Source organism: Anopheles nili, chromosome 2 (genome assembly GCF_943737925.1).
Source record: "Anopheles nili chromosome 2, idAnoNiliSN_F5_01, whole genome shotgun sequence".
NCBI lineage: Eukaryota > Metazoa > Arthropoda > Insecta > Diptera > Culicidae > Anopheles > Anopheles nili.
Window position 1 is genome coordinate 4,270,666 of NC_071291.1, and position 60,948 is coordinate 4,331,613.

Consider the following 60,948-nt stretch of genomic DNA (forward strand, 5'->3'; position numbering starts at 1 on the left):
CGACACGATCGCTTCTTCTTGTACTAATTCCCGAGGTTAGATGTTACGGGGAAATTAAACCCCATCCCTTTAGGCAGCAGACGTGCATGCATGCATGCATTGCACCGAGAGATGCACGAAAAGGGACACGCAACTACTGGCAAGCCATCCCTGCCGAGTGAGGCCAGAGGATAAACCCATCGGTGGTCCTTTTGCTGGACGAGATGGACTATCCCTTGGAGGCATCGGAAAGCCAAGCTTAAATGGACGGATGGGGGTCGGTTGGCTTTTTTTTTCATGTTTTGGTCTCCATTGCGCTCCCCTGTCTGGGAAGAGATAAAAAAAAACAATCCCCCAGCTAAAGTGAGGCACGAACGTCGTGATGAATATGAGGAGCGATTTTAGAGTTTCCGTTTCAGGCGGCAGCTTCAGCTGGATGAAGCAAAATGACAGCAAAATTTATTGCCACGATTTCCACCGATCGATTCGAAACGGCTCTCGGCATGGGGTGCCTTCCAGTGGTGGAGGTGGATTTTCATATGCCGTTCCTTCGCATTTTATCTTCCGTTGTCTTCCACCACAATAGATGATTGAAAACTGGGAATACAGAGCCACAGCGTTTGGCGTCGAGGTTTTTCTTTTTTACGTCTGCACTTTCCACTTTCCAGCAGGGTACACACAAAAAAAAAGAACGTCATTTTGTGGCGAAGGCTAAAACCCATGGAACGCTTTTCTACTCTCTCTCTCTCTATCTCTGTTTCTTCCGCTATGTCCTATGAAGGGCATTCCGAGCGAGGAAATGAGCGAATTCCGATCGAGGAAACGTCAGCTTGCGTCGCATTCAGATGATGGTACTGGTCCCTAGGGGATGTCTGGAAAACGGACCCACAAGGAATGAGAGAAAACACCACCACGCGTTGGGATAAACCCCGCCAAATTGCAACTGTTTGGTCGTGAAAATTTGCCCCACCATAATTAATGTTCGTTTACCGCGTATTGATTTATGGTATGCGCCTGAAGCCTGGCAACCCGCAGAGCAGCCATCCTTTTCCCCGTCGAGCATTATCAGCGATCGAAAAGCAGGCCGGGAAAATTATCGAATTGGGTGCGGATCTGAGCTCCGTTAATTAAAAATGCAAAACGGACCCCGCTGGTAGGGCATGTACGAGTGTTGGGTGTTTTTGGATTAGCTCTAAACCCGCCCAATTGGTCCCTGAAGAAACATTAGGGAGATGATCTGCTCGATGGACTTCACGAATGAGAATCCATTTGGTGGAGAGGTTTCATCAAAAAGTACAGACAAGCCAGAAAACTGATGGGTTTTTTGTAGTGGTAAAAATGAAATAACAGCCTTTGGGTAGCATTTCAATTACTACCGAGAACCGCGTTAATTGTGTTTGGATATAATTATCACCCGTCAGAGATTGCTAAATTCCAAGGAATTATTAACTGGTCTTTGTTAAACCGTTTACTCCGTTTTTCCAGCAACATTCATCAATAAAATGATTGCATAATATTCATTAAAGGATAGAAAATCAATGGTCAATAGCATTCTATAATCGAAACTAATGATCCAATCCACAATCTGGATTCGTTGAATGCGCTCTCGCACCACTAAAACCGCAGTAAATGATTAATGATGGATTGTTCTGCTCTTCATCGATGGCCGTTGCGCGACCAAGGTAGAGCAAATCATTGTGCTTCATCCTCTCTTTCTAGATGATTTTCCAAAACTAACCCCGATGTAATCGATAATGGATTTGTTACGCACCGCCACGTCCGTCGCTTTTATCTATTACACAAGAATAAAGGATACTCTCGATAGGGCAAGTAAACCATCGCGTGCAGCTTTTTGCAGCATCACGTCAAGGGTTGCGGAAAATCCTTCACGGAATCCTTCACTCTTTAGATTATAAAACCCTTAGCTCATTCTGAAAGAGCATGCCTTCCCACTTTAGCTGCGCTTTTCCACGGCAGCTAAATGATAAGCAAATCCTATCGACCTTTTTACACGCCATATAATCACACAATCCTCCCTTTAGACTTTCATTCGTTTTGACACTTTTTCCGGGAATAAAAGGGACAATTCGTGCGTTTTTTCTCTCTTCTTTCTTTCGGCAATGTTAGGATCCTTTTTTTTGCTATCGCGTCCACTTGACGCTAATACTAATATCAATACAATTTTCGACCTATATCTCCGTGGTGCCACCGTCGTACCTTCTTCGCCTTTTCACCTTATCCAGCGAGGGGACACAATCGACGGCTGGTATTTATAAAATTTATTTCATTCCAGATAAAATTTCAATTTAAAAGCAATCGAATGACCGCTCGTCGACCAGTGGAGAGAAAGGAAACATCCTCGCCCGAAAGGCAAAAAAAGCTCCCCTTTTTACGATGTTAATTGATATTGATAGGAAAAGAAAACGAAATTATCGTCCCGGGCTCACCGCCGTACCCTTTTATGCCCGTCCGGGGCTGATTTAACGGAAACAAGAGCCATCGATTTCAGCTTCCTTTACGCTTCGTCGCGATTTAAAGCAAGAAAGAAAACAGAAAGAATTGGCACTAGGAAAAGGGTTCCCTAATTTCCACTCCCGAAAATGAAGAGACCAAAAAAGCTATTATTGAATGCAAAGGAAAAAAAGGATGATAGCACACAGCTTTTCCGATAAGATTCGAGTTATCGGAAGCACCCTCAAACGAGAAAGGATCTACGCAAGGGTGGGCAAGAAAACGGTAACGATAGGACTAGGCACACGAAAGCAAAATATCCCTCGATCGCGAACGCCTTTCATGGCGTGAAAACCCAGTATTCTCGGATCAATTCTGCCAGCGAAAGACGGTCATTTAGTGAAACGATTATGGAAACCCACATTAGCCGGTGGGTGGATGGAGGCCACGAAGGATGAAAGATCCCTTACGTGGAGTCATTTTTTCTTCTCTATCGATGACTCTTACTTAACAAGAGCTTCGCAGCGTTCGCAGAACGAGACGAAGCCCAATAGGTAGCAGAAAAAGGACTCCAAAAAATAATGTCTTACTGCAAGCGATGGTAGTGATGGTTTAATCCAATCAAAGGGTTGTTTATGGATCGTACCGTACCGGGTACGTAATGATCGTTATTATCAGAAGCGATACGAAAAAGGGGCTATCTATTTTCTCAAGGAGTAGTAACGGAACCCCAACAGATCCATTACACTTTCCATCCAAATTCAAACATATTACAAACAACGCAAGAAATATGACGCTCCAACGGGTTCCTTGGGGAATTCCTTTGGATTGTTCTACAAGTGGAATATGAGGCTTGCTGGTTGGAATGCAACCCACTCGGGCACTATTTCCCTACATAATTCAGTGCGATTACGATGGCGCTGTTTCACACAACTCTACCATGCATTTTGCATCAACACAGAGATAATCTTTATCGAAACCCTTCAAAATCATATTTCCGTGAGAAGACGCAGAACACAGGCGAACGTTTGCTTCCGTGTGATTTGCTTTCCCGCCACGAGCGTCATGAGTGCGCCCTCTTCCTGGCAATAAAATGCCGAAATCAAAAGACGCTGAAAACGGCTGGCACAAAAAAAAACCGTGGCCGAAATCCGTTTCCCCTGTGCCGGTAGCAGTAGGACGATTTTTCTTTTCCTCCGTCCGTACGCGGCAGCCCCGGAGAAGCACTCTGCTAAATTATGCATTAACAGACTGCCAACCGGCGGCTGGTGGCGTAGAAGAACTTGTACTTCACCGGGCCACCCCAGCTCACCAGCTTCGGGCAACATACACGTGCGCGCGCGCCCGCGAAAGGTTCCCAAAGTGGCTACCCCGATAAGGGCCGTTCCACGCGTTTTACCTTTGAAATGGTAATAACAATCACGAACCTACGACGCGGTTGTAAGGAGCCCGGTGAAGACAAAAGTGCAGCGAGAAGGGAACGTGCCAGGAAAGGGAGCAAAACCGGGCTGGGCGAGAATAAAAATAACAACAATCCTGGCGTAAAGTGAATCGTAAGGGAACGATGAATACCAAAGCGCGTGGACGGCAGCCCGGCCCGGGGTCGTATCCTTTTACGGCGGAACCATCAGCGAAACGGGGTCCACATGCTTACACATTAACCAAACCCCAAGGAGTCGTTTCCTTTTGGCGCCCGACGAGCCAGTGTAGTAGGCCATGACCGTGTCAGGATGAGTGAGCGAGCGAGAGGAGAACAAGGGACATTAAATTTATGTATTTTTCATCAAGACGAATATGGAGTGATAATGATGAATACGCTCAATTATGATAAAAGCACGATGGAGACGCACACAATGAAGCGCACACTCTTCCGGTCGATTCTGTGGACCTGCTCTGTAGGGTAAAAGAGATTTACCTTCCGTCTTACAGTGCGTGTTAAATATTACCGGTTACAGTAGTTTTCCTCTTTCTCGTTTGACATTTTGAATTTCGAATATGCGTACAGTTTTTTTTCACATCTCTTCCTGGAAGAGTTTTTTTATATATGTAGCCAATCGCTTGTTATTCGACGAATACAGAATTTTCAACATAAACTAGCTCAATAAATTCTACAACACTCTGCAAACAATAACCCGAGTGAGAAAATACACAGAACACGCTCTGTAGCCCGTGTTCAGCTTCCATAAAATATTCAATAAACACTCCAAGTGGGCCGGAAAATGGGAAAACCTGTTGTTGTTCGGGGAGTGAGGGAAATCAAGCAAGTGCATTAAAACTATCACTTGCAACCCGTCCCTAGGGATCGAGGGTAGCGCCCCTTTCCGGTAAGTAGTACATTTTTCCCGCGTTTTTCCTCAAATCGCGCTACGCGAATTCCTTTCTCCCGTGGGGTAGATTTTCCTTCCCTGCATCGTACCGAGGCTCGTGACGGCTTACAAGGGCCCGATTTGAAGTCACCCTACCGGACGGTTCAGGCCAAATTGAACACAAGCGAGGGAAGCGTCGTTGCCGGTGATTATGACTCAATTTATCTCCATTTATTTGTCATATTCCGAACGACGACTCTGACATGGAGCGGGAAATCTTCCTCAATCAAATCGACCCTCTCGTAGAGCTGTAGGGCGAGCAGAGACGTTTCTGGCTTCACTTTACTCCGACCAAACCAGAAAAAGATGGATGTCCTTGGGAAAGTGTTGCCGCTTTATTTAATTTATTGCACCAGCTCCGTCCAGACACGAACCAAGCAATGGGTTGGTTGGAGTGGGGAGGCGTGGGGCTTAAGGAAAACTCCCGACCATGAATGGAAGGAGAACGTGACGGCACCGTAACACGGCAAACTCAGCCCATCGATAATGATGCTGATCACGGTGGTCCGTAGCGGCTACTGCCCCTACCAAAGGAAATTAGAAAATTCCTGCGGTTCTTCGAAGGAAATTCGCACCGACTGGAAAGCGTGCATATTTTAGGGCCTTTTCCCCGGTGGTGGCGTTCCACATACCACACGGAACCACTTCCGGATGCTTGAGCGGTGTTTTTTTTCCATTCTCTCTCTCTCTTTCTCCCTTCACGTGACTAGTGATTCACGACCTGCCTGAAAAAGCAAGGGCTATTCGAGCTGGCCCATCCACCCCACGGGAAGGCGAGAAATTTATAGACAATCCTACGAAAAGCCCGAAGCGCGCGTTTCGCTGGGTGGCGGATCGATTGTCGCGTACACATCCTCGGCACCACCCACAGCCGGAAGGAATGGATAGAAAACGGCTTGCTTTGATTGGTTGCGGTTTGTGGCTTCGCTTCGTTGCCCGCTAGTTAAGATGAACGGGCATGAAAAGGCGATTTATGCCGTCCCTTGGGAAGGATTTGCCACCACACCCTACCAACGCGATGCCGGGGCCGGTTTCTTAAGATTTTCCGACCAACGTTTTCCCCGCAAGCACGAGCCTCTGGCCGTGCATGCGGGTTAAGGCCGCCCGCGAACGATCTGAAGAGGGGTTTGATTTCCGGTTTTGATTGCTAAACCGTTTTCACCAGCCCGCCGCCCGAGGAAGGGCCATTTTCGTCGCTGTTTTATGATCTATCGACGATGGAACTGTAAATGGCACTGACGAATGGGCATCGCGCTCGGGAAAACGGGGCCAGTCTGGTCGGGTTTGCTCAAAAGGGACCCACCGTTTATTGCCCTGTGCGGCAAGGCGAGCCTGCGAAGGGAAATTTTAATTGTTTATTGCGGTGCCGGAATCAATAAATCAATCGTTTGCAGCACCGGCTTGCGGCGTAAGACGCCTGCAAAGGGACACGAGCCGACGCGGGCGCGGATGGATTGGACCGGAATGGATTGTTTAATAATTTCGATTCGCAAAAACGAAAATGGATTATTGCGCTCCGTTATGGTCAATGCTAATCACTTTGGTGGGATTAAAAATGGGGCCGGCGGTAGAATTGCTTTAAACGAGCGCGAATTATGATTGAAATGCACCGAAGCGGGCGATGACAAGTGTTTCCCGGCTTCGACGGAATGATGGATGAACGCGCGAGCACGAGATAAACGAGAGCTCGTATAAATTAGCTTGAACCCAGCTGTGGCGAGCTTCGTAGCTGCGTTGATATCAATTCATACAGGATCTGGGCGTGTTGCTGGAAGGACTTGTGTTCTGGAAATTGCGACTTTAGCTTAAGATACTGAGGCTTGTAAGGGGCACTGATTAGTAAGCGAAAAACACATACATTTGGGAAATGAAGTAATAAAAAAATGATACTTAAAAGCATAGTTAGCCTGCGGCACAAACACACGATAGTATCAGGTTCGAATCTTGTCTAATCCTCCTCCGTATGCAGGTACGAGAAATTCCAAACCGTATAAAGCCTTCGCTAAGCATAGCAAGGTAGGCCTTGACCGTGCACCGTTTGTCGAAGAAAGAAGAAGAAAGCGAGATGATGTTGCCTTCAAACAAACTCACCACATTCGATTAATTGTCACACAGATTATAAATGCGGTCGGATATTCTTTCCCGTAGATTGAACGTAGAAAAGCATTGCATTTCATGCGAAAAAGGTTAAGCCTGTTGACGCCAGCAGCGTGAGCCCGTATAGCAGGATACACAAACACAATCAAACATTGTTCGCACGATCGAGAAACACTGATCAGCAGATTGCGGTCGCACACATCACCGTCCCGGGTCCCGTTATCCGAAGCCAACCATTTCATCGAGAAAGCCACCAGCTATTAAACCATCAATGATATGATATCCTTTGGAGCTCTCAAACACCCCACGCAAACAATAATCTTGTAAAGAAACTAAGTATTACGATCAATTATTCCGCTGAGAGCTAATCTAAACTATCCAGAAGTACGCCAGCATCGAGTTCATTGTTTCGCGCGCGACACAAGACTGAGGATTTGTTCCACTTGTCAAATTTAGTACCCTCGTACCCAGCCACAACTACTACTACTACTGATGGTGATCTGTTTGCGATGCGATCGAGTGGGTCGACGAATGGTTTCACACCAAAACGTGACAGCTGGATGTTTTTCGTCCTGCGGTCAGTAACACCGATGATGTTTACACTACGCTCTTGGTTTAAAAAAATGCAATTTATCTATCATCTCTCGAAGCAGCTTCATATGCGATCAAATCAGTTTCCCACATTTTCTTTAGGCTCGGAGGAAAGCTTTAATACTTCATGCGCTTAATCATCACAACGCAAGACGACGTTCCAGATTTTTCTTCTCTGCTATGGGACACAAAAAACCCCAGCTTTAACGATTTTCTCGCGTTATGGCAATTAGTAATTTTCATTTGATTTTATCGCCCCCACTTTAAGCCGCTCCGGATTACCCTCCGGAGAGCATAGAGACCGAGTTACGGCGAACAAATCTCCGGGATACATCCCAGGAAACTCTTCCGGGACGAACGAGGCGTTTGGGGCTGCACTTCAAATCCAAACAATCAACGGAAAACGGTCTCTGGCGAGCTGTTTTTAGATGGGGGTGTTCAACCATTTTTATTGATTTTCCTCGCCCGGGTTTTCCAGTCGCGTCCCGTTAAGCGTCGAGTTTGTCTCCGGGGTCGAATAGAGCCCAGGTGCTCCACAACGATGGTGCCATAACCTGTGCCTACGGCGGCACTTCGCCACGAGAACCGCGAGGAAGAGCAAACGAAAAAAAAAACCAGAACGGAAAGCGTCAATGTTCGATGTGCATGCCAGATAGTCTAAGCGCTCCTTGAGGCGAGAAGGTGAGCCTACCCTCGAGGATACATCCCCACCCCCACCACTTTCTTTCACTCCCAAACACGGGTTACATGCTACACGAAACAACGTAAAAAAAGCGCGCGAGAGAGAGACGCGGGAAAACCCCAGGAAAACATTCCTCCCGCGGTAGCGTAACGCAAGAATGTTTAATATTACAGGAACTTATCACCATCAGCTCGGCTCCCCTTAACGATAAAGCGGCGATAAGCGACGACCCTCTTCCACGCGGCACACAAAGTGCGCAATGCGTTTTCCCGCCCGTTCCCACCATCACACCAAACAATTCACCGGAGAGACATACATTATGCTTTATGCACAAATCGGGCTCCCGACATGCGGGTGGAGGGTGATTGGCTTCCATGGTGGGTTCCGATAACGAGAAGCCAGCGACCGGGTGGGGAAGGACCCAACCCAACCCTGCACAAAAGCCCATTTTACACGCCTCGATTCGACTGGAAAATGGCTCCACACCCACGTGCACGATAAGGGGTTGATGGGCCGCTCGGAAAAGCGGCTGGGGAGCTGGCAAAAGTTTACGCAAAATCAAGTCCCGGGGACCATGCTCTGGGGACGGCACCCGGTGGGGGTGGAGGGTTTTAATCTAGTCCAGAGAAATCCCGCTCCTACTGGCAGCCCGAAGACAGTATCCCCAAGGCGGTCTCCTCCATTTCCCAATTTTGTACCACGCAATCCCGTTTGCTGTCCTGCGGTTTGCGGGCACGGGAGGGCATATTTTATGCGAAGGAAATTAAATACTTCCGCCTTTCATCCCTTTTTTTTTGTCGCCGGATGTGGGACCGAGAACCGGGACGCGCGTACCGACGAGATTATGCTGTGTCAGTGCGTTGTAAGCCCCCGGTTGTAGCACGATAATGTGATATGGGTCCTGTCTGCCACCTACAGGAAGACAGGGAAGGGTCGAAGGACGGGGGGATGGACAAATTTACTCGCGTTTTACACTTTTACGCACCAATTTCTTACAATCCGGTATTTAATCCCGGAATTCCAGACCATCCGGGATTCGCCTGTGGAGCGGAGTTTCAAATTGTTTCCCTCGAGCTCGAACTCGAACGAAGAGTTTGAGCCTCGTCTTGAGAACAACAGTTGAAGCAAATAGCACTATATAAATTAACTTTCGAGGCTTACATTTTGGCACAGCGTTCTCTGCCACCTGGGCGTTGTTTCTCCTCCCGGCGTGTGCGTGGGTGCAAATTTACGCATTATTCTAATTTTATTATTGCCGCAAGTTTCGTGACACAAGCTCAGCGCTTCTTTGCCGCCGCAAGAGCACCTCGTTGAACGGATCCCCAAACAAGAGTTAACCCTTCCGTTTGCTTCCGTTTAAAACACGGTTCAAGAAATTAGAGCTAACCGGCGACCATTTCCGGGTTAAGCTCCTTGCCACGGGAAACAAACAATACCGGGGATCGTCCTTGCCGTCGCCGCCGATACGGCCAAACAAGCTTCACCATTCGGGTGGTTATATTAAATTTCTCCACGTAATCTCATTAGGCTGCGCGGGCAGAGGAAATTAAAAAATACTGTCCATTCCCCTTCAGCGGCCCGTTTCGCAGGATCCAAAATGTGAACTCAAGCACGGGACGCTTTTCGTGTCATTGTCACCTTTTTTGCCCACCCACAACGTGACCCCTTTTTTCGTAGTGGCACTATTAATTTGTGCGTCCCTCGCTTGATCCTGTTTCCGGGTCACTGGCAGTGGAGATTGGCGGCCGGAAAAGCTACGCCACCTTTGTCACGGTCGAGCAGTAGCAAGAGGCTTTTTTTTGTTCATTCGTTTGCCGAATAAAAAAAGAGGTATGGTACGAAAAATGAAGTCCGAAAAGGGCACCACTGGGAGGCAGCAGAGCGTACTGATTTACTATTTTAATTGTTTCTTCTCGCGTTGTGCTGTCCGGAGGTGATGGAACCGTATCCTTGAAGCAAAGGCGGATGAGCAACGTTTCGGAGACATTCAATCATGTCGCTCGGAATGTTTGCATGGGATTTTTCAACGAAAAAGCGAGAGAAACACCTGCTGGAAAAAGAAAAATTAATATAACGGTGTGTCATTAGTCTTTTCGTTTTTATTTTTAGAAAAATGTTAATTGAATTGAGGTAATTTTCAAGCATTTATTTACAGCTAATCATAACATTCATTCTGCAATCCAAGTAATTCAAACTGTTTCATCTTGGTTGGTATTTTGGCGTCAAAGGAAAGCAATATCAAAAAGGAAGAAAATGTTCAATAGTGACAAAAATAATTGGCATTTTTTGCACGAGACTTTTTTAGCGTTCTTTTACAAAACGAAGATCCGAATGGCGTTATGAATTCCAGCATTATAGTACAAACTACCATTATCTGCAACAGTAACAACGTAAATTAACGTAGCTTCAGCAAACAAAACGCATTAATGGTTACTGTGCGAAATATTTCTTAGAGTGCCTGCACATTGTCTACTGGTGGGTTATCTCGATAATTGTATTTCTCTTTGCTCGAATCTCGAATGGTTATTATAATTCAACATTTTGTCTTAAACTATCATTAGAAGAAATGCATATTTACGCGTCTGCTACTTCGTTTCCTCACACAATTTTTATCATTTTTGCGGATTCACAACAATTTAAATCGATAGCGCTTAACAAAATAGCCAATTTTAAAGAAATAATTCAAAATACTAACGCTAATTTTTGTGACATTTTAGTAATCGTCAAACATGTTACGAGATGCGTTGTTATCCTCCGTTGTCGAAGATATATCGACTATATCCTGGGAAGCTTCCAACGATTCGTTTCTGCTCGACTCGAGAGACATATTTTGCTGAGAAGCGCTTACCACAACCAGTCCGTTTTTTTTGTTGCCTCTAGAGTTTACTGAAAGATTCGCATTTAGCGTTAATTTGATGGTAATTTCCTTAGGCGATTCTGAGGTGGCGTTTCGTACCCGTTTCTTCCTCGGTGTTTTTATCTGTATGTTTATGTCCTGCGAGGATGCACTTTGCATGACCGTGATAGTTTTTGGCTTACGGCGTGTTCCCGCACGTGTGGGTTCTTCAACAGTCACCCTTTTAGCTTGCCTTGCCCGGGAGTTGCCATCCCTGGAATCCTGCTTGAGGTTTCGTTTCCTTTTCGGCATAAGGTCTTCATCTTCTTCTTCGTCTTCCTCATCTTCCTCCGGTGTGTTGGGCACGGTATCCATCAGCGCAATGTCTTGTGAAATGGGCAGTACCGGTGTTTTAGCATTCCTCAAACGCGATGTCCCAGCAGCATCCGACAAGTCCATTTTGCGCTTGCTCCTCTGCGAGAGAACGGGCGAATCATCTTCGTCTTCCGGTGTGTTCGGTACAGTATCCGGGATAGTGGCCGCTCTTGACCCATTCAACGGGCGTTGTTTGGAGCGTTTTATCAGCGAAGGACTATACTCATCAGAACGCATTTTCGGGACTCGTCTAGGGGTAAGCGTGCTTTCTGAGCTCGGTATTTCGTCCTGCGTGTTCGGTACCGTATCCGCTAAGCCATTCGATATCGAAGTGTCCAATGTTCTTCTCGTTCTTGATTTAGGTTTGTTCATTGGCCCTGACGAATCATTAACGGTGGTTGTGTTGGCGACGCTTACATCAAGTGCCCCAGTGTTGGTCAGTCCCAGTGTTTTTAGGGTTTTGTCAAAAATTTTAGCACAAACACTGTACTTTGGGATTTCGTTGTACCGTAGGCCAATGACACACTCAAGGAAAGGTTGCAGCGCCTTCGGTATCGAAATTTGCTTCCGGAAGCTTTGCTTCAGCAAATTGCCCACATCACTCATGTGCTCTTCCTTCATTTGTTGCACTTTGTTGCAATTTTTCAACATCTTTTCTTCCTTCCACGGTAGGCTTCCTCCTGCCCATTCGATTAGGTTGTAGGCTAAAATTTCCAAATCCCCCCGCATCGTCATCACACCCTGATGGGCATCGCGAGACGTGTACTCGATCGTGCCGTTGTGCTTATTTCGTGGGTCTGGCTTAAACTGATTTTCCAGCGTAACACGGCACGCCATACCGAAGTCGACCAGATACAATCGCTCCCGTCCACGATCACCCATCCCAAATAGAATGTTATCGCCCTTCAGATCGGCATGTACGAACTGGTTCGAGTGAATGTACTCCAGCACATCCAGCATCTGCAACGCCGCTCGGTACACAGTCGATATTGGGAGACAGTTGCCGTTCTGCACACACACGGACTGCAAACTTACACCGAATCGTGGAATCACCAAAAACCGCTGCTTTACATCGTTCAGCATGTGCGATCCGCTGGCAAGGTACAGTGGCATGCCGAGGTGCTTTAGCTTACGCAGTTTTCGGTATCTTTCGATGTCCTCACTTTTACAGAATTTCCGATAAAAGTGTGTTTCAACAAACAGCGGACCATTTTCATGCGGTTCCTGGTGCAATAGTACAAGCGAAGATAAAAATCCATCCGGAAAAAATAGCAAAAAGATGAGATAGAAAAACGATGTTCCAAATTCGACACATTTGCATCGCTAAATACAATTACTACTTACAATTTTTACTACGTTCGGGTACTCGGCGACTGTTTTAGGCGCAGCATTTGAAAAACAATACGCACAGTAAATATCCCCGAAACCGCCAGTCCCGATCGATGGTCCCACTTTCCACGGTTTGTTCAGCGCATCGGTTAAGATCGTGCCCAACGGGATCTTTTCCGGGCGTACATAAAGGTTGTTGGTTCGTTTTGGACGTTTTGCTACACTTGTATCGGCTGCGACCGGCTTTCGACGGTTCATGGTTAAAATTACTTTCCGCTAGTAACCTTTAGCGATGCAAAAACTACTGTTTAATAGCTTTTTAAATGTACCGCGATCGACAAAATACTTCGTTATTTTATTGTGACGCCGGATGGCCGCCAATAGGTTTGACGTTTTTGAAATATGACGTTTGGTGATTGCAGCGGTGCAGCGCTTTTGCGAACGACGGATAAAAAATGAACTAAAAACGTTGGTTGATGATCGTTAGCCGCGAAAACACCGAATGCGTTCTGCTAAAGGAATGGATATTTATTTCACATGTCTTTCTAGCTATCTGAAAATCTGAAAATGGAAAAAAATGTTTTCAGTATTATTTCACAAACATAATTTGATCAATACTTATCCAAGTAATGAAACCCATGAAAGTACATGCTTCACATTTAATCTTATATTTAAATTTAAAATAGTAGTTATTCACGCAACTGCTGCACCTACATAGTTTAATCTTTAAAATAATGTTCAAGATCACAATCTTGTGCATGATACAGTTTCATTTAACTGCAATTATAATTGTCAAAGTCTTCACAACGATTTTTTTCTGACATTAAACCTATAAAAAAAAACGCATATACATTGCTATGAAAAGTGTGACTCAGAACATTCCATTCCTTATCTAAAGAGCGTCTTACACCATGAAGTCAGGATAGTAGCTCCAAGTAAGTAGGATCCTCTAACCTATAAATGCACTTCCCATTTCGGACCATTTTCATCCTAACGAGAATGAGCACAAAGGCACCACTTCTTCATCGTGGCCAATGCGACGGGACAGTAGAACGCCAAATCCGCCCATCACATCTTTCAACCATCCCCAGTTTTCCTTGCCGCACTAGTTTTTCTTCCACCGTAAGAGATTCAGCCCGCCAACGATTCAAACGTGCCATTCGCGACGGCAAGTGCCACGTGTTTCCAATGGTTCATGCTAGAGCCACCGTCCTTTGGTGTCGTAAAGTTTAATCTCCCAATGATCGTCAGCGACCCAAACCAGTCCCGATCTGATCTCCGGTCAGGCCAGATGCTCCCCTGTTAGCGATTATTTTCTAGCCGGCAAAGTGAAATGAACCTAGCGACGGCAACGATGGTCCACACATTAAGAGCAGTGGACTCGTTGCAATCCGAGCGTTAGATACCAGGTTGAAAGGATTATTAAGTAAGTAAATCACAAGATTTTTACACCCTCTGCTTCACACTACCACAGAATCCCGGCTTGTAGCCCAAACGAGCAGGACACTGGATGGTGGATCTTATCCCCAAGTGCTTTGGAGGTGGAGAAAAAATAAGTACAACAGCCGACGGACACCTCGGGTGCCAGTACAGAAGTACAGAACAAGTGACTCAAGATTCTGGTATCCCTCGCCGGAGGATTTATGGCCGGCAAATGGGGATTTAGTGAATGGAAGCAATGGAACACGTTATGGTTCATAATAGTGCACTTGAATACATAGCAAAATAATAAGCTTCATAGTTTTCAGCCGTTGTCAACTACAACGTTCAACACAAATGGAGAATGCCGTGAGAGTAGGACATAAATTAAGCAACAACGAATGTCGTTATGATAAAACCCCACAGCTTCGAGGACGATGAAGATGATAAATTCTCACTAAACAGTGAGCAGCTCGCTCTAGGCTGACAATAACAACTGTATCAGCATGTTTTCAGCTACACACAAATCGCAAGCGTTATCACTACGGCCCAGAGTCGGAAGTTTGATGACGAGCAAAGGAAATTGTTCGACAAGCTCTTCACGTAAGCCGCACCTTGGCGAACACTCCCAAGACTCTCCTAAACCAGGAGTGAATAATTCCTCGCCACTCGCTTATCACACTGCACTGGTGATGCGTAAGGACCAAGATTCATGAAGGAGGGTGGGCCATATTCCTCCCGAATCCGGCTTCTTTTTCCCTTTGCGAGTGGCACCGTTCCGCCTTTTCGCTGTTTATCGTATGGTTTCCAGTGTTACGGCCATTGGATTGGTGGGTTTCCCGCCGCCTCCAAATCTCATTACTTCCGCCACATTAAGCCTTATGTCATTTCGTCATCTGCCATATCTTGTTTCACCCCAAGCGCCCGAGATTCCTGGGCCATCCGCTAGCCGAGTTCTTTTTCCCGCCTTTGCCAGCCGTTTTATCAACTGTCACCATCATCGCTGCCGAACGACGAACCACCTCCGCCTGCAGCGCATCTGATGATTCGGCGTTTCTGCTCGATTCTGCCCGTCGAATCCCGATTGCCCATGAGCCGAAACTGACACCGGCAACGAAACAATTTCAACAGACTCCGCATCCCGTACGCTGCAGAGACTCGGATTTACTCGCATCACTTTTGGCCCCCGGAGGTGTGAGGAAAAAAAAGGAAACGGAGCCAGATTTCCGTTCCAGGGGCTTAGGTTTTGATTTTAATCAAATGCAACAAACAAACGGACTGAAATCTTCCTTTCTTCTGCACGTCCAAAGTGCTGGGAAGTATCGATTTAATGAGGCGGGGTACCCCGGAAGGCGCCACTTCCGGGAAGCGAACCTAGTGCGTGGTCAAATATTGAGACACGCGTACACGCACATGGATCCGCGTGCGTTCCCCGTGATAACATCATCATCATCGGCTTTCGGTGGCGGATATCCTTGGGCAGGACATGAGCTGTAGACAATGTAACTGACAAACAAGGGAGCTGTGCAGAAGCCACAAAAAAAGTCAAACTATCTGTCCCAACCAAAGTTCGCTTCTGTTCTTGAGACTGACAGATGATTCCCAGCTTCCAGGCACATGATGACTGGTAGGATTATTCCGAAACGCTGGGCAGGATGCGCTCCTTCCAAACGCATCTCATTGCTGCTTTGGTGGCACGCTAAATCTGCTCGCACGATGAAATGGGATGCTTTCCGATATCGGTGGTGTGTTCATATCGACCGAATAACCGCAAATTCGCCCATCCTAACGCTAAAAGGTCGTCAATCAACCACGATGTGGAAGGGCTGATAGCTGATGAGTTTTTAATTTCCACCCTGTCCCATTTCCAGCATTGGATGGATGGATGGATGGAGGGAGAAAAAACCTGCATGGATTAAGCCTATCAATCAATCAAGATAACCGACGGGAGAAGCTCCCTACGACAGGCCACTTCTGATGGGCGAAATGAGACGATACGAAGATTAAAGGATTAGCCCTACCGACCAAATGGTTATCCATCGATCGTAGCGAATCGGTCCTAATGAAGAGCGCAAAAGCAAATTGGCAATTTTTGATGGTAAAGTATGCAGTGCCCTCCTCTGTATGACAACTTTTCCAACCATCCAGAGTGTATAGGGATATTTTTTTTTACAGAACATCCTTTTATGAGTTCCATTAACTGTAAAGCACAAGCACACACACACACACACGACAAAAAAACACCCTGTTACGGAAGAAGCTAAGTGTACCCTTTATCCCCTGCTCCGTGAAGAGCACTGACACTTAAGTACCGGTATTTCTCATTCGCCTGGCTCGTCTAATGTCGCCTTTTTCCGAAGGAAGCAAACCCATATCGACCGTCCATTAGAGTCCATCTTTGGAAGCACCCATTAGGATCTCCCGTGGGTGCCGTGCCAATCCGGACCGGTTTCCCGTCGGCGCCTGTCGGATTCGCCGGAGTTCTAGTTTCCTCCCATCCCAGTTTTAAGCCGTCTCTCATTACCGGAAGTGTCCTAGAAGCCGGCACGGGAGCAGCGCGAAAACGGAACTATCGTAATGCAACACGGCGGCGTCAACAATCCACTCATCCTCGGTAGTTGCCGCAGCGAAACAAATGACACCCATTCCGGTGGAGGAATAAATAGGCGTCCCAGTTTCATTTTCCATGCCATTAGGACCTGGAAGAAGGACGTGACGGCATCGACAAAGGGTTAAGGGTGTGCATGGCCCGCTCGTTCTACTAATGTGTGGCCCGGTTCCCGACACTACTGACCGTTGGGAAGTTGGTCAGGTTGGTCTGGAAGCGCCAGGATGAGAGGCTGTTATGACGGATGTAAGAAACCTCCTCTTCAAAGTTGTCGACAACAAACTCAAGGATCGGTGTTTCGCACTTTCAAGAAACTCCACACTGGAGAACGTAGACGTTAAGCTTTGTTTTTTGCACTATGCAAAAAGCTCAATGTACTATAATTTAAACAGAAAATGTAAAATCACAAAACAAGCGAGTATGAGAATCTGAGGACATCATTTATGCACTGATTGTTCATTAAGCCACAGCTCAGCAAAATGGCTTGTTGCATCAGCATCATCCACCCCCAACTGCGTGCACTATCACAAAGTACATCCCACTTCAGTGAGGCGCAACGGCACAAAGTAACACACCGAAAACACAGCCATGATTCATTAACCGACGGATGTCGTCGGTTGCCGAGTCGAGCGGGTTTTGTTTGCAAACCCTCCGGGTTTTTGTTTGCTTTCGGTGGATTCCCCTTAACCGGCTATGCGCATTTTCTCCATCGGCCGCGTGCCGTCGACGAGTCGAGAGAACGTCAACTCCAAAGGACCACGGAATGCCGGCTCGCTGACGAAGCGCACGTTCAATATTTACATGCCAAAGCGAAAGCGATTTATTAATATACATTCGTTCTGTCGCACTCCAAGGCCATGCTTCCCAGCAAGGACAGGCGTGTATTCGATGCATGAGGACACGGTTCACCGCAGGACCGCTGACGCAGATACTGAGCGACGCGAAAAGGGGACATTTTGAATGCAAATATTGATCAGGGCTATAGGGTGGGTGGGACAAAAAAATGGCAATTTTGTGAAAATGTGTTACCTTGCCGTGGATGGGGCGAAGATTATTGGGCCGTAGTTTTGCGAACGATTGCCCCGTGAAAGGTTAATGTAGTGCAAATTTTGGTCCATCCAATCGTGCTACACATTTTTGGGGTAGTTTTATCAGAATTGGCTACGGATTCATCACCCATTAATGAATCATGCGTTTCGAGTCCGAAACTGTCAATAAACGATCGCTTTCTAACCATTGCTCAGGAGCTGTGTGTGTCCATTCGTTTCCATTATTCGTTTTTTTCCTTCGATACAGAAAGCGTCTTCGATACAGAAAGCACTCAGTTTTCTTCCGAATGGGTTGGTGGATTTTTCGATGTAGCTTCCCATCCATCTTCATTTTCAGACAAAGAAAAACATATGTATAAATGGGCCAACCGGCCCGAAAGCAGGTCCACCGGTTAAGCAAGCAAACCCAGAGATTGTAAATTCGACCATGGCAATCAACCCGGCACAATTTTGCCCATAAATTTTAAAACAAAAAACTACACCCACCCACCCACCATCGATCGTTTCCATCTCGCTTTGTCGCAAAACGCGGTGACTTTCGGACATCGGCGGCGCAAAGTACATAAGTCACCGTCCGGACCATCCCGACCGGTGGATGTTTAGTCATGCGAAACGGAAAAACCCACACCCAGTGCCCGGTTCCTCGCAACTCCTTTGAGACGTCCACGATTCATCTTGTGAAGCGTTCTCTTTTGTTTGTCGACCAGACCCCAGGACCCTTCTGAAGGACGCGCGCAATCCTTTTGCCCATTCCGATTCGGGAACGATTCGGGTCTGTCTCTTTGTTTTCGTTGGTCATTTCTGCTGAAGTCACCATCCTGAACAAACATCTGGTGAAAGGTTTTTCTTTGCACCAGGCTAGCATTGGTTATGATGCAGGTGATAATAATAGAAGAAAAACATGAACCCAAAAAAAGGGGGCCTTTTGTGCTCAAAACAAGCCACTGTGCTACTGTTAGGAATGTTCACTCGCAGCCAAAACGATTAGGATTACGTCCTTACGACGCACGGAAGATGGAAAACAAGATGGAAGGGCACAATTATACAAACATCAAATATTTATGTGCATTCTCCATCCCATTGGTGGTCCATCCATTGTCCTGGCCCCAAAAGTCGATTAAAAACTCTCCACCAGCACCAACTCTCTCTCTCTCTCCCCGTGGATTCGAGAAACGAGTGGTAAAGAAAAAGGAACTACAAACCAAGGCAGAAAGTAACAACAGAAAAAACGCACACACATTTTTCGCCTTTGACAGAGAAAAACGAACTCTCGCGGGTGGAAGGGTTTTGGTTTTGTCAGTTTCCAAATGAGCAATCTTCCCACCCACCTCCACCGTTTGCGAAATGGCCCGCGCAGAAGGACCGCCCGGGAAAATTGATGTGAATTTTTCCGCGTCACGAGACCCCACGGAGAGATGCGTTCAATGTTTTAAAAATCACAACCCGTTTCGCATCATGATGGAATGGTGGGTTTTATATTTTGTGTGCATTTTTGTTTTTTTGCGTTTGTTTGTTTGTTTGTTTGCGATTGCAAAACGGCACGCCAAATAATACGCGGTGTTCCATTCTTGGGCCATTATCCAGACTCGTTTTGGGACTGCTGTGTTCGGCGTTTATCGTGCGGCCACCCCCAACTCGGTTGGGCAAAACTTTTGCAAATGCGCCTTTCGCGGGAGCGCTCTCTTCTGAACCGGGACGAGATTTTGTCGACCGAAGCGGAAAAAATAAAGCAGCAAAAGGATGGGGGGGGGGAGAAATAATTTCCCCACCCGAAAGAAAACTCATCCGATGGCCCATCCGCTTGCTTCCCGAGCTGACAGGGAACGATTATTCAGCTGGGCAGAAAACCATCCCACCCGGGAAGCACTTTTCCGATTGCAGCCACAGACTTATGGAAAGGGGGGGGGGGTGCAAACTAAAACATTTGCATTTGACCGATGGGCACGGCGTAAGGAAAAGTTAGTTCCCTACACACACACACACACCGGAAGAGAATGCTCCCAGACGAACCAAACCCGGATGTAGCAAAGGTGCGCCTTGGTTCGCCCAAGAACAAAGGCTAAAATAAGTGTCACAGAAGAACGGCCAGAAGGAATGGCCGCAGGAGAATGTGTTTTTTTTTTTCATTTTTCTCTACCTTTACGGATAGCGAACAAAATGCAAACAAAAAACTAAACTCTGCCCGCCACTAGCATATTAAACTTTCCGATCGGACCCCTGGATGGCGCGGGAGAGATTAAAGAAATTTGAATGGATGAAGAAGAGAAGAAGAGAAAAAAAAACGAGAGAGAGAGAAAGAAAAAGCACGCGGTGAATGAATGCGAAAGTTTTCTCCATTACACAGTTTAATTTTCTTCTACCTTCCAGTCGTTTTTTTTTCGACTGATCGCCAGGCATCGGAGCTGCAATGCAGTCGTAAGGTGCGATGCGGATTTCTTTAAATGCCCTGCGTGGGGAGAACTCTCACATGCACCTGCGAGCTAAGACAAGAGTAGAACTTTTTAATTTCCGTTCCACCCAAAAAGGGACACATTTAGGGAGCGAAAAGTTGCAGGGATACAGTTTTTGTTTGTTTGTGGCAGTCGATAAAAAGCAACGCAAAAAAACAAGCCCATATTTTTGCGCCAGAATTGGCAAGTCGATCAATTTAAATAAGCTTCACATAAATCCGAAACGAATGAAGCATATCTGGAAGTGGTAAAAGCAACCACCTTGCCCATTGGAAATCATAAGCCGGCGACCCGGTTGAGCTTTTATGGCCATTAGGAAATAAAGCGTAGCTTAGGAGAACGAACTGCGATGCAGGACGTGCTGCTAAACGAAGGTTTCCTTTCCAATGAAGCGTTCATCAGGTCTTTCCGGGAAGCAGGCATCGGTCTGCCCCGAAATCGTCGCCTTCCTAAGCCCGTATTATCAACATTGAGCATGTTTTTGCGGGGATGCATGAAAACCGCAAAGGCGAATAAAATATTGGCAGCGATCGCTTTATTTTCGTCTTTATTTCGACTCGCGCTTACATCGTCTCAGAATCAACGCCGCAAAGGCGGAAAAGTCGTCCCAAAAATCCTCTCTTCAAAGATCTAAAGTTCGTCCTCACACGTTCGCTTACCCGGCGGCTTCTCCATCTCACGAAATAAACAAAAAAAAATCGCTCCCAAAAACGACGACGACGGGAACGGATTTTACTGTTGTTCCGGCAATTCGTTCCGGCCACGGAACGGGATTGGACGCCCCGTGCGGTAAGTGGAATGAAATTTTTATCGACACTTCGACTACCCCACGGCAGCGAGACTGGGGACATTTTAAAATGGTTCCGCGCATCCACACACGAGCCCCGGGTTCGGTTCGTGAAAAACGCCCCCAAATAAAAGCCCGATTGAAGATTGTGGCCATAAAAGGGAGATCCCATTTCCCGGGCGGTTCCAACCCACCCACCCACCCATTCGAAAGGTGTTAAGAGCCTTTTGGCGACACGCGACCATAAAAATGCATTCTCCCTCTTTGCGAGCTCTCCACGACGCAATCCGTTCGATCGGGCGCAATTGGATGCAATTGGAGCCACAGCAAAAGGCGCTCAAAGGGAGCCCGTTTTGATTTCCATTCGGCTGATATTAGCTAAACACAGCGAACGGGGAGTTTTCCCTCCCAAAACACCCCATTCTTTTCTTGTTTCGAAACCGGCGTCTTGCAGCGTAAACGCTATTGCAACCCGCAGCCAGATTGTTGCACGAATCCGCCAGCTGCACGAAACCGCCCGGTGGCCTTCGATCGATTCAACGCCTGCTGTGTCCACGCGCACGTAGCGCGTATATATTTCCGTTTTATTTTCTATTATTGCACTTTATTTCCGTTTTCTCTAATACCGTCATCGAGATTTTCCCCCTCGTTCACGAGGAACACGATGGGAGGTCCTTCGTGGCGGGCGTCTAATAGCCGTCTTAGGGAAAGTGCAGTGGAAGTCGGTAGGAGGAGGTGCCCTGGTTGCACGTGATCATTTTTAGTGTGTTGGGTGGTGTGTTATTATTGCACGAGTGTTTTATGCATATCGTTGCACTTTCCTTACGTGCCAAAGTGAACGGAGGCACCGTGCAGTGTGCGCCACAAGTAGTGCCATCGAGTTGGTGTGGAACCGGGAAAGGGTTTTTCGCAGCAGCAATAAGGCCAAAAATATGCATTTTTACACAGTCTGTACAAATAGCATGATCATCAATTTAGTTGGTGATTCTACATTTCTTTAAAGATGGATGTATATATCTCTGATCCTCAAGGAAGGCCTTAGGGATGATGACTTCCAAACCCCTGATATCAACTATAATTTATCTGTATTTTAATATTTTTTACGCTTTACGAACAGGGCGTTGTTATGCACGTGAAAGAATGGATGGTAGTAGCGCTAAATAAAATCGCACAAAATCCGAAATCCTTCCAAGTAAACCTGGTTCACCCAAGAGAAAGCGTGTGTGTGCATACTTCCGTGCCACACCGTCGGCAACGGCTATCAGTCGCATCTGGTTTGCTGGGAACCGTGGTACCATCGGCATCCAGCAAAGTTCCCCATATCCATAAAGTTAATGCGAAACCACTCGAGCCGATAGCAAACCGGGAAGCTCCCGTGGTCGCCTGAGAAAGACTGGAATCGGAACTGCGAAAGGACAATGGCGCATGCACGGTCACACGTGCATTCTGCTCCACCTCCTTTAAGCTTGCAGTTTTTTTTTCTCATTTTCAATCACATCTCCAGCAGCGGCTGCTTCTTCGAAAACGGCAAGTACGCTAAGCGTGGAACACGTATGTGCTTGCTTGCGCGAGCTGGGAACGGAATGCACCACCCACATGCTGGAATCGAAAATTCGTCCTTCCGTTCGCATGGGAAAGAAAACATAGAGAAAAAAAAAAACCCCGATCCCGGATAACTATTCATACCCAGGCAGACAGGTAGGAAACACAATGTACAATTTGAACCAATTTGCATTCAGCTAGTCAAACGAAAGCGAGAAATAACGATTCCCGTGGAGGGAATTAAACCCTTGGCCTTTATCTGCCACATCCACTCGAGCAATCCTTGCGCCATTTTTGGCGGACCAACCAAAGCACTCCCTGGCGGGTGATTTCGGTGTGCGTCCGGTGGACGGGAAAGGACACCCACTGCCGTAGGGAAGCCTTGGCGAGGGTGCTGCGAACGGTTTCGCAAAGACCCAACCATCAATGCGGTGTTAAATTGTACTTTATGAGAAGTTTTGATTTTATCTCCGGCCCCTCACCCGGGCCCAGCAATAGCGCAGGTTTATCGCTAGTTTCGTGTGTCGTCCTGCCCATAATTTGCGCCGTAATGGAAACGATACACGATATTACCGCCACCGGGGTTTCTTGCGTTCGTTCGAAAAGCCCGCACACTCTCGGGGTGGGTTACTTTGTCGAATTTTGGCCCGCGCAAGATAGATGGCGCAATGAATTCCGACCGATCGGAGGAACTTCCGCAGCATCATTAGCACGAACGCCGGTACACGTGATTTCATCGTGCGGCAGCGCATTTGTGGGTGAGCAAAATTGTGATTTATTTTGCGCAAATTTGGTCGGAAGTGGCGTTACGAGCGAGCGTTATTGGTTTATTGACTCGCTCCGTTTCGAGGGAGCAGAATGCAAGTGCACCTCGTTTAACACGTGCGTGCACCACCCCCACCCACACATACACAAAGGGACCAAAAACTCCCTCCGAGCGGTACCGGCATAAAACTGGACGGTCACGAGCGTGTGATAGCGATCACAAAACGACAAAGAGTTCCAGTGCTTCGTGAATGCGAAACTAATCATGCTGTTTTCGTATGCAAATAGTATTATTTCTACACAATATCATCCGCCTCCAGAATCTCTTCGGTGGGTTGCCGAATAAATGGCACCGGGCACCGGGTACCAGGGCAATTGGCAATCGCAGAACAACTGCAAAAGGATGTAATTGAATCGATTTTCATCGACACACAGCTCTCCTACCAATCGCATTCCAACGGTCGGTACGGGTGGTATGGCGTGAAAATGGACGGACTTTCGCAGCTGCTCTCTGTGTCCTGACGCTTGCAACTGAAGCGTGCAAACGGAGCAGAAGCTTCGCACTCCTTTCCTTTAGGATCATTCGATAAGTCATCGGACCATCGGATTGTATTCAAGATTCGCATGGAGCCATCGCCGCATGAACACGCTTTCTCCAAACCGCAGCCAGAAACTCTGGTTTCTCCGACGACCAACTGGGGACCAGCTACAACAACCTGGCCACTCAGGCCACTACAACCCATTCGTAGGCGTTGAGCGAAGAACAAAACAACTCCCGCTGGAAAACAAACTCGCAACTGTTACCAACCGCTCTCTCTGCTGTTGGTAGCATTTTCCCAGTGGATGGTAAACTTTTCCTTCTGCCACCGCTCCCAGGGTGTGCATGGGTTGTTTAAATTGCTGGAAAATGCTATTGATTCTAGCGCCCCCTCCCACTGGGGGCGAGACTCCGGTGGGTGCTGATGTCTCTCGAGGAAGAATACAAGGCTCATCTAACTTGCTGCAAAGCTGTTCCCAGCCGTTTTCCTTCCCCGTGTGATCCTTAAATCAATAGCGTGCGATAGTTGTGTACGGCTTAGCTTTCCCGAGGCTGGGAAAACCTAGCCAAGCGCAAGCAACTGCGGAAGACTATACCACGTGCTATTTCTGGACCACAGTAGGCGTCGATTGTTTATCCAGTTTCAAACATATTTTCCCAGAACCATTGTTACAATCTTTATGTAGCTTTTTTTTACATTATCAAGTCAAACCCTTCATAATGTTTTCCAAACTAATGTGTCAGGTGATGTGTATGAGCATTTTAGCATTTCTACGCATTTAATTCATAGTGATAAAAAAGTACAGCCTTAAAATCCCATCCCATAATTGTGAAAAACCGCGCGTCCATAGCACATAGTCAACTACTGAAGCACACAAACGCTAGGTACCGAGTGCTACAGTAACGTTATCAGCATTGCCCGAAAGGAAATCAACAGTTTCCGGCCTGGTTCTTTTGTACCGTGGCAGTTGCGCGAAAGTTTATCCAAGTGTGCCGGATACAACTATTCATCCGCGTCCGACGAAAGCTACCGGCAAGGATGGAAAGCAACGGTTCGTTTCAAGCTGGCGTATCATTTTCTCGTCCCGTCGGGCGCTGAGAAAAGTTCAAGTCAACATACCTGGTGGTCGCTAGTTCGCAGAAGGATAAATTATACTCTCAGGCGCCTCGCAGGAACCAGCTACTTTATCGGTGATATTTGTACAAGATAACAGGCCCCAGCAGCTCCTGTTATTTCTCAGCTGTCGGCCGTCGTGTGAGCTATGTAGTTTGCTTTTGTGTATATATGTATAAACATTGGCTTGACTCTGTGCCTTTACGTATCACTTAATAGACCATTGGCAATGATACACAGCTAGAGAATCACTTAACACGCAGTAGTGCATTAGTACACAACGTGAAACGTCGCTAATATAAATTGCAATGTAATCACTTACTTCATGAAGCAAACTATTGGAAACGAAAGAAATCTCTAGCATCTGTGTTTTGTTGTTCTGATAAAATGAGAATATGGAGAATTTTTCACGAATTTTCGATTTTCTTACAATAATTTCCCAGCGGAGAAACACCGGCAGCACGAAAACAAACGATACGAAGCTGTCAGCTGACAGCCTGTTCGGTATCGATGCGTATTTCGAAACAAGTCCGAAGCGCGATTTTCGAAAACCATAGTACATTGAAGTTTGACCTGTTGCGGAACAGTCAGTTACTACTTTTGTATTATGAACTTGAACCATGCGGAATATACAGTTTAAAGTTCTCCTGCATCGTACCGTGTTAAAACCTTAGTAAAGAAGAAGAAAAAGAAGAAAGTTCTCCTGTTCCTTCTGAATATATTAATTTTCTTTCGATTTTGTTCAGTATCATCTGCACTTAGCTGCGAATTCGTTATAGAACTTTTCGTAGACTTTTTGCTCATTGTTCATACCATGAGCCATATATACATCATTCAAGAGTTTTTTTACCAATTCGACCACATATCCAATTCCAAAAAGAAACGTGTTTTTTCACCAGAGCCATACATAGCCAGACATAGGTCTTTTGCTAGCTAAAAAAATGGTTTATTGCAATCTTACCAGTCTACTATCCCCTTTCATCGACCTCATACTCTCGAAAATCCTGTCCCTGATGAAAACTGAGCAAGGCCGACTCCTAGAAACCGGTTCATCATTCGATTGTTTACGATGCTTGCAGTGACGGTGGGTGTTGATGGTGCCTTTGTTGTTGCGGAAAATTTATGACAAATTTTGATCTATTGTTTGCGTATCCTTCTGTCCCCGAGTCGGTGCCTCACCGTGTGCGGGATTGACCGGAGGGAATTTAGGGCTGAAATATGTGTGCCCGGCAATGGACTTTTCATGCATACGACGTGTTAATCATCCCACTAACAATCCCACAACAACCCTGCCCATGCATCGAGGGTTTTCCTGTTTCCATTAGATTGAGATAGGATTTCATTCCGCATACACAGGCTGAACCCTTTTCCTGCACCAAAAATGGTCGTTCCGACCGAGCGGATTTTCATTTAGCACACGATACAACTCCCGCCAGGGAGGCCCGAAAGCGTAGGCATTCCGGACGGAACATGTTTTCCATATTTGCGAAACGGCAACCATTCCAAGCGGAACAGATAAATTAATAAGACTTTGGAAAGTTCATTTTCTTAGGACCAGACCGGGCCAGTTTTCTTGCCCTGTGGGGCCAAGGCGCAAGATCTTGCGGCAATATATCCTACGCTGACCGAAGGCGGCCATTCGACATGAAAACCCAATTTCACATCCGAAATGATAATTAACTCCCAGATTGAACCCGTTCGGGTATGTTGTTGGGGATGGGCTGTGTGAAAATCATCGTAAATTCGGCGCACTGAGATACGTTCATGCAACGAAAAGGGCCGTTGAAAGGAGCGGCACAGAGGTCAAGAAGCCAAACGGCAAAAGGAAATGCGAACCACAAAGTTTTTGAAAGTTCTTCCAGCGTACCGGTGCTAAAAGTCGGAACGGAACCTCGAAGAATATAAGCACAACTGAAGCATGCCGTTTCAAGCATGCTCGACTGCAGACACAAACTCACGGAGCTGTAAACAATTTCTGTTTCGCAGAGATAATTGATACGAACTGCTAGAAGCAGTTGAGGCGATGTTTGATTCGATTGGAATAGCATAAATTGAACATCAATAAATATGCATTCAAAATGTGGATTTTTCTTTATCTGATCGCGCGTAAAATGGGATAGACATAAGGAGGTTTCTCTTAAAAAGCGTTCCACGGATTTTTTTTCCCAATTTTAAGACTCTTGAATCCATGCAACGCCACAGAAAATACTCTTTTAACACATACGTTCTTCGTCTTTTCACTTCCAGTTGCTATGCTCCACCTCTAGCGGTATCACGAACAACACGCCGGTACCGGAAATGATCTCTGCGTCCATAAGCCTTCGCTGGAATCCATCGAGACGGCACGGGAAGTGGTTCTCTTGGTGCCGGCACGCCACAGTACATGATGTTGATGAGCAACGCGTCGTACCAGGTTAGAGTAGAGCCCTGTCCGAGCTCTCCTTCCCAGGGTACTTTGGCACGCATGGTGTCCAACTCGGACGGTCGTACAGAAAAAGCACTACGACGGTAGTGCATGATACTACCGAGATCGTACGGCACGTTGAACGTGGTCGTGTTGGCAGGATCAACCAGGTCAAAGTTACTGCGCAAGGCTAAAACATTGATCACGAAAAGGATAATGGTTCGCTACTCTACTACTCTTCACCACAGGGACTTACATTCGTCAGGTTGCATGTTGTCGTACAGAATGGTCACGTACCGATCACGATCGAGTCGATTATGCTCGTGGTAGAACCCAAGCGAATGCATTAGCTCATGCACTGGTGTTATTAGTGCGTTGGCACATCCTGGCTGCAGATTAACAACGGATCGTTCAACACCTCTACCCACATCACTCCAACACCCGGCGTCAATGTTGTCGATCGAGACGTACGTCTTGTCTACGGGAGCGATCGTTCGCCGTCGTCGAAATCGAACGCAAGTGAACCGCTCGAACTCCCGCATCGCTCCATTGATGAAGCCCAACTCGGACGAGTCTGGGAAATGTACCATAGGAACGTGCTATGCATCAGACCAAACGATGACTTCGAACGGTGCGACGATGCTACCTACTGAAGTTGCCATCAATCGCGTACACGACGGTTGCGTTTGGCCAGCGATAGGCTGCATCGGGTGGACCGGCTAGTGCATTTTGGAATCGTGGTCTGGGAAGGCGCATATCTCCACCGACGAGATTTCCCAGCTCCCACGGTTCAACTCCAGCCGAAGGATCATGGTTGCGAACGAGCGAATCTAACATCGAGCAAAGGAAAGGGATGAGTTTCCGGTGCAAACGGAACGGTGCACTGCTAATCGGCCTACCAACGGATGTATCGATCAAGCGGTACAGAGTACTCCCGAAAACGGTTAGATCGATCGGGATCAACTCCGAGCTGACGTGCGATATTTCAGACGCTATTAGCATCCCTAGCAGAACTAAACTCACCACCACTGATCGCATTATGCGGTCTCGGCCTTCCGTCATCTACTAATCAAATGATACACCGTGCGTAAACCGAAAAGGGGCATTTTCTTTCAAAACTAACTACAACAATCGCTTGCCATTGATTAAACGCAGTACAAAAACTGTATTCCCAGCACGTCATAGTCCGTCAACTGTTCTCTTTGTCCCACCGCAGCAACGTTCCAAGGGTGTCGCGCAGTTAAGGTAGACAGTTGGCCAGCTGCGATGCTGTACATATCCGGCGTGTAGTGCATGATGCTTTCGAAGTCGTACGGCAAAGGAAACGCCAGTTTCGGCCAAGGACGTACGATTTCGTAGCTGTACAGGGCAGCCGGTTGGGGTAGGATGTGTTCATACCAAACGCACACATGGTGATCGCGATCGGGACGTGCATGCTGATGCGGAAATCCCAGAACGTGCAGCAACTCGTGAAGTATCGTTCCGGAGCGCTTAGTACACGTTGCTGCGAGGTTCGCGTACTAACGGGGAGAAAGTTCTAGCAGAGTTTACACGGCAACCATAGCAGTGGATGCGCATTACCGTAGGACCATGCTGCTGACGTCCCGTGTCCGCCCAGCAACCATCGTCTGGAGTGTTGGTTATCGTGAGATATCGGTCTTCGAACGTCCGTTCCTTGAACCGCAAGCAAGTTCTATGCGAGAGCGTTTCCATTGCTTCGCGAATGTTCGCTAGCTGAACTGGATCTAAAGCCTAGTGGTTTGAGAGTGTTTCAGATCGGAACCCTTGGATCCGCGGGTTAACGTACCGAATGTTCCATCGTAGTTGTACGGAACGGTGGCATTTGGCCAACGGTAGTCTTCCGGAAGCACATGTTCAATTACCGTACCATATTGTGGTCCGTGGGGTGGGCATTCTCCGTCAAAGGTGGTAAATCGTTCTGTGGAGCACGCAGTTTTTTCATCAGATTAACTTTTGGTGAATGGAAACGGAGGGTTCCAAAGGCTTTACCAGCATTTTGTATAAGGAAGAAAATTAAACACGCTACAAATGGCGACATTTCAAAACACCAACTGACAGACGGTGAAGTAAATCGTCGACGTAGTAGGCCGTACTTTCCCACGTACACGTACATCTTCGAGCAAGTCATATGATCGCTCACTGATGCCACTGATCTAAACCTAATGGCGCTATTATGAGCCCAGCTCACATGTCATCGTAGAAAAAAACGAAACCATTGTCAATCTCCTCTCTCGACAGGTCAGTAAGTGCTAGAAGCGTTTGATTGGATTTGTTCATGTTCATTTTTTTTTCATTAAATAATTTCCATACAAACAACCAGTTTTTTTTTGTTAATATTTTTTCTCTTAGTATTTTTTTTGTTTTGTTATACTCGTAATAAACACATTTCAGCGATGTCTCTCGTTTAGTTTCCTCCGGTAGTGTGTAAAAAGCAAAGGACAACGTGGTGTAAAGGTAGAGAACGTAAGGAATCAATCTCAAACAGTGTTTCGCTCAGTGTGTAGGGTATGTGTTCGTTTTTACTTGTCTCAAACCCCTTTGCTGCCACCTGCTAAACGTTGCTTATCGCCTTAAGTATATGCCTTAAATGGTAGCCTTTTGTTTTTGTCCCCTACCCATAACCAAACCGTTCCGATGAGGCGTAAACTAACAATTGTTATCCTTCATTTCAATTTGCTCTGTCAACTGTATGTCTCTTTCGTCTTGCCATCCACTTCCAGCCCTATCTCACCAAAGACTTGCGATAAAAGTGAATAGATTATCAGGTTCTTTTTACACGATCTCTAGAGACAATTTTACAATCATGCCCCGCCCTATCATTGTGTCTGATTGTGTTTTCTGTTATTCTTTGTTTGTTTGTATGAGTGTGTCTGTTGTCTAGGAATTAAACGTTGGCAGTGTGCTAAATCAACGCAAATCTTCTTCATCGGAGGAGACAGAAAGCAACTAATCCGTCTGCATGGCGCAGGGCTCCAAGGGAAACTAGGTATATAGGTACTTTACAAACAGGTTCACCTTTGAGGCAAGTTTCTCTACCTTCTTAACTTAGCGCACTAACGATTGTGTTTCAGTGAGTATCAAACGCCCACCTGCCGACTGCTTGAAAACGAGTGTAAACAGAACGCTAAGCACGTGGCCGCTTTCAGCTCCATCGCATTGGGGCGCCATTTTCCTAACACGGGATGGGGCGAATGTTGTCTGCTGAGTATGTGATTTGCCATCGGATGATGGTCGCGAATCGTTACATTATCTACCAGACCAGGGATTTACACTACCTGCTTACTGTAGCTAACTGACAGCCAAACCGGGCAACTGGGGGATTGTTGCCTGTTTTGTCCTTCGCCATGCTTGGCGCAATTATATATTTTTAACTTGATTCCTTTCACTGAGGGTGGTTGACTGACATTCCGTTCGATATATCTGGGTTGTGTTTTTTTTCCTTGCTTGTCTTAAGTTTAATTAAACATAGCTTTAAAATAGTGTCATGTCTCCATCTCATCTGCTCTACGCACTTATATCATATTTCAAGAGGGGTTTAAGAGTACATTGATATATTATAATGTTATTTCTTAGTCGAGTTACATGCAAGTGATTAAATACTACCAAATATGGGTTCGTTACAGTAAATTTCCGCTTCGTATTGTGTGGTTTATCTTTCTCAAGCGTCTTCCATCCGTCTTCCACCCCACGTTCATGTAATTTGTTAATGTTTTGAAACGATCCCGCATGCTATCGGCGATCGGTAGTTGGGGTACTTAATGTGTGTCAACGAAAAAATGTGCGGCTTTACGACATCTTACTTTACACAATTCTTCAAAGTGATCATCTCTCTAGCCGTTTCGTTTACATCTCTAAGCACAAACTGTGGATCTCTTTGCTTAGATTAGACAGGTAGTAAAATACTATCGTGGCGCCGGGGAGAGCGTTCCAAAGATGTCCGCTCGTTTTGCTCGTTGCGGAAATGATTTCCACCATTGCCAGTGCAGTACAGCGCACGCACAATAGCTTCATATTGTTGGGTATAGGAAAAAAATGAGCTCTCAAAGAAGGAGTTTTACTTGGTTTAACTTTTTGCTATGTTGTCAAATTGTTTCTTGCACTTAGTATTACACCTTAAACGCTTGGTTTGCCACCTTCGTATGTATGCTTCCGTTCTCTACCGATAGCTAGGCATTTAAATGTTCACCTTCCCATTTCCGTTATCATCGTTTAGGCGAGCGCCCTTAATGTATTTAGTTTTGTCTATGAGTGGAATTTCATCTTCAATACCTTCTTCGATCATTACATTTCTTTTTTACTTTGTTAATGTTAATAAGGCAATGTCAAAAAGAAAATTACTTTCTCTCATTTTCTAAATCCATCAAATGTGTTTAGACTCATTAACACTGGTTTCTTATTGTGAGTGTATGTGTGTCTGTGTGTGTGTATGTTTGCTTACAATTTATCTGAGCATGTGTTTTTGAGGGTTTCGTGTTCTAATGAGTGTGTACAAGTGCATTTCTGAGCGATTCCTCTTCATCATAGAACAATTGTACACATTATCCTTCTTTCCACTTCACTTTGTTTGGCGTTTTCCGTTTCCCTTTCCGGCCATCATGCAAATTTGAGTATCCATCTTCACATCCCAACATAAAGCTCTCCTTCCACGTGTGGCCTAAAAGAACGCAAATCACATCACACGGTTCCAGTGACTTCTGTCCGGTTTTGTGCGGTACTGTCTGGATTGGTTATTGGTTTCTTCCAACCGGGTCTGTGCACAACATGCCAACAATGGTGGGTTTGCAGCTGTTTGCATGCCTATTAACCGTCAGCAGCATCTCTGCTATTTGGAGTGACCTTTTCGAGTTACTTATCGTAGTAAATAATAGCATTGTATAAATGTATAACTTACAAAGTTACTGTTCAGTTTGTTATGCCTCTTTCTAGGGGGACACTGTTTCGACCCACAAAAGCAGCAGACTTAGATTCATTTACGCCACGAGCGATAAGAATGCCGCCCAGATAAAGATTTAAAACGGTAGCTTACAGCTAGTAATAGGGGAGGCGTGCGCGCCATTCATAGAAATCATCCACGCACAGCACCAAACGTAGTGTGAACTGATCTGTTTCGGTATGATCCCTGGCTACTGGCTCTACGGAAGAGACAAAACCCCTATCCTGTCGGGGTTTTGGGGGAAAGGGCCCTCGAATTAGTAGCGAATGACAAGGTGTTTTATGCTTAGCACTCGAAAAATATATCTCTTCTTATAACTCTATAACGTTTTGTTGTTTCTCTTTGTTTAGGGAGTATGCATGTGTGTGTATGTGTTTGTTTGTGGGTGCTTTTCTTATCTAGCTTCAGTTAAACTTGTGTACCTCGTCTATCGTTCAGCGTAGTACCCTTATTCTCTATCGCCGGGAGTAGCAAAACGGGCGAAGAATGTAAGGAGCGGTTCGATCGACCGCTCGCGATCGAAAGAAAACAGACTGGGCTCAACAGAAAAGCCTACAACGGGACGACCAGGTCTGAACTAATCCACAGCCTTGCACAGTTTTGTCTTTAAGTTCTAGTTCTAAACTTCTTCCCCCTCCGGTGGGTGCCTAATATCTAGCACGATCGAGTGAACTCTGTCTAAAGCCTGTTATAAAGCTCAACGAGCAACCACAAATGTCCAACGCGGGTCCAAGAAGGGTTGCACGAGAGAACGATAAAGAGAGAGAGAGAGAGAGATGTCACCCGACACCAGTTCCCAAATCCACAAGTCTCACGTATTACTCCATGTCTGTTTTCTTGATCCTTCCGAAGGTACATAGTGCATACTCCTAATGCCTTCTCGTTCGTGTTAATTTAGAAAACGATTAATTATAAAAGTGAGCATAACGAGCGTAAACGAAACCGAAGAACAAACAGTACCGAAGTAGTAGTATCCTAGTATTGTTCTGGCTTGGCTCGCGAACACCTATCATTGCGATCGAGCATTTGCTGCAATTACTGACCATAACGCGACTAATAGGTAGTACTTAACCAGTTCCATCTCTTATTTCGTGCGCCCCTATGCGTCTTTTTAATAACAGGTTGTAGAATTTTTTTAACCACTAGATTTAGTATGTCTCTTTTGCTTGTCTCTAACTTACATAACGTTTTTGGGGTTGAGTTTATCTTTTTTTTTCTTTCTTCGGTTCAACAAGTTTACATTCTCTGCACGACGGGTTTATCTTATTTAGTGTTATTGATTAGTTTGTTGCTCTTTGTATTGCCCTACTCTGCTTACTAATTACGGCTCCTTAAATTCAAAATTGATATTAACCAGTCTTTTCAATTTCAACTTACATTTTTACCATTTGTCGTTATTTTGCACCACTTGCTTGAATCGTTTCAATTGTAGTATCGCGTGTGTTCTTCATACTTGCATCGGACTATTTGCTCTGCCTAGTATTGTTAAGTGTCGTTATTTCGTGACGTTTCTTACGTTGTATGCATCGGTTTCACTCCAAATAGCTGCTGCTGCTGCTGCTACCGTGTACTACCCACATTTGACTGATGTTGGCGCTGCTTTCTCTCCTGCAAGGAGTCTAGTGTGTCTAACGTAATGTTTATTCTTCCGCACGTAGCGTTTTTTTTTCTTCTTATTGTATGCTACCGGATAGCAGTCACCGGAACGGGTTTGTGATCGTTTGCGAGATATTCTTCGAACCAAAGAAACAAAAAACGATGATGATCGTGATACTTAAAACGGTGGAAATCGATCAAAACGTATATGAAGCTTGAAAACATAAATAAAGTTTCTCAATAGTACAATATTAAATGAATAAATTTATTAAATTCAGCTGTTGAAATACAAAAATATGAGTAAAAAATTAAAAAAATCTTGTGATACAAAAATAAAAATAATAAAAATCAAACTGCTGCGACAACCTTCTATCCAGGGTAGAGCGCAAAACTAAAAATTTGGATGTGTAGAAACGAAATGGTGGTGGATTCAATCTATTTCAATTTCTATGCCATTTCTAAGGGAGCGTGCAGGATTGTGTGTGCCTTTCTTCAATGCATAGCCTTATCCGTTGCGAGCGGTACTGTATTAGACCGATCGTACCGCGGTTCATTTTGTTTAAGCTACAACAAATGTCCGTATTGAGTTCTCCTAACATACATATATAGGGATCTTTTAATTGTGCCAAGAATCGTAACGGTGAATAAAAAGCGAGAAAAATGTGCCTGTGTGTATCGCGTGTGTCCTGTGACCATTCTTTACTGAGCTCTTACACAAAGTAATTCTAAGCTGTTACTGAATTTTTATTCCTATTTTACAATAGTTTTGTCATTTTTCCTACACTTTAAATTATTTCAATGTTATTTCATGCAATAAGTCCACAGATTCGTTTTTCCTGCGTTTATCGTCCGTTCACGATAGAGTCCAGGGATTGCGTTACTTTTTAATTTACCTTCTATTTGTGTTGTTAATGCGATTCGCCTAAATTACTTGTGTAGAAAGTTATTGAACGCTCCTATGAGAAGCCACCATGTCCATTCTAACGCGTGGGGTCTCGTGGTTCTCTTTAGCTGATCAATCTCTTCCAACAAACAGGTTAGTAAGGTTTGGAACCTCGTACTAGCAAACGTATCGCTAACTCGACAACTGCCTAATCTCGTCGATGAATGATCATATTGGTCTTACATGCGTATTATGTTTAAAAAAAGATACCTTTTACGTCACATTTTAAAGCATTAAACTGTATCTTTTGGTTTCTCACTAGTCAAAAAGGATCAGAAGACGCAAGGACACACACACACACGGCACAAGCCCGCTCGATACACGTAAGCGAATTCCTAATTTCCTACCAGTGGGAATAACAACTACAAACTGAACACATTCTTTTTGTAGCCAAAACTATATTCAATCGTGCACGGTTGCAAATCGGTGAATAAGGTATTGTTGGATGTACGCATAGTTGGCGGGCAAAAACGATAAAAAAATCGTACTTATATACGAGCATAGGTATTATAATGGTATATATTTACGTTATAATGGGAGGAAAAGATAGCAAATACAAAAAGAAATAATAATAAAGCAGAATAAGCTTATACGCAAACTGTAGCGCGCTAAGAATAACCAACGCTTTCCTCATAGGATCGGGTAGCACACATCTTGCTGGGTTCCTTATTTCTGTTTTTTTTTGTCTCTCAGTTTAGTTCAATAACACCTTTACACATACTAAAAAGCACTAAAAATCATAGCTATAGATCAAACAAACAAACGCAGAGGATTTTATCTTACGGAACGAATTCCAGAGCTCAACGGATCGATAGACGGTGGGAAGTGGCAGGGTCGAGGGAAAGGGACCGGGAAGAGTAGACGCACAGGAGACACACATCCATCACTTAACATAGAGGAAGATCATCAGAGGAACTACTTGGAATATACAGGCGCAGGGAAACGAGAACAACGGCTAACGTCTATACTATTCTTCTTTATCGTATCGTATTAGAAAAAGCTGGTGGAAAACGTTTGAACGGAAGAAAATAAACGAAACATAAACATCAACTCTAGTTTCACGCGCGGCTTGGCTGCGGTATTCGATACCGGGAAACAACTATTTAAAAAAAGATAAACTTCACGCTTTCTTACACCGCTTTTACGCATCCAACTCTCTTCGTATCGCTATCGCTGTCTTACTTATGGGTTTTTGTTGCTTACTTCAACACATTTGTTTAACTAAACAGGGCTTCCTGGTCTTTTAATCTAAACTTCTCTTTAGTGTTTCAACGTTTCGCTTAATTCTGGGTGTGCTTTTGTTGCTCTACTACTTACAATGGGGGCTTGTTACATTTTTAGAATTGCAGATTTTTTTCCTTTTTTATCCTTTTTTTCTCGCTATTAAGTATTTATTCTTAGACTTTCAATCTTTCAATTCTCTCTCATCTCACTCGTCCAGACTAACTTACTCGCTCATTCACGTTCTCACTCACATTCACACTCTATCAACATCTTTTGTTCATCCTTCCTCGCTTGCTTGCTTGCCGTGTTTCTCTTTTTTTCGGTCACCATCGAGCTCACTCCTCTACTTAGTTTAGCGCTATAGTTTGTTTCTTTTTTGCTGTATCTAATCTGTTATTAAGTGACCGTTCTCTATCTATCACTAATCTCTTGTTGGCGAATCTTACCCATGCGCGCTTACCCCGCCCGGGATGTAAGCGTGACTTACGAAAATAAATCCTTAAAAAAACGGTTTGCATCCTTTCTTATCCTGCGCGGTTGGGATGATGCTGCTCTAAAGTTACCGTGGCGCTTCCCACTCGCGACATGTGTTCTATCCTTTGCTCCTCTCCGGCTGGAAGAAGGAACAAAGGAAAGACGAAAAATACCAAACGCCCTGCCGAAGCCCTGGCCTGTGTTGTTGTCTTGTCTGTGCGATTACCATCTAAAACCGTGCGTGTAAGTTCAATAAAACAATCGTGGCTTGTTCGTTTCCCTCCACTAGTTGTTTCTAAAAGTTATACAATATCAGTTCTCGCTCTTAAAACGCGTTAGGCGCGTTGTATCTTAATTACCGCGTGCTAGAGTCCATATGTTGTTGATGTTGATTTTTTGTTTTTCACTTAGATGTTAGGCGTTTTTGTTGCTTGTATTTTAGCTATAATCATACGTTGTTTAAAAAACAAAACTCTCTAACTCGAAAGCAGGATTCTATGCATGGGTGTTGGGTGGAAAAAAGGTGGACATAGAGGCGTAGGGAAATCGATTGATCCGCGTAGAAAAAAAAACAAAATGAAAGGAAGTAGGAGCGGGAAAGGAGAATTAAAACATAACATACGGGGTGTGTCGTAGCTTGGAAGCAATCCTGCTCCGCGGCCAATATTATATTGAGGGCATCTAATGTACAGCATGCACGAACGCACGAGCGCAAGAACAAGAATCACCTCTTCCGAACAGAAGCAGCAGAGAGGGAACTGGCCGCAACCAAAAAAAGAGGAAAGAAAATCTAAAACAGAAAATACTATTATAAGCCTATGATCAAGTTAACCGAATGATTTTCTATCGTTTAAAACCGGCCATTTCTTTACCTTACAGTTTCCTTGTTTTTGTTTGTATGTGCTTTGCTCTAGAAGTAAGCTATCGCATGAAACTATTCGCTATTGCGTCCGCGCGCACGGTCTCTCTTAATCGTTAGCTTTGATAATGATGGTAGTTTTACACTGCTTATCACCGCATTTTAACGTTACTACAAGTATCAATTAACTGCAAAGTTGTTTACCTAGCTTTAAAATCAAGGGAAATGTATGGAACGAACAGAGTGCAACTACCATTAATTATGTTAAGTCGAATCCTGCCGTGCGTTCTACATGTAGCCTGCAAATCGATTTGCTTCTCTCCTGTTCCCTTACTTCCAATACGGTGATCGTCGTGCCCCGCGTCAGCCTGGGACTGCCGTTTGCCTTCTTGTCATGCCAACTATAGCTCTAATCGGTTGCGAAAATTTGTCTCTCCTTTTACATCGTGTGCTACCCATGCATTAAAACATGACACCACGTACCACGCCGTGGCTCGGACGAAAAGGGAAGAAAAATGGGAACGCGTTCGCAGGGATAGGCAGTTGGATCCGCGCAACTCACGGGAACTTAGCGTAAACCGTGGTGCCGTCTCTTCTCTAATACCGGTACAAGCGCGGGAGAAAGAAACCCACCCCCTCACGCGGGGAAGTGGCCTACTGAAGACGAAACGCGAGAAGCTTTCGCGGTGACTTACGATAGGGCGCTACAGAGTACAGTATCATTAGCAAAAGTACAAAATGAAGAAGCTATCGTTAATAGTTATTTATCGTAATTGTAGTTTTAAAATAAAATCAAAGTGAAAAAAATAAGATAAAGTAAAAAATAAACGAATGCACAAAACCGCATTATACGTACAATTTCATTCGCTTCACCGTAAAACAACATTACTACAGCGCGCAAGCTGTTTTGGGGAACGGCTGTTCTGGTTCCGAATTCAAATTGTTCAGCAATGTATTCTGTGTACGTCTCCTTCGTTTGTCGTGATAGAAGTTCAACAGTTACGTAGACGTCGCCAGGTTCTATCTGGCACCGATCGCGCACTTTCTGTACTATTACCAAAATATAGCAAAAATTCGATTAATGTTTCCTTGTCGGTACGTGTAGACGCGCGTGTGGTCAAAAGCGCCGACGTATTTTCAGGCGCGATTGAAAACACACCTGAGCCAAGCACAAAATTCCACTTTCACTTGAAACGCGCGTTTGCCAATCGTCTTCCTACTTGCTCGTGCGTGACACACGTGTGAGGAGGAAAATGGTTAAAAATTGAAATATCAAACTAATTTATACACCTGGCCACACTGCATGGAGGAGCTCAGAAAGGATGGAGAAGTTTGAGCTCCAATGGAGGCGAAAAAATATGATACGATAATTTAGTACAATAAAATATGAATTTCCATGAGAAAACGGAAACTGTTTACTCTTCAAAGCTATACGAACGCCGGACGCCCGAGTTTTCCTCTGCATGTGCCATCATTTTCAGCGCTAAATTTTCCTCTCCATTTACCTCGCGTGTGCGATTCCGTTCGATCCCCGAGCTGCTGCTACATCCTACATTCTAACGCGCATGTGTCTTATTCGTGTGTACATCATATGACTTATTCTGAATTTGTGTTATGTTTCCTCTGTTTTCTGCTTCTGCCACCGCTCTGACAACGTCCTCTTGTTCGCTTTCGCCGATCGTTTATACGGTGTACAAGGTGTTGTGTGAAAATTTACGGGTGAACGAGCGTGTGTCTATGTGTATAGGTAATAATTACTCTTATAATCTTTGCTAAGCATCCATTTTCCATCCTTATTAGAATCCCTCCAGTTTAATATGCTGTTTACCTTTAGTACGTTTATATGTATCTCTATATATATATTTATAATGAAGTGTGTGTTTTTTCCTCTTCTCTCGCATCAGCGCCCGCGTTTAATTGATGATTCTCGCTATCTATTCTGCCGGATATATAGCGCCGCCCAAGGTGGCAGCGTGTTGCATGATTTGGGTATTCCGTCTGTCCGGGAGGAAACAAAATTCATCAACTTTCTCACCCATCACAACCTCGACATTGCGCCGCTGCTGCTGCTGATGTGCTGAAACTGATGCTTTGCTCGGTCTATTATTGTTTGTGGCATCCAACGCATGGGTGGTGTGTGGGTGTGTTGCTGTGTGCATGTGTATATATATATACTCTAATTGTCCAGTTTCATCGCGCTGTTGTTTCATCGTCCTAACCACGCTGTCGCGCACTACTGCTCCGGTGGTGGCTCCGACAAGCAGGGCCGACCCGGCCACGACTCCACGGTGGCCGCACCGCGAACGGTCGAAGCAGCAGCCGGCAGGCCCATCTAGAACGCCTGGTAGGGTGGCTGAGAGGTGGCATCGCTGCCGGCACCGTACACCGAACGCGGCCGATTGTTGTACGAGTTCTGGTCGTTCTGGTAGTAGTTGTACCCAGTCGCGGCCGCAGCAGCAGCTGCAGCACCGCCACCATAGGCCGCCGAACCACCACCGTACTCCGAGCCCGGCTTTGACGGACCACCGCTGGTTGGGCCGGCCGAAACACCTGGCCCGGCCGTCGGTCCCGACTGCGGACGCGTGTACATGTCCGCGGTCGAGCCGGCCGCAGATCCAGCCGTGTTCGGGGGCATGTTCCACGAGTTCCAGTTACCGGAACCGTATCCACCGGCGCTACCGGCACCGGAGTTGTTGTACATGTCGTAACCACCGTAGCCCTGGGTTTGCTGGGGCGTCGCGTTGTAATTGCCCCACTGCTGCGGCGGTGGCGGAGCACCCCAGCTCTGGTACGTATTGGCAGCACTGGCGGCTCCCGCTCCGTACCCACCGTAGCCCTGCTGCGGCTGCGACGTGCCCCAGCCCTGGTAGCCCTGGATCATGTTCGACTGCATGTTAATCGGCGGTCCGCCCATCTGGCCGTTGCCCATCGGGGGCGCCTGCGGCGAGCCCCACTGGTACGAGTCCGTATTCATGCTGTTGCTGTTGTTCTGGTTGCCATCGCGCGGTTCCGCCTTCTTCACCTCGACCTGCTTGCCGCTGATGTGCACGAAATGATCACTCGTGGCCCGCTCGACCGCGTTCTCGTTCTCGAACGACAGGAATCCGAACCCGCGCGATTTCTTCTTCTCCTGATCGTACATGATGACAACCTCCATCACGTTGCCGTAGCGACAGAAGAACGTGCGCAGATCCGTCTCCGTGATGTTGGGCGGCAATCCGCCGAGGAACACCTTCGGATATCCGCCGGTGCGCTTCGGCTTATGCTGCGAGCGCGGATTGCACGGCTTCGGATCGATCGTGCGACCATCCAGCGTGTGCGGACCGTTCTCCAGCGCCCGCTCAACGTTCTCCGGATCGGCGAACGTCACGAAACCGAAACCGCGTGACCGGCCCGTCTCGTTGTTCTTCATCACGACGCAATCGATGACCTCACCGTACCGGCTGAAGTAGCGCTGCAGGTTCTCGTGGCTCGTCTCCCAGGACAGCCCGCCGACAAACAGCTTTCCCTTCTCATGATCGTCCAGTTCGGCGGGGATCATCTTTTTCGACGGGTGCATCTTTCTAGTACCGGTTCCGCTGCCTCCTGCCTCACTGTTCCGGCTCCGAGGGCCTCGGTGCGGATGGTGGTGATGGGGGTGATAAACGTCGTTGCCTGAGGGATGCGTGGTGCTGGCGGTGTTGATGGTGCTCGTGTTCCCGACGCAACTCGTTCACCCACGTCCTAGCAGACACGCGTGTTCACTTACTGCGCCAGCCACCCGGACAGATGTCGATGCGGGATCGGAAACAGCCAGAAAAACGTCCGCGCGAAACCACAGGCAAATTAAACGCGCCGGATCACCAAAATGGACGACGCCGCCGTAGTCACGAGCGCGGAGTCGCACGCAGGAAGAAGGAAGCAAAAGAAAGACAAAAAAAGCAAAATAAAATATCCATCAGTGTGCGTCGACGGTGTGATGCTGATCAAGCTGTATGGGTATGTGTATGTGTACGGCACGGCGGTGGCGACGACGATGACGGGCAAGGTGATTAACCGCATCATCTAGAGCGGCGCCTGGGAACCGCCACAAAACGAAAGAAAACCAAAAAAGCAAACCGTCCGCGCGTCACGGGGAAACAAAAATTCACGTAATCACAATGAGTCCGGTCCAGATGGGACATTTATCTTTCGCGTACCACCATCGGGTCCAGTGTAAGGAATTGGTTGAAAAAAAAATACACGCCAATCCATTCACTTTCTACTTTAACCACAATTCCTACACACAAGAGCGCCATACATTATTCCGGCGACTCCAATGAAGCTACTCTTCCTGGACGCGCGGATTCCGGATGGAACCCGGAAACGGAGCAGATTGGAGGGAATGGTACGTTCGAAAAGCGGTCCAGAACCTCCCAGCGGCAATACTTCGTAATTTAGCACTTTTTTCTATTAGCGACGCTTAATTCAGCGCCAAAAAGTCTTTCAGGGACGGAGCATCACACCACGCTTTTTTTTTCTACATACGGGAACCATGTTCCGGATACGCCACGACGGTACGCGTTACAGAGCCGAAACTTCTTTCGCTTCGTTGGGCTACACCGTTCGTTTTACTTACTTTCTAGTACTTCTAGCGGCTTCTTTACGATTTAAAGATTAAAATTATGCTTAGCGTTCCTGGTTTAATCTTAATAAGATGCCTTAAATACTAATTAGAAAACTAAAAAAGATTAAACTTCTTAGAAATCTAAATAACATTTAAAGATGGCGGCGGCGTGACGGGGATCGATTTCTTCGCTCGCAGAGAAGACAGCTTCCGGCAGTGCTGCTGTCAAATGGCTGAGCAATGCTGCCAGTTAAACGATTATCAACAAACAGGCTCAAATAAATAAAATGCTCTTTATCGTAAAATGTTTTATGTCTTCACTGTTCTTGACTTTCGAAAAAATGTACAGAATCTGAAATAAAAAAATTGAGAAAATGAACTTATCAACAATTTGAAGAAGTATTTTCAAATTAATTGATACAAATACATTTCAAAGAACAGCAAATATCAATCGTTTATGCTATATAAAACAACAAAAGAACTTTAAAAAGTAGTGTTTTCAAACTTTGGTCTTTTGCGACTTGGTAGTTGTTTGCTTTAGATTGAGCAAGGATTAGTACTAGGATTAGAAAACTGCTTATCAACCGTGTAGTGAACGATGCATCTGTACAAAGCATCATGCATATTTTAGATCCGCATTTAAGAATTGTTGAGTAAGTAGCATATTGACAAAACGAATATAAATTTGTAGTTCGAATCCAGAAACAAAAACGCTATAAACTGGAGATACAGCAGAACAAATTTTAAACTTCCTTCGTGCTCAACAAGCTGCTTGAATCATGTGTTGTTTTTTTGAATTGCTGCAATTATGTCCGATCAGGCGAAATATATGCTGTCAGTTTGGCTATTTTCACCGGGCTTAGAATCATATACCAGTAACCAGAGAGAGTTAAATAAACAAATGTCCAAGCAGTATGTTCTTGCACTGCGATCGAATCGTTAGTACCGATTCAATTTGTACCGATTTAGTCGATTATCAGATGATTTTCTGCGACTAATTACATCATAATCTGAAACATACCCCTTGATAGATTCGGTTTGGGGCAATGCAACAGTTGTTGACAGTTTGAAGCTTTCGCGCCAAAACAACCGTCAATATTCATTGAATATCAGTTTCGTCCGAAAATCGCGGATGAATGTTTGCGGCAAAATCGTGCGTCAGTTGTTGAAATTAAATATCAAAAAAAAGCTCATATTGCAGCGCACACGTGTGGATTCATGTGCACTATCTTACTGGTGATTGAATAGTCCTCAAAATGTGTGACTCCCCCGGTACGTATCGTTGTGCTCTGCTTTAATGTATGAGCCGCAGTACCTGTTGGACGTGTTGTTGACTGGGCTTTGTTGTGCGTTTTCAGGGTCGGAACAACGATCGAAGCGGAGGCGTATCGATAAACATGGCCGATTTGCTGCCTTGGAGCGACTCAAGAAGCAAAAAGAGGTCGGTACCAAGAATAAGTACGAGGTCGACGAAATCCACAACGTGTATGATGAGGTGGACGAAAGAGAGTATGCTAAAATCGTCAACCAGCGCATGCATGACGATTGGGTGGAGGACGATGGTAAGGCATTAGGGACATTAGGGAGTTCCTGAAACACATTCGTGGTAACTCCCCAATTTTATTTCACTTCTAGATGGCTTTGGCTACGTGGAAAATGGGCGCGAAATTTTCGATGAAGATGAGCTAGATCCGTTAACAAGTGGTAGTCGATCGAACAGCAAAAAAGGAAAGGAAACGAACAAGTCCAAAGCAAAAAAACGCGTCCGCGATGATGTGAATACCCCTGGCGAACCGACTACCGGTCGGAAATCATTGAGAAACTACTTCAATCGCGAGAATACGTCCAAGGCGAAGGTGGACGATGACGATGCACTGGCGGATATTTTGGGCGAAATCAAGTCTGAAACTGGGACAGCTTCCGAGGCAGAGAGTAACAGGGCACATGCAAAAGAAATTCGTCCGCTATACCAGGCGAAAAAAGCCCCGCCCAAGGTGAAGGAACTCACCGCTGAAGAAGAAATGAAACGATACATGGAGAATTTGAGTAAAAATCTAAAGAAATCGGAGAAAAAGGAAGTGGTGGAAGAGAACAGCGATGACGAAATCTTGAAGAATGTTATAGCCGCATCAGAGGGAAAACCAGTGACCAAGAAACCCCCAGCAAAGGTCGCAACGACGGCAACGGCTAAAGCGATCGATAGTCTCCCGCCGAAAGCTGTGGCACCAGTGGTAAAGCAGGAAGTTATAACACAACCGACGGTTTCATCAATTCCCGAAACCATAAAGATGGAACCAAGCGAGGAAATAATCGAAAGTCACATACTCGACGATATGGAAGATGATTTCAATGAAACAACGACCACAATCGTAGTGAAAGATGAGTCAAAAATGGAAACGCAAACGAAGGATGTGCAGGATATTCCTCCGAACCTGCTTAATGGGTGGGACAGTATTTTCTCCGGTATGGAAGATGAAATGGCAACTGAAATGATGGAAGCGGACAGTACCGAGTTCAACAGCGAGATTCAACCCGGCACGGAACAGATGAAGTTTTGGTTCTGGGATGCATGGAGCGATCCGAACAAGTGCCAAGGTGAACTGTATCTGTTCGGCCGGATTCCGGTAGGGAAGAGCGACTTCAAGTCTATCTGTGTCCACGTACAGAACGTTGACCGTTGCATGTTTTTGCTTGCGCGCGAGAAAGACGCAGAGACCGGACAGCCGGTGAGCATGCTAGACGTGTACAACGAGTTTTGCAACGACATCAGCACCAAGCTGAACGTCACCAAATACCGCACGAAGGTTGTGACCAAGAACTTTGCACACACGACCGCCACAAGCGGGATGCAGGTGCCGATTACGAGCGAATATCTGGAAGTGCGGTACAGTGCCAAGCTGCCGCCTCCATCGCTGGACAAGCGCTATCGTACCATCGCACACATCTTTGGCTCTAACACGAACGTGGTCGAGCAGTTCCTGCTCGAGCGGAAGGTCAAGGGACCGTGTTGGATGGAGCTGCGGAAAGCGACATCCCGCGAAACGAAGTCAAGTTGGTGTAAGGTGGAGGTCACCGTCCCGGACATAGGATGTGTCACGCCTTCGTCAGATACATCCACGGTAACGCCACCTCCGCTCGTGCTCTGCTCGATCAACGTGCGCAGCACGCTACGCAACAACACGAACGAGATCGCCATGATTACGATGCTAGTAAACGATCGATTTTCGCTCAACCAGCCACCGCCGAATCCTCCGTTCATCCGACAGTACTGCGGTGTCACGCGGCCTACCAACACGATCTGGCCACTTGGATTCAACCCGACCGATTGCAAAGCAAAAGTGACCAAGTGCGAGAGCGAGCGGACGTTGCTGAGCTGGTTCTTATCGACGTTCCAGTTGATCGACCCCGATCTCATCGTGACGTTCGATGCGTACGACTTCCAGCTTGATCTGATCTGTCAACGGCTGGTGACGACCAAAATGGCGCTCTGGAGTCGCATCGGCAAGCTGAAGGTGCGGAGTACGACGAGCAAGCGCGTGGATGATTTCTTCCTAGGGCGAATGATATGCGACGTGAAAACGTCCGCCGAAGAGTTGATTCGATCACGTAGCTACGATCTGAATACGCTCTGCACAGAGGTGCTGAAGATCGGTGAGGGCGAACGGAAGGACGTGCTGTTGGACGAGATCCCGGTCATGTATGAGCAAGCCGAAAGTCTGGTCCAGCTTGTCGGGTTGACGATGCAGGACAATTTCTACACGCTGCGGCTGATGTGCGAGCTGAATGCGCTTCCGCTAGCGTTACAGATCACGCAGATTGCGGGCAACCTAATGAACCGAACGTTGCATGGTGGACGCGCAGAACGCAACGAGTACCTGCTGCTGCATGCGTTTCAAGAGAAGGACTACATTCTGCCGGAGAAGGCCCCATTCCAGCCGGCGGGTGCACGCAAGGACGGTAAAGGCGCAACTGGCGAGGAGGGCCGGAAGCCCAAAAATAAGGCCGCGTATGCTGGCGGGTTGGTGCTGGAACCCATCAAAGGTTTTTACGACAAGTTTGTGCTGCTGATGGACTTCAACTCACTGTACCCGAGCATCATCCAGGAATACAACATCTGTTTCACGACCGTCCTGCCGCCGGTTGTGGACGCGGACGCAGAAGACCCAGATGCACTGCTGGAACCGACGATCCTCACCACGAACGAGACCGGCATTTTGCCACGCCAGATTCGCAAACTCGTGGAAAGCCGCCGCGCCGTGAAGCAGCTGATGAAGACGCCCGAGTTATCACCAGAGCTGACGCTCCAGTATAACCTACGACAGATGGCGTTGAAGCTAACCGCCAATTCGCTATACGGGTGCCTCGGATACACGCGGTCCCGGTTCTACGCGCAGCATCTTGCCTCGCTGATCACGCAAAGAGGCCGCGAGATCCTCATGAACACCAAGTCGATCGTGGAGCGGATGAACTACCAGGTCATCTACGGTGACACGGACAGTATCATGATCAGCACGAACATCACCGACTTTGAGCAAGTAAACCGGATCGGGGCCAGTATCAAGCAGCACGTGAACAAAGCGTACCGTTGTCTGGAGCTGGACGTGGACGGCATTTACAAGTACTTGCTGCTACTGAAGAAGAAGAAATACGCCGCAGTGTCGATCATCAAGAAATCCGACGGCAGTGGGTATACGAGCACGCAGGAGCTCAAAGGGTTGGACATAGTGCGGCGTGACTGGTCGCGCGTCGCGGTCCTCGCCGGTACCATGATCATCGGGCAGATCCTCTCGGACACACCGATGGATGATCGGATCGAGAACATCCACCTGTGGCTGGAGAAGCTGAAGGACGACCTGCTGGCGGGTACGATGTCGCAACAGCTTCTCGAAATAACCAAGCAGCTTACGCGCCCGCTGAGCGAGTACGCGGACGCCGGCCAGTTGCCACACGTGCAGGTGGCCAAACGCATGAACAAGCAGCGCAATCGGAACTACAAGCGGGGCGACATGGTCAACTACATCATCTGCCAGGATGGGACGTCGGCGCCGGCCATGAAGCGCGCGTACCACATCGATGAGCTCCGGGATCCAGCCAATGCCGACAAGTTGAAGGTGGATGTCGAGTACTACCTGTCGCAACAAATCCACCCCGTGGTGTTTCGCATCTGTGAGCCGCTGGAGGGCACGGACGCCTGCCGGTTGGCTCTGTGCCTGGGGCTCGATCCGACGAAGTACCGCTCGATGATGGCAGTCTCAGGTGGAGATGGTAGTACGGGCCATTACGAGGGAGCAAACCTCATTAAGACGGCTTCGGAGCGTTACCGGTTGTGCCACCGGTTCGAGTTTACTTGCGTCGCCTGCAAAGCCAAGAACCCGGTTGCTGGAGGTTTTCGTCCGGGCACCGGTGGACGACACCGATCGGTGTTTGAGCGCTGTGCGAACGAGGAAGCCAACTGTACGGTGCAACCCGCCCAGTATCTGCCCTCAATCGTGAACGAGCTGACGTTGGCTATACGGGCAGACATCCGGCGGTTCTACCAACGATGGATGGTATGCGACAATCCGGCGTGCAACGGCAACACCCGCCTATACTGCCACGTTGCGTCCAAAAATAACCCGTACTGTCTGCTGTGCCGCAAAGGGCTGCTGGTGCTGCAGTACTCGGAGACGGATCTCTACCAGCAGCTCTGTTACTACAACTACATGTTCGATCTGGAGCAGTACAGCGCAAAATGTGAGCACGTGTTTACGTTTTTTGTTTGTAACACAAATTGATGTATCGTTTCATTTTATTTTCAGTAACAAAAGCGCTTCCGGCAGAGATTCGCAACATGTACACCCGGTTAAAGCAAAACGTCGAGCGGTTCCAACAGCGGTCCAAGTACGGTATGGTGAACCTATGCAACTTCTACATGGACTACGCCGTACCGGCACCGCAGCACGGGGACAACGTCGGCGCGCCAGTCAAGTACTTGTTCCCGGTGAAAGATTTCACCACAGCACTTGCCAAGCGTACCGAGCCGACGAACGGCGCCGCCGATCCTGTCGAAATAGGAAAGGCCGACACAATGGATCGGAAAGTGTCCCTGCTGCATGAACAAATGATACAATGGAAGCTATATTTAAGTTAACCGCCCATCGTCGAGTGGAACTAAGACACACTTGATGATTAGCAAATAGATGTGTTTAATTTTTTAAATCGATTTACTAATAAAAATTCTAACCATTTTACAAACCTATTGGTTAACATTGAACCCTTGTGTTTGTGTAATTGCTTTCTTCTTGATTTAGTACGTGCTACAATCTCCTGGCGGTGCTATCACTAATCCTGTCCTTTCTACCGAGCATATCAGCACCATCTCTGCATTTCGATTTGAGCAAACAACGCTTTTTCTGTGGCCAGCCTTTTCGAATCATACAGCTCATCATTGTCGATGCTCCTTCATTGGCCAGGGCATACAACAATTAAAAAGATAGGATATATTTCGCGACGACAAAAATTTTATATCATGTTCAAGCTTCTGTTCAAATATTACTTGCAATGATGAAATAAGCGATGGTATTTTTAAACCGATACGTATGTATCGTTTAGTATAAAAATGTTTGATTTAAATTAAAAGTACATAGGAATAGTTTAAATTCTAACCGGCCGACGGAGTCTGTCAACCGCACACACAGCTGCTCGAACGTGACATTCTGTTACGCGGGAAGCAAAGCTGTCAAGGCATGCTTTGTCTTTCCATCCAGGACAATTGCACGTTCGCCGCCATTTCCCGCTCCTTTAGCAAGGATATGCCACCCGTCAGCTCTCCGCCAGCGTTGCCAGTCGAAAGAGATGTTCGTAGTGCAATAAAATAGTACGAAGTACAAACCATTTCAAGCGGAATTAACATTTGCAAAAAAAGGCACGTTGTTCGGAAAACACCGCAATATTTCTAATTGACTGCCAAACTGGCAGCACTGCTCTCGTTTGTTGCATTTGACAGCTGCACTGCCGGCGGAACGCGTGCTTCACGTTAGGTGTGTGAATGTGTGCGCGCAATACGGTCCTCTGGCTCAGTGTGCCGTGAAGTTCGGAAGCTGTCTTCCTTGCGGAGCTCTTTTTCATCTCTTTCAAGTGGTGATCGTCCCAGCAGCTCGGATTTCTAGCAGCAATCTGAAGGTGTGTAGAAGGTTTTTCATTTAGCATGGGAGGGTTTCAAAGCCATTGTAGCGAACTTTGGGTGGTGCAGGCGCACGCCCGAAATTAGTGCGTTGTAGTTTCGTGTCTCCGTCGGCACCTCGTGCGAGCGTTTACGGTGTGAGTGTGGCACGGCCGGCGAATTCCGGTTCCTACTGTGGGTGCCGTGTGTCGAACTACTTCCCACATGTGCTTTCCGGACATCGGACCGGAAAATGAGAATTTACGGCCTTTTTGGTCGGAGGTCGCGATGGTGGTTCACTTTTCGCCAGACGGTGCTGGTGGCCCGCAAACCTTCCCAATTGAGCACGCAATTTGTTTCCAGCGAGCGTGTCTCGCTTCACTCTGTGATTGAAAACGACAATGGAGATTCCGATGCTTGCGGCGGTGGTGTTCCTTGCATCCTAACCTCGCTTTTGTGCAGGATGCGTTTTTCTTTTCTGATCTTTTTTCTTTTTTACGCTTCCGTCGTGCTGTTGCCGCCTGCCTTCCATCGAATCGCGGACTGCGCTGTTGTAACAGAGACGACAAAGAGAATAGCAGTAGTTGTTCCATGTGTGAAAACTATCGAGCGAAAGAGAGCGAACGGTTACGATTTGAGGTGTTTTTACTCGCTCGCGTGCGGAAATTCTCCAAGGTCCAAGATCCAATTCTCGTACACGAGCTGCTGGTAGACCTAAAAAAATCTAATGCGTCATAATCGAGAATGTGAACGTGGGGCCTTCTTATGTTCTGTTCGGAACCCAAGTATGCCATGCATGATTCATTCTTTTTCTTCTTGTAGACTAGCAAATGTGTGCGAAGTATATATTGATTGGTTAGCGAAACACGTAGCAGCAACCCGGCGAAATCATCGTCGCCGTTGGAAGCAAGCAGTTGTGACCGTTAGCCACAACACGCCGGAACTTGTTGCCTGTTCGCTTACGTTACGTTTTTGTTTCGGTTCTATCTCTTGTCCGTTACAGATTGCACTTCCAGCGGTTTGGTATAGAGAGAAAGAGAGAGAAGAAAAGTCATATCACGAGCGATCTAAATCAAACGGACGAGAATGACGACAGGAGCCAAAACAGAACCGTCCTCGGACTGCGATGTCGCTGACTTTCTCAATGCACCCAGCTACCTCGATGCGATGTCGCGGCGCTACATGATGAAGCAGTACATTGGCGCCCTGCCGGCGGAAGCCCAACAGCGTGTGAATGCACTGAAAAACCTGCAGATCGCATACACCAACCTTGAGGCCAAGTTCTTTGAGGAGGTATACCAGCTGGAGTGCAAGTACCAGGAGCTCTACCAGCCCATCATCGACCGGCGGAGGGACATCGTGACCGGTACGGTTGCGCCTACCAGCGAGGAAGCCACGTGGGAGGATCCCCCGCGCAAGGAAGGTGATGAAGAGGAAGAGCAGGAAGAGGAAGATGCTGAGCTGAACGAGAAGCTGAAGAAGATGGCCCTCGACTATCACAAGATGCTGCCCGCGAACGGGCAAGGCATTCCCAACTTCTGGCTGATGGTGTTCAAGAATACGGAGTCGCTTGCCGAGCTGGTGCACCCGCACGACGAACCGGTGCTTGAGTATTTGCGCAACGTGAACATAGTCTACGAGAAGGATCCGATGTCGTACGTGATTGAATTCCACTTTGCGCCGAACAGTTTCTTCAAGGATACCGTGCTGACGAAGAAGTACTTCCTGCGATGCAACATCGACAAGGACGAACCGTTCAGCTTCGAGGGTCCGGAGGTGTACAAGTGCACCGGTTGCCCGATCAACTGGAATCCGGGTAAGAACGTTACCGTGAAGACGATCAAGAAGCAGCAGAAGCACAAACAGCGCAACGCGACGCGCATGGTCACGAAGACGGAACCGACCGAGTCGTTCTTCAACTTCTTCTCGCCACCGCGTGTCCAAGAGGACGACGTTATTGATCCCGATATGCAGTACGAGATCGGGCGGGACTTCGAGGTGGGCCACTTCCTGCGGGCGCGTATCATTCCGAAAGCCGTCCTCTACTATACCGGCGACGTGATGGACGACGACGACGACGTGGATGACGAGGAGGAAGAGGAAGAAGAGGAGGAGGACGAAGAGGGAGAGGAGGCCGAGGAGATGGAGGAGGAAGAAGAGGAGGAGGATGATGAAGATGCGGATGTAGAGCAGGGTGGTAACAAGGCGAAGGTGCCAGCCGCAGCCGCAGCTCGTAGCAATCGGGCGACGAAACAGGCGAAACGACGCGGTGGTGGCGCAGGCGGAGCTGATGGCAAGAAGGAACCCCCGGCCGAATGTAAGCAGCAGTGAGGAGCTGGAGCCAAGAGCGGGGAACCTTTGCGACGGTAGCTGCATCCTCTCGTTTGCTCCAACATCCTGTCAATTTATACACCTATACTACGTTTTCAAGCCTCCTCCTTCTTATTTGTCGTGTCGCCGTGTTCATGTCCGTTTCCAGTTCGCTTTCGTCCTGGTGGCCTTGGTGTTTTTCCAGTGTATCACACCCCGAGGGCAGGAAAACCGTCGAAGACATCTTCGAGTCTTCGTGTATTTTTCGTTCGTATTTTTAGGATTTGATTCGCGGAAATTGTTAACCGGTAAGGAGGATTAGGAAACGAGACAAAAACAAACAACAAAACGCAAACAAACACGAACAGAAGTAATAGATGTACTATGCGAGAAGAGCGAGAAGGGGGAGCGAAGATGGCATTTACACCTACCCCATTTCAGTTAACGTAGTTTCGTCTCTACGCAGAGTAGCGCGTGATACGACACGAACCCCTACAAAGTATCCTGTCGCCTTGTGACAGAGGGCTTGATTCGGTATTTATTCTTTTTTATCTGTGCCTGTACACGCTACGTCATACATGTAATAGAAACAATACACTCGTCGTGGTATGTAGATTCTTACATGCCGAGCCTAATTGTCCGGAGGTTCAGGGGTCGTAGAATAGCAACGGTTAGAATCGAGCGGCTCTTAGCGAATCCCAGTGAACGTCATAGCAGGAGTAATCACATTTTAGACTACATTAGAGAAGTAACCGCAAGAATCACCCGTTCGTAATGAACCGATCCGTATGATTAAATTCCAGTTTTCAAAATATACATACCACTCATGTCGCCACCCTTTACTCGCCCTTCCTTCGCAATGAATGCGGAAAACGACTAAACAGAAGCAAACGCTATACACTCTAATAAAACTTGTATTTATGTTATCGGATAACACACCCGCATACCTTATTGTAACCCAGCGCGTAACTCTTTGTGGAACGTGTACATGAATATATATATATACGGGTTTCCTTGTGCAACGCGTCAAGGAGCGTGGCCCGATGGTATATGTCCTGCAAGTGTTATTATTTTGTGCTGACAGCCAGGTAATTATGGCGAACATTAGATCATTTCTGAACCAAGTTCCAATCCTGTTGATTAAGGGATGTTTACTTTTATTTGTGCGTGAGTTGTTGAGATTACGATTAAAGTAGAGATGGCAGGCGCTGAACCAAACCGAGGGCAAAACAATTAGAGTGACGCGTTGGGAAATGCTCAAAAATAGTTAAACATCGAATTTTTTTCCTTCGCACCGAAAGGTGTACATTCATATCTGATGTTATCTGATTATACGACTAATAAATGCATTTAAAACTATGTGACGCATTAGTTCATTCATGGAACAATATTACATGATACATTTGAATCTTGATCTTTGGTATTGGGTTGGCTCCATTGCCGCTTACGACTTGGGAGATCAACGTAAGCTTTCGAGCAACAGACACGCTGAGCTTTTGCTTGATGCGAAGTAAAGCTTTGCTCATTTGCTAAAAAGCTCATCTGAATGCATCGAGCTCATGAGAAGAAGCAAAAATTGTCCTTATTTCTTGTGTAGATTCAACCCAGAAAGCTTTGAAACATTTGCTGCTGGATCTACTGACGCTACGGGAAACTTTTTCTACCAATACGCGTCACGAGCTTTTACGGCAATCACAGGGATCACAGGGAGGATTTTGCGTAAGGATAAACAAGAACAACAGGAGTTGGGATGTTGTGTTCGTTCCGGATTTCCTTTGCCGTGTGTAACCACTTTCCGTTTGAAAGCACTAAAGCAAGCCTTAATGGAACGGAACTCATTTGCTCGCAGAAGAATTCACTTCTGTGATGGATCCGCGCTTCCACGATTACGATGCGGTGAAACGTTACGATTCCACGTACCACTGCAAAAGCTTTCCAAATCGGCCGAAGCCACCTGGCAAAGAGACACCCCTGCGGAAACGCTCATCGTCAATTCATTACGCCTTCGCTATCCATTTGGGTGCGGTGAGAAAGACATTCGGCTAAATTATTCATCGCGGAATCCCACACGCGTCATCCGAAGTTCGGCGCGGCATCGTCTGTGGCGGGCTTTGCCTGATTGCAGTAACTGCAAATTAATGATTGACAAGGATTGTAGCGAATCCGTGCCAGCGTGTATCGCGTTGGCGGAATGTATCCTTCCTCGAGGTCGGATCCTTGGGTATTCAATTATGGCACCAGAATGCCACCGTGCACGTTGACGCACTGATTGAACGGTAAATTGGTAACTTTGACAATCTTCCACGACGTGGCGCTTGTCGCTTGAGAAAAAAGGACCCTCCCATCGTCGCCCCACGAGGTCACATTTTCTTTTTATGCGATGGCTCGTTAGCGTGGTACCTTAGTGCGGTAGTTTTTGGGGGCGCATTCAGCGGTTACGGGTGCGTTTGACACGGGACCCTGCACCGCTGTCACGGTTGCCGGTTCCTGCCTGACAAAGTTTCGGAATCGAATTAACAAAATCCACGCAATCCGCCTGTCAGCCGGTCCACCGAAGGGTGAAACCGGCCGACCGAACCGGCAACCGGGGGAGGAAAAACCACAAAACCCACCGTACCGACGAAGATGTTGGCTTATTGCGAGCATTCCATCCGCGAGCAGTTGCTGTCCCGTGTCGCGCCAGTCAACGGGATCGTCGGGTGGTGCGTTATTAGGCACCCTCCCACGCTGGCAGGTCCTTGCCGCGTTCGGGAGTTGAGTGAGTCCTGCCCGAGCTGTGTGTCCCCGGTGGAATGTAATTTAATTTATCCGAGAAGCCGAAGCGAACGCCCCGGCGGAAGAAGATTAATGCCAACCGGGAAGATCCGGACGAAAGCGGAAACCCTGCGTAAAGTGCTGTTTTGCATTCGCAGCTTCGTGTCCGGGTGTGCTCGTTTTGTGACATACGCTGTGGGTGGAAGAACCCGGGCAGGGAGGAAAAAGGATGTGTGAAACTGGAATTCGTTCGGGAATCCATTTTCTGCTGCAACTGCTCCGGTCGACGGATCGACGTTCGATTATCGTGCGGAAGGGCTGCTCCTGGAAGGTTGGTGAAATAAATAACGATAAACCACCGGTCGGAGATGGAACTGAGTGTTGCCGGGCTGAAATTAGCATCCACAACGACAGACCGGTGACAAGCACGACGACACTGACAGGCGGTACGGAGAGAATTTCAATAAACACTTTGCCCCGGCAGGCAGGCAGGCACAGTGTAGTAATGCGGCTTAAAAGACCGTTGGTCGGAACTTTCCTTCGGTCGGTTTCTTATTCACCACCTGAGCAGCGTTGTACAATTAATGGACTTGTCAACGTTAGTCGAACTCGTGTACCTGAGCCGTATTATTGCTAAGGACAATAAGACAGAGCAGGTGACATTAGAAAAGCGTCGCCTACTACGACAAGCTGAAATTCTTACCGTCGTGTGCTTGAACACCAAGGACGCCCTTGTTATGTCGTTAAATTTATTGCGTTTTTAAAATAATTACCACAAAGAAACACCTCACTTGTTCCTTGTTATCGTTCGCACGCAGCATATGACTGTTTAATTGCGTTGCAGATACAATTTTAAGCTCAATGCAAGTCGAGATCCAAAACAAATCACCGGGCTCACTGTCGATAGCGGGAAAGGCCTACGAGGCCGGGGAAGATAATTAAAAATAAATCCATTTATATACAGCATACCCACTGCTCCTGGTTGGCCGTGCGGTCTCTTTTCGAAATTATTGCCCTAGGCAGCTGGCCGGAGACTTTTGCGATCGGACGGGCGAGAACGTTATTAATTTTCAATACGATAACACTCACCGAAAGTGAGCGAATGAATCGATGAACGAACCGAGACCGAAACCTAATTGAAGTCCCCAGCCAGCCAGCCAGGCCACCCCGGCCAGGGACTGAATAAGGTCTGAACACACATGGCTTTCCAGCAATGGCTACGTTTCGAGGCGAGCAGTTCGCTTATAATTTCATCTGGCGAGTTGTTAGAGGCGGTGGTAGCTCAATTTCTTAGGCCCGACCGAGACCTCTCCCCACGGTGCCCAAAAGGCGTTGCCGTTCAGAGAGGTCCAGAAGTTCGTTAGCTGGCAGGCAAGACCACAAGGACCTTTCAGGGACCTCTACCGGGAGGAATCGCAATCACAACTGCAAGCAATCCCACCAACACGGCAAGCCACAACCCGACGAACCCGAGCAAGATGATGCCGTCCGTTGTTGCATCTGAGGATATGCTCGGAAATGAAATCAATAATTATTGTGCGGAGTAGCTCGAGGAACGTGGCGCTTTAGCTCCGACTCGATCACCATTAGTCACTCGCACCCATTGTCGCCCGCAAAGGATGGGACGGACACCTTTTTGCTCAAGAGTCCCGACTGTGGTTTGGGACCCGCTGCGGAAGTCAGCATCGATGTCCATAATTTCCAGCACCCTTTTCCGGTTGCCACAAGGGCTCAAACCCTACCACCGTTAGCTGCGGGAAACTGCAAGACTGTATTGCAGCAATCGTGTGGTTATGTCGATGTCCTTGCTCGAGCTTCTCGAATGTGTGCAGACGCACATACACACCCTTTCGTGGCTCATCGGATTGACACACAGAAACAGCTGCAGCTCGGTGGTGGACATCGATAACCTCAAAAACCCCTGGCGTACCTGCGAGCAGGGGTATTATACGGGACGGCCGCATTATTTATGTTTATTCAATAACCAATTTATTTCCGTCGCTCGACACAATCAACACGAGAGTGGAGGGTTTTCGTACGCTCACAATGCCGGTTCGAGGACGGCAGGAGGGAAAACAACCGATAAACACTGGCATCGGTTCCCGTCGCTGGGGTTCGTGAGCGACCAGGCGCCTCCATCGGTTGGCAGCGAGTTTGAAGGCATTTGGCGTTTGGAGTTCATCCGACGTGCCCGAGAATCGTTGAGGACATGGGTGAAGAATTAGTGTGCCAGCATCGTGTGTCGTTGGTTGTGTCCGTTCGGGGGTTTGGCCGATTGTTGCACGGTCATATTTTTCAACCGCAAAACCAGAAACCACCCTCAAACAAACTTCGAGTTCTCCGTTCCGAGCGTTCGAGGCCAGCTTGTGGATGGAAGTTTGTTCTTTACGGTTATCACCTGCGCCTTCCGGTAGGGCCTACGATGGGTGCTGTTTTCATTTAGTACAACGATATACAACCCCGGAATCCCCGGGTTGTGTGACGCGTCGGCATCGAACGCACGGTACTTCGGGTCTTTCCAGCCAATATATTCCCATCGATAGGGAACCGGGTGGAATGACAGTAAAAAAAAGAGAAACAAAAATGCAAATCCTTCCCGTCCCAGCACGGACGAAGTTTGCTAACGAGTCACCGTCAGCGAGGGTCAGTTTATGGTTGGGAACGTGCAATAACTTCCGGAAGAAACACTGCCCATAGCTCAACCATGGGCTCCGGTGAAAGTTGATCCGACAGCCATTGGCCACGTTGAGCGTGCTGGGTTTGAGGAAGGAAATTAGACCATTCCGACGTCCGATCGAAACGAGCTGGGTAGCCTGGTTGGTGGGAATGTACTTTCCCGGACGTGGCGTAAACGGATGAACGAGTGAAAAATGCAGGCGATTAATCCACGGGTTCGTGTCCCGTCGATGAACGTCAGCTTTGGCGGTCTGCTGGGGTCCTGATCCGAAGGTGAACGGTCACCAAAACTCGTTTGACCGTTTGCTCCGGTTGGCGTGCCGGAGATTGTGTGACGGAACTCTCACGCCGGTGGTCTTGCACCGTACGATAGAACCCTTATTTACGGCGTCCGTCAGCTCAGTGAGATGTCATACATTTGTTTCGCAGAAATTGCTAAAATGCATACAGCTCTTCAGCTTTACTGCGTCGATTGTTGCTCCGCTCGAAGGGTGAGTAGCTGAATTGAGACAAGAAAACGAAACGTTTCGAAAATGAAGACAAGTTACGAAACCGAATTTTGATCGCCTGTGGTAACATCCGTCAAGTGCCGCGAAAGCGTTGGTGACCGGAAACGTCCCTGGTTCCTTGCGGGTTGTACGCCAGTGCATTACGAACCGGTAGATGAGCGACTGGTCCGCGTCTTCAAAATGTTCCTCCGTTCGAAATAAAGGTTCTTCTCTACCCGCTGGCGTTTGGTACGGTTCGGATGCTTCGTTTGGTGCTTTCCACCAGCTTACCATTCCTCATGCTGGGCCGCCTATTGTCGGTTGGTGAAATAAATTGTCAACTCACGAAGCCCGCCCTCGCAAGGACTCGAGCAAAAGGACGACCATCTCACCGATGGTCGGTTGCACGATCTCCTTGCGGCTTGAAGCATCGATTCGACGGTATGTCAACGGTTCCTCCGGAAGCATCGTTCTTTCCGGACCGTCTTAGCAACGGCCGCACAAGATGCATCCCGCATTCTTCCCGTCTTGTGGACGGAGACAACCATCTAATTGTGCCTTTTGTGCCCGTGCACTGCCTTTTACGTGTTTTCGCCTCGACGCTGACAAGAAGACGCTACTTTCATGTGTGGAAAACATCCTTCCCCGGTGGCTTTTCATCGATGTCCATCAGTCATCGGCCAGAGTCGACGGTCCGGAGAAGTTGTCTCGGGTGTAGAGCGCCCGAGAACAAAATGCTCCCCGGACCGGAATTAATTGGACATCGTCGGCTTCGTCGTCGTTGTCGTCCTTTCCATCGACAAGCCGTGACCGCTTTCGACGACGGTGATACGGCTCGGGGAAGCACCGGACGACGGATGGTTGTTGACAGTTCTTCAGGCGTTCTTTTGAATTCGGGCTCTTCTCTGCCGGTTGCCGCGACTCGAGCGACACTGAGGGTTACCATTTTTGCGCGTCAGCTTTTTGGAGTAGTAGCCAAAAATAAAACTACATCCAATTTTCTGTTGTTTGCTAGTTTGCAGGGAAATTGGGCAACGTTTGTTGACTGTCCTACTGTCAAATTTGACAGCAGTCGTTTGCGACAAAATGGCGGCAGTTGGATCGTCTCCAAAGAGTCTATAAGGATATGCGTATTTGCGCGACATAATTAATCAACATTGAAAGCTCATCCTTCATGTTTACGGAATTGATTTCATTCCCATCGAGTAAACCTGCAGCCAGACCTGTTCAAACGAGTCTGCTCTTTTCGGGATGGCGTTGCGGACGTGTTTGTATGTTTTTTTGGGCAAACTCGACAAAAGAGCACACCGGGAGGAACCGGTGGCAACGGCATCGGTGTCCGGGCGGGTCGATGGAATCTGTGCGGCCTACATAGATCGCGAGGCGTTGACGGTATGCAGGTGGCCACATTCTTCCACCCTCAAGAAGGATCCTCAGCCTCGTCCTCACCGTTCTGCTGAGAGCTCGTGGTACCGTACGGTTTCCCGGTGTTAGTTCCAGCGGACGAAAGACGGAAGCACACCGTACGTAACGGTATTTGAGCCTCGCTCCATTATCGGTGTGCATGAGATAAGGTATCAACCGGCGAAATTAGGACCCGCCTGGATGCTCACCCTCAGCTTCGTCCCCATCGAGTAGACTCTTCATTGGCTTCGAGGGAAGAAGCAAAGAAAAAAAGGCAACCCAGGCTGTCCCAAGAATTCGTACCATCCGGCTGGGGATGGAGCGAATCCATTGGCTATAAGTCATCGCACTGTGCGGTTACCATGGGAGCAATCTTCTCGGTGGTAATTCCACGAGGTGAATCCAACCGTTGCCTGCACCCGGACAATAATCTCGGTCTGGTGGTGGTGTGGATGGCTCGGCGTAAATGATGATTTTCGCGCTTGATTTGATTTTCCCCGGTGTTTGCAGACGCCATTGTTCGTAGTGTGTGTCGTTTTCGTCCTCCGCTCCGTTGCTCGTGTATTTTCCCATTTTCCAAGAGGCCGTGCGATCCCGGATCGATCGAATTTATCTGGCAAACTTTTGCGCCCGTCGCCTTTTGCGCGTTGTCATTTCATCGTTGATCGTGTCCATTTATTTATCGTTTTTTTGTTGTTGTTGCTGGTGGTATGCTGTTGTTTGGGGAACCGTTTGGCCTGGGGAACAATTTCACCACGTTGTCGTTTATTTCGTGAGGGTTTGAGAACCGAACAGAGCCGACTAAATCATTCTCGAGGCTGTCCGGGGGTGAAGTATGCACAACATAAAATAAAGCTCGCTTCCTTCCCGGAAAAGCGCTCGCCATTTTTCGTATCAACCGACCTGAGCCGGGGTGATGGCGAGAAAATAGTTCAAATTGAATTGGAAAACTTTGCCCTGGCCCGTTTGCTGGCGAGTGTGGTTAGACGTGTGGTGCATCCCTACCAAGAACTGCTTGCATACGATCGGTCAGTGGTTAGCGACCACATAGGGTAAGCCACGAGGGCCAGTAAGAAGCAGAGAAAAAAATACCGTTCCAAACGCCCAAGTGTCCGGGGACGAAACGAGCGAAAGAAGATGCAAAACAAAAAAAATAATATGAAGGAAATTGGAAACTTCCAGCCGGTCCAGCGGTGTTATTGCTATGCCGATGGAACACGCCGGTGGGAATATGACTAAGCCAATCTAACGTCGGCAGGGCGGAAGTTTTATTTACTGCTTATAAATTTATCGCAACCGTCAAGTGAAGGTTGAAATTTATTTAAGTATTCCTCGAAAAAGGGTTCGAGTCGATGTTGGCGGAAAGACACGGGATGGAATTTTGAAATAGATGCTGCTTTTCCCGAGCGTCAAAATGCTATCGAGCGATTTCGTTGGCCCACCGGGGTCAGCGGGAGTTTTGTTTTCGATGCTAAATTTAACAGCGAGGTGTGTTTCGGGCGTCCTCGACCGATATCACCGTGCGCCCCCCCGTGCGGTGGGGTTTCGTTGGGAAAAGCGCTCCGCAAATAAATGTAACCACAAATGGAGGCGCCTGGTCGCTGGTACATCGGGCGGTACGGGGATTCGTGCGGGTGAGAATAAAAAGGATTTTCAACCGCTTGCGAGAAGAAAGGTTAACCGAGCTAACTTTCCCGTTGGCAGCGAACTCTCCGAAGTGGGCCGTTTGATTTGTTGTTTGCCGTGCTGCGTACCGTGAAGCTCCGATGGGGTTTTGGGGAGATTTCGTGAGCTTTTACGCCACACAGGGCGTAACCCATCTGCGCTCTCCCAAAGGGCTCTGAGCATCAGAAAACAGTGGGAAAGAGAGCAAGGTAACTGAACTACGTTTGAAAAACAAAAAAAAAAAACAGTATTATCTGGAAGCTGGGCAAAACGAAGACGTAGAAGTGCTCAAGTTTGATTAGCTAACCTTGGGCAAGGGATTGAATTTTTCTACTCATTATCAAGTCGGTTAGAAAGTTGTGCCGTTGAACAAGGCTTCTTTGGCATCACTGATCACACACATGCATACCAACGTGGTACGAAGCTTTGTTAAGCCTGGTGTTGGTGCTTGTGGTCAGATGGAAGCCATCTACAACAACAGCACCCTGTGTGG

General features: G+C 47.2%; 6 protein-coding genes across 6 annotated transcripts; 2 read left to right on the forward strand and 4 right to left on the reverse strand.

The window, feature by feature from the left end:
- Positions 1 to 10,879: 10,879 nt before the first annotated feature.
- Positions 10,880 to 12,964, reverse strand: LOC128720760 (serine/threonine-protein kinase VRK1). The gene is made up of 2 exons (XM_053814454.1): positions 12,722 to 12,964; positions 10,880 to 12,601 (listed from the first exon to the last, which is right to left on the reverse strand). The coding sequence occupies exons 1-2, from the start codon at positions 12,962 to 12,964 to the stop codon at positions 10,880 to 10,882; spliced, it is 1,965 nt and encodes a 654-aa protein (XP_053670429.1).
- A 14,264-nt stretch (positions 12,965 to 27,228) lies between these two features.
- Positions 27,229 to 28,384, reverse strand: LOC128721551 (hatching enzyme 1.2-like). The gene is made up of 4 exons (XM_053815312.1): positions 28,282 to 28,384; positions 28,033 to 28,212; positions 27,639 to 27,956; positions 27,229 to 27,572 (listed from the first exon to the last, which is right to left on the reverse strand). The coding sequence occupies exons 1-4, from the start codon at positions 28,382 to 28,384 to the stop codon at positions 27,229 to 27,231; spliced, it is 945 nt and encodes a 314-aa protein (XP_053671287.1).
- A 143-nt stretch (positions 28,385 to 28,527) lies between these two features.
- LOC128721553 (bone morphogenetic protein 1-like) lies at positions 28,528 to 36,549 on the reverse strand. Its single transcript, XM_053815315.1, has 4 exons — positions 36,546 to 36,549; positions 29,190 to 29,321; positions 28,964 to 29,127; positions 28,528 to 28,902 (listed from the first exon to the last, which is right to left on the reverse strand). Exons 1-4 carry the CDS (start codon positions 36,547 to 36,549, stop codon positions 28,528 to 28,530), a joined length of 675 nt encoding a protein of 224 aa, XP_053671290.1.
- LOC128721150 (heterogeneous nuclear ribonucleoprotein 27C) lies at positions 34,177 to 41,010 on the reverse strand. The gene has a single exon (XM_053814873.1). It carries the CDS (start codon positions 40,989 to 40,991, stop codon positions 39,765 to 39,767), a length of 1,227 nt encoding a protein of 408 aa, XP_053670848.1. The 5' UTR covers positions 40,992 to 41,010; the 3' UTR covers positions 34,177 to 39,764.
- Positions 41,011 to 43,273: 2,263 nt separating this feature from the next.
- On the forward strand, positions 43,274 to 48,147 carry LOC128721474 (DNA polymerase alpha catalytic subunit). Its single transcript, XM_053815231.1, has 4 exons — positions 43,274 to 43,289; positions 43,376 to 43,579; positions 43,653 to 47,750; positions 47,816 to 48,147. The coding sequence occupies exons 1-4, from the start codon at positions 43,274 to 43,276 to the stop codon at positions 48,145 to 48,147; spliced, it is 4,650 nt and encodes a 1,549-aa protein (XP_053671206.1).
- An 892-nt stretch (positions 48,148 to 49,039) lies between these two features.
- Positions 49,040 to 52,827, forward strand: LOC128721476 (nucleosome assembly protein 1-like 1). Its single transcript, XM_053815232.1, has 2 exons — positions 49,040 to 49,178; positions 50,162 to 52,827. The coding sequence occupies exon 2, from the start codon at positions 50,245 to 50,247 to the stop codon at positions 51,487 to 51,489; it is 1,245 nt and encodes a 414-aa protein (XP_053671207.1). The 5' UTR covers positions 49,040 to 49,178; positions 50,162 to 50,244; the 3' UTR covers positions 51,490 to 52,827.
- The last annotated feature ends 8,121 nt before the right edge of the window (positions 52,828 to 60,948 follow it).

Excerpts from the sequence above, each read along its gene's own strand:
- LOC128720760 (XM_053814454.1), bottom strand. The coding sequence starts at position 12,964 with ATGAACCGTCGAAAGCCGGTCGCAGCCGATACAAGTGTAGCAAAACGT. Across the intron at positions 12,602-12,721 it reads ACCCGAACGTAGTAAAAATT|GAACCGCATGAAAATGGTCC; the intron begins GTAAGTAGTAAT and ends CTATTGCACCAG.
- LOC128721551 (XM_053815312.1), bottom strand. The coding sequence starts at position 28,384 with ATGCTAATAGCGTCTGAAATATCGCACGTCAGCTCGGAGTTGATCCCG. Across the intron at positions 27,957-28,032 it reads CGCGATTGATGGCAACTTCA|ACTCGTCCGAGTTGGGCTTC; the intron begins GTAGGTAGCATC and ends TACATTTCCCAG. Across the intron at positions 27,573-27,638 it reads CAACATGCAACCTGACGAAT|CCTTGCGCAGTAACTTTGAC; the intron begins GTAAGTCCCTGT and ends TCAATGTTTTAG.
- LOC128721553 (XM_053815315.1), bottom strand. Across the intron at positions 29,128-29,189 it reads CAACTACGATGGAACATTCG|ATCCAGTTCAGCTAGCGAAC; the intron begins GTACGTTAACCC and ends ACTAGGCTTTAG. Across the intron at positions 28,903-28,963 it reads GTCAGCAGCATGGTCCTACG|TACGCGAACCTCGCAGCAAC; the intron begins GTAATGCGCATC and ends TCTCCCCGTTAG.
- LOC128721150 (XM_053814873.1), bottom strand. The coding sequence starts at position 40,991 with ATGCACCCGTCGAAAAAGATGATCCCCGCCGAACTGGACGATCATGAG.
- LOC128721474 (XM_053815231.1), top strand. Across the intron at positions 43,580-43,652 it reads CGATTGGGTGGAGGACGATG|ATGGCTTTGGCTACGTGGAA; the intron begins GTAAGGCATTAG and ends TTTCACTTCTAG. Across the intron at positions 47,751-47,815 it reads GGAGCAGTACAGCGCAAAAT|TAACAAAAGCGCTTCCGGCA; the intron begins GTGAGCACGTGT and ends TTTTATTTTCAG.
- LOC128721476 (XM_053815232.1), top strand. The coding sequence starts at position 50,245 with ATGACGACAGGAGCCAAAACAGAACCGTCCTCGGACTGCGATGTCGCT.